Source organism: Magnolia sinica, chromosome 13 (assembly GCF_029962835.1).
Source record: "Magnolia sinica isolate HGM2019 chromosome 13, MsV1, whole genome shotgun sequence".
NCBI classification, from domain to species: domain Eukaryota; kingdom Viridiplantae; phylum Streptophyta; class Magnoliopsida; order Magnoliales; family Magnoliaceae; genus Magnolia; species Magnolia sinica.
This window is the reverse complement of record NC_080585.1, coordinates 81,673,019-81,745,107: the sequence shown is the minus strand read 5'-3', so window position 1 is coordinate 81,745,107 and position 72,089 is coordinate 81,673,019. Positions and strand designations below refer to the sequence as shown.

The window sequence follows — 72,089 nt, the reverse complement described above, 5'->3', positions numbered from 1 at the left end:
AGGAGGAGAAATAACCGAGGCATCGGACGGCTAACCCTCTGCGGTGGAGTAAAACCACCGGCTCGCATAGGAAAAGCATAAACGGTCCAAGTGCCCAACCTTTCCACAATAAGAACATCTCAGAGATCAGCTCTCATCTGCTGAGCGGCGGCGCCGAACGCCTAGGAGGAGAATCAACACGCGGCCTCTTGCCAAGGAAAGGTGCACCCTGGAAATCCGGTCTCGGCCTAGGAGGCATCGGTGCTCGCATGCGGACGCTCTATCTCCGTCCCGCTCTGCTCGCAAGGACATGCTCACTAGCTCCGCATATGAAGAAATGCTGGCACAGAAAATCTTCGATTCGATCTCAGGTCGCAGCCCCTCATAAAAACGCCGCATCCTCATCGGTTGACGCCCAGATCAAAGGAACATACCGCCCCAACTCAAGAAACCGGTTCTCATACTCCGTAACCGACAACCCTCCTCGGCGGAGGCGAAGGAACTCACTCTCCTTCTCATGTCAGAACGTAACCGGAAATACTTCTCGTGGAAGCGCGCCTCAAACGCCCGCCACGACCACACGAAGTCCTCTTCGACAGTGGCGAAGCACACTGTCCCACCACAAACCGGCCTCCTTCTCAAACATGAAGGTGGCAAGCTCAACTTGCTCGACCTCAGAGCAGTGCAACGGCCTCGGCATCTTAGAGATGCGGTCAATCCAATACTCGGCCTCCTCGGGTCCGTGAGAACCCGCAAAAGTAGGAGGTCTCAAGCGCTGAATCGCTCGAATGTGCCGCCGGCACTCGCGTTCCCTGGCACTCCCTGATGGAGGCATAGGTGAAACAGTTGGAGTCTCCCCTACCTGAGCAAAGATGCCAACCATGGAGGAGAGGAACTCCCGCTGCCGCCGCTGCCGCGATATCGCTGCCGAAATCGCCGCCAGATCAACAATATCATCTCGCTCAAACCTATCAACAGTGAAGCGTAAGAAGGTGCATGGCTCGGCTCAGAAACCGAGGTGTGACCGGAGGAGCCATAGGTGTCGACCCAACACCAACACGAGATGGACCCCGCCTGCGGATCCGAATGGCTATCGCTCAAGGGAGGAACCCCAGCAAGCGACTCAATCAGAGAAAGACGGGCCGAAGTCTTCGAACCCTTAGGAGGCATCCCTACATTAAATCAAAGGATGCAACCTGTCAGATTCTAAGTCACATAATCCATCCACACAACAACAACACAGCACAACACCAAAACAAACCACATGCATTCCATTAACCAAACTCGTCGCAATACAAGTAGTGCAACACAATACATGAATCACGACTAGGAAAGCATGGAAACAACAACATCTAACACTACAAACAACCACAACTACTACAACCACTAATAGCTACCACACTACAACAACTCCAACTACAAGCCAACAACGGCTACACACAGAAAGAAACACCAAACAAAGCAAAGACGGCCACGACGATGCTACTCGTCGGAGTCAGGAGACGGAGGCGGAGCACCCTTATCCCGCAAGCAACACAGGATAGACTTCAAAGTCCGAGACATCTTCTTGAACTTGTGCTTAACCAAGCCTCGAAGATCCACCATCTCCTGGCGTAAAGCGGCTTGCCCTTCTTCAAGCCGTGTAAGACGGCATCTTTGGCAATCTTGCTCTGCACCCTGCTCGGCACCACAGGAGGAGAGCGATCACTCGAATCCTGGTGCCCCAATCTCTTCCTCGTCTTGCTCGCTTCTTCCTCGAGACTCCGCACCACCTTCAAGATAACTCTCATCATCACTCTCAGACCCGGCCTCACCCTAGAGGCAAGCCGACCAGAACCAACCTCCATCGGCTTAAGGGTCCTCAAGTTGATATAGCGAACAGGACCGGCTTCTCGGCTCCAAGCCTGTAGCCAAACTCATGTGCGAGCTTGCAACTGAGGCAGCCAGAGGGTGGGGACGCCGGCGTGCTACTCGGACGTGCGATGAGCATATTCTGACGCGGGACGGACGTCGGGACACACAACTGCGCATCCTGCCCCACCCGATATAGAAAATCTACCATCAGGCGCGTACACTCGCTGCGGTTGCTCCACCTTGGATACACATTGAACGTAAAGATGTGGTGAAGCAAACGGAAGTCGTCCGTCATGTGAGAAGCCAAAAGACTCCTATTCGGCTGCCATTCGACCAGACTACCACACAAGGATCGGGTGCGACGATCCCTCTCGCGCACACTGTTCACATTCTTCTCGCTGGCATGCACTTCCCCAAGTGGCACCTTCAAGAGTCGGGATATCAAAGCAACATTGACAATTCCAACTCGACCGCTACCACAGGGAATCTTGAACTGCAGAGGATCCAGCGAAGGCTCCAGAATGTTGGCATAGAAGGCCCGAACAGTGCTAGCATTCGCGCGATACTCGCCTTCGAACAAGGGACCCCAACCAGCCCCTTCTAGGCGCTCCAACAAAAAGAACTCACCAAAGAGCCGCGGATCAACATGAGCCTCCTAAAGGACTCTACGCCCCTCATAGACTCCATGCGACAATTCCGCCAACAAGGTCCTACTGACAGGAGCTCGAGGATCGAGGTCCCGCTTCGTCTGGAACTCGCGCGTGGCGGACGTGCTAGCGGCGGCACCTCTCGGCCTCCGTGCACGGGTTGGGCGGCTCGGCCCGGCTTCATCCACGGGCGCTCTCTTCTTCCCCATCAAGGAAAGAAGGGAAGAAATGGAAAAGATGGCCGACACAATCTCAAAGAGGGCCATGAGAAATGAGAGAAAGAGAGAAATAGGAAGATGGTGAAGCTTCCACACAACTATGAGCCAAAAAGGGAATGAAAGGGCTCAAATGAGAGGGAAAAATGGAGAAATCAGCAATGGAATAGAAGATTTGAGAATGGGGTGATGGGTTTGCACGAAAATGGAAGGAAGATGAAGATTTGGGAGAGATTTGAGAGAGTTTGGAGAGGTTGTTGAAGAAAAGGAGAGCTTGGAAGAGGGTTTTGTAAAGGAAATAGGTAAAAGGAGTGGTTTTAAAGTGAAACCCGTGGAGGGGTGGGCCACACAAGCCTCATGGACGATCGGTCCGCGTCGGCCCGGCCCGCCTGGCCCGCCGACCGGCGATCCCTCGCCGAACCGGCGATGGCATCGCCGGTCTCTGGACATATCGGCGATGCCTCGCCGATTTGGCGAGGTCCTCCTGGTCCTCCTTGGTCCAAATGATGTGGTTCCCCCCCTGGGTCCCACAGAAAATGCCCCGATTGGCCCCTTATGTAATTTGAAGCTTATCGGGTCATTCTGACAGAAATCTGATAAAACCAGCGATTTCTGGAAGGTTTAAAAATGAATAATGGGAGGGTAGACCATCTACACTCATTAATAGAGGGTCTAGAACAGGTTTCGGGTCGCTGTGTGTGATCATGTAAGGGTACAGACTCGATCTCGGTAAAGGTTTTCAGGAAACTTTCGCCGATAGAAACTACGGAGCACAAACACAAAGCGATGATAGACCCGCACCCAATTACACTATAGTGGTGACAACGTGCGGTGTGTGACCATAACCCAGGTCCGGTTTAATCCAGATCATGCTCTGATACCAACTTGTAACGCCCTGAAATTCGGGGGTCGAGCATAACTCAGCTCCCGAGTTCCAAAACATCACTTATGCAACATAATTAATGAATGATGTATGTTGACTGTATTAGCACATAAACATGGGATAGATTAAGCCAAAACGCAGATATGATTCAGGGATAAGTGAATAAAGCAAGCGGAAGACTTATAGTAAAATATGTGTACAAGTGTAAGTCCCTGAATTACATATACAAACAGTTCGTGTATAAGTGTTATTTTTCTAAATTATAAGTACAAGTTACATCATTTCAGGTTCCCAAAATAGTCATCCCATAGGTCCCGCGTGATCGAGGCTCGCTAGAACCCGTCTCAAAACCGCATATAGGAGAAGGCAGCCTCGTCGTCATCCGGCTCCCTCTGCCTCGACGTCGCATCCACATCTGCAACATCTGCAACTAAGACAGTCCGGTGGGTGTGAAACACCGCCCCCAAACGTGGGAGTGAGTGATCAACTCGTGGAATAATACCGCAAAAGTTAACATGATATCGCTCAATCAAACAATAATGATAAAGCAAGACAATTAAATAAATCCTAAGTACTCTTGTTAATGCAAGGATGTATGCAATATGATGTGAGCCCTCACGCGTACACCCTCAGCGTCTACATCTTCAGATACGCATGACATCACCTCAAAGAGCGCCACATCTACAAAGCACATGCAAATGCGGTGCATGGATATGATTACCAAGTTGTTATTAGTCCAATTCATACACCAGATTGGGAAGCTAAGATACCTTCCTCATATCACCATCCAAATAGTGATCTATTCTAGGGTCGTCAATCCTAGACATCTCATACGATCATATTTTTAAGGTCGTAGCAAAGGGTTCGCCACCAATCAATGCATGCCTTTCATACCTTTATTACCACAGTTCGGCTCGTCACCTCCTTGCGGTATCCATGTATGCTTGAGGTCACTAAAAAGGGCTCGTCACCAATCAATGTAGGCCGACAGCACGAATATAGTGTCCCATACCACCATAATCGGCTCACGAGTTTAGTTGCTCACTGGTCACTACGGGGAGGCTCGTCACCCCAGCATAGGCCGACAGCTCGACCACGGTGTCCCATACCACCATGTCCGGCTCATGAGTCTTAGCGGATCGAGGTACCATGGTTATTAGGATTTCACTGGTAAGTTCGGTACCCTAGATTCAAGCAGAGCGTCCATACATGGTTAACATACATCGGACAATCGGGTTAGTTGACGAACTCGACTAGCACGAGCGCACGTTGAATTGAACGACATAGAGTGCGCAAACACTCCGCGTGGCCAAACCACTCGCCGCCAACTCTAATACGACTCGGGTTCGTCTAATGCGTCTCACGTGGCGAAAGCAATCTCAACCACGACCAAAGGGTCAATTACCGATTTCTGGACTAAGGCATAGTCCCAAACATCCTACACAACGACAAATAAAAATATGTAATGTAAAACATAAAAGGAACAACCACTCAAATCATGGTGCATACCCACCTGAAAAATACCAATTTAACATAAATGTAAGCATAGGAATGCTTTAATTTAAATAACTTGGAATGTAAATGCATAAGGAAATCATGCGCATCCATAGAAGTATTGAGAATCACTTCTCAACGCCCGCATTTAGTGTAATCAGAGTTACACGTAGGTCATTCATGCATCTCTACAAACACTTAGCATCCATGGAACAACATACATGACGCATGTTGAAATACATGCACTTAGACAATTCCTTCTTCCAAGGAGTTGTCATACATGCATCTAGCATACATACATGACCAAAAATCATGGCAAACATAGGTGCGTATTTTATACGTATACGGTACTTTATAAATACACTTAGAATACACAAATCTCAACATAGCACATGCATATCAAGAAAGCAATGTAAACATAACATTTGACATGTGAAATCTCATCCATAACAAGAATAAATCACTATCGGGATTGAAAGCCTTGAAAACCATAACCTATACACTTAAAGTCCGCACCTTAAGCGAGGAAAGAATAGCCGAATTGATTTAGACGAGTTGTCTTCGTCAACGGCGCAAGAATACCCTAAAATAAGAATAGAAATGAGATACAACAACACCAAGTCTAATCTAAGCTCTAACACAGGTTAGGGTTAGGTTAACTTACCCCAAAGGAACTCAGAATCGTCCGAGGAACGATTCAAAGTAAAGGTTCAAAGGTGAAGAAGAACAAGGAAGAATCAAGATGATTCACCAACCAATCTCTCTCACTAACTCTCTCTTTTCCACTCTCTTTCCAAGCTAGGGTTAGAGAAAATTCGTATGGAAATGAGAACTAGGGTTTAAGGACTATATATAGGCCTTAAAATGATGGAAATAACCCTAGGGTCAAGGTATACTTAGGTTATAACCAAAGTACGCCTTTCTCGATCCAACGAAGCACTTCCGGTGGGCCTATAACCACGAAAGGTCGGACTTAAGCTCACTGACCATGGATCTAGGTCAGGCTGAGTTTTCGTACCGACCGCTCTTCAGATCAACCGTGGCGGACCACACTCAATTCAACGGTCACAGAATCTTGATCAAGTCCATAAGCACAAGGACATGCCTGGGCCAACCATCCTGATCAGAGGGTGAAATTGGGTCAGAATCCAACGGTCCGATAGCTTAAAATCGTCGCGCAAGCGACACGACTCAGATTTCATAAAAAGCTTATTAAATTCCAACCGTTCTCACACTCTTCACTCCGAACTCAACCAAATCGACCCAGAACATCAGATCGACTTGATTTTTGAGGTGAAGACCAAGCCCAACTCAGTGACCGCAACAGCCTAAGATCATCGCCATCGGACTTTCGACGCGCGGTCCAGTCCGATCCAGATCTTCCAAAAATTCCCCAGAACAACTGGATTTAGCGATGGATCCCAGATTTCAGAGTAACGTAGCGCTCACTAATCTGCACGTTTAGAGCCATGCAGATACAATTTAAAGTGATTGATGCGAATTTCACAAGCAATCAAGTAAAGCGCTAATTACCCCAAAAACAACTACTTAAGGAAAGATTAGCACAAAAATTCCAAGGTCGTTATGTTACTTTCTTCATTTCTTTCTTTTTTAAAGGAATATGCTAGTGGGTACTTTTCATCTTAAAAATTAATACAACGTGTCGATCCACCAAGGAACTCGTAACTTGGTTATTTCAGTGACACTATTGTTTCACCATGGAAATGCAACATGGCATTCCCCTTCGCTTTAACTAATGAATAGAAGAAGAAGAAGACGCAGTGTAGTATGGAGTCTTAAGTATCGGGATCCAACCAAGATGTTTGTAGGGTTCATTTTCTTCCATAAATGCCTCTTCATGTTTAAGTACACTTCAGAAAAAATAAAATAAAAATAAATCATGTTTTAGTTGAGTTCGAGGTTTTTCTTTCTGCTCACATGAGTATGCACGTGGGCTTGTAATGCAATCTTCAATTTCTTTTTTCCAGGTTTCAGGTAGATGTCACTTGATGTCAATAGTCATTGCCATGTGGATTTTCTTATCCTAGTGATTGATTCTGCTATTCATTTTCTTTGCATTATTCATACTTCTTACTAGATATGGTATTCTTTTGATGAGTCCTATGTCAATGATATCCATGTAGTAGCTGCCAAAATGTATAGCCTATATCAAATTTAAGCAATTTGTCATGTCCTTTAATATATCACTATCATTGGATGATCCAACCCGGCTAATGATGAACATCAAAGTTCCAGAGGAAAGCTAATGTTGTATTGGAACCTCATCTGCATTTTGTGGAAGCAGAGCCGTTTGGCATGAGGCATAAAGTCCAGATGGCAGAATGTACTGATAGGAAGCGGGTCAAACTGGCCATTTTTGGACTATGCCCACCTGATTTTTGTTGTTTTTTTTTAAAAAAAAAATTTACTCAGACCAATTTGTTGAATCTTTAGTCGAGTTCTGTGGATGACTCGTGGGACCATGGCAGTGAACCAGATTGGGCTCAACAGCTTCTTTATTTCATGTGACTTGGCCTGAGGATCAACCACCATTGGTTTTTGTCTAGTGTTTTTAGCATTGTATACAGATTCTATTCTCGACCACACTGTTTTCGTATAGGGAAACCAGGGAACTTAGAATTTATACACGAATTTATACCTTTCGACTTTGCTCTATGAACTGCAGGCTACAATAGGCATTGATTTCATGTCAAAGACTATGTACCTTGAAGATCGGACAGTTCATTTGCAACTTTGGTAGGATATCTTTCTTTCCTATTAGTCTACATTTGTAGCCACATTTCCAAGCTCCCCCATTTAGTTTTCCTAGTTGCATGAAAAGCTATTGTTTATGCTCCAAAACTCATCAGAAATGAGAGCTTTAGTGTGGAGTAGAAATGACAAGACAGTGATGCCAACAAAATGTGGGTCCAATGCTGCAAAAATGTGGGAAATGCTTTTATCATTTTTGTTGTTTGTGTTCATAGGTTATGGTTCACCCAGTGAATAAATTCTAACCTGCTAAGTGCATGGGTTATGGTCTACATGCAATTTGTGAGTTATTTACTACATTTAAAAAAGTAGGTGTTTTGGGCAGAGGTTTGTGGGGTATGTCCTAAATCTGGGTCTCTTAAGGGCTTTTTGGGGCAGAAATCTGTGGAGAGCTCCACCTCGATATTTGCTTGAAAGACTTGCAAGAAGATTTCATGGGCGGGGTTGAGATTCTTGTTTCGGATACTGTTGTCTTTTTCTGTGAGACGGTGCTTGAGAAGTCAGTCAGGACTGTAATGAGCAAGTCCCCTAACAAGCACAATCGTCTCTACATGGAGGCCCGTCCCTTGGAAGATGAGCTTGCTAAGCAATTGACGAGGGGTGTATCGACCTTAGGGCTGACCCAAAAGCCCGCTCAAAGATCCTATCTAAAGAGTTCGGGTGGGATAAGGATCTTACCAAGAAGATTTGGTGTTTTAGACCTGAAACTACTGGCCTAAATATGGTTGTTGACATGTACAAGGGAGTTCAGTACCTAAATGAAATCAAGGATTCTGTTGTGGCTGGGTTCTAATGGGCATCAAAGGAAGGAGCATTGGCTGAAGAAAACAAGTGGGGCATATGCTTTGAGGTCTGTGACTTTGTTCTTCATGCTGATGCAATCCACAGGGGCAGTGGACAGATCATCCCGACAGCAAGAAGGGTCATATATGCCTCCTAGCTGACTAAGAAACCCAGGCTTTTGGAGCCTGTCTATTTGGTGGAGATACAGGCACCTGAACAAGCGCTCGGTGGCATCTATGGTGTCCTGAACCAAAAGTGTGGTCATGTCTTTGAGGAAATGCAGAGGCCTGGCACGCGTCTATACAACATCAAGGCATACCTACCTGTCATTGAGTTGTTTAGGTTCTGAGGAACTTTGAGGGCAACAACATCTGGACAGGCCTTCCCACAGTGCGTATTTGATCACTGGGACATGATGTCGTCTGATCCAATGGAGGCGGGATAGCAGGCGGGGCAGTTGGTGGCTGATATCCGAAAGAGGAAGGGTCTGAAGGAGCAGATGACACCTCTTTCTGAATTCGAAGACAAGCTCTAAGGTGTCTGATTGGCAATGGAGAGATTCAAGTAGTAGGTAAGTTGGTGTCCATTTTATCTTCTTTTTTTTTGGTTTTTGGTTTTTTTTCTTATTTGGTTCAGATGCTGCCAATCTCTGTTGGCTAAGTGGCTGTTTTTTATCCAGAGTTTCGTTTGTCTACATGTTCTAAGGGGATGAGGATATATACTCTGTTTTACCTAACTTTTTTTAAAAAAAATTTTAATTTGTGATTCTGTTTTGAAGCATACGCTGTTGATCAAATTAGCTGGGACAGTGATTTGACTTTTTTTTAAAATAAAAGTAAAAATAATGATGACAACTCTATCATGATGCTGGTAACTACCCATGTAAATGCCGTATAAAAAAAAAAAAATAATGATGACAACTCTACCATGATGCTAGTAACGACCCATGTAAATGCCATATATTTCTTTTTCAAATTCCTTCAGCATAGTTGATGGCATATAATATAACGTTTCTGCTTTTATAGAATCTTAAGTCTCAAGTTTACATCATTATGACTAAATTACTTCTCCCAGTTGTTTACAGATAGCACGGGCATTTGGGGCTTCTGAAATTATTGTTGTTGATGTTCAAGATGATAAACTTTGCAATGCAAAGATGCTAGGAGCAACTCATACAATAAATGCAGCAAAAGAAAATGTCGTTGACAAGATAAAGGTGCTCTTCTGTACCAAAGCATTTTATTTAAAGCTTGAAACTAGATTAAGAACGGTCCTTATAAAGGATGTGGTCCTTTTCACATGGCTGAAAGAGTTTTGAATGATTAACTTCTTTTACAGTCATCAACCTGTTTATTTACTAGATTTAACTATTGAAAATTTGAGTACAACAGTTGCTCTATTATCATGATTGATTCAAAGGGTTCTCCCTCCTGTTTTGTGTTGAAGTCAAGAGTTTCTTATGTCCACATACACCTTTACATGTGCCCACATGGACCTATCAGGCAAATCTATTGGACATTCACATTAATGCCATGCATCAGGTGGGCACAAGCATGTAAATTATGTGGTCCAAAAATCAAGCCCATCCACTCATCAGCTGGGCAATGTGTATGTTGATTGTTGAATGTGGACCATTTTGTAAATTCATTCCTTTCAGAATTTCTGATGAAAAATTTACAAGTTTCTGGATTACTAGTTTTAGACCTATTGGCTCGGCACCTACGACGACGGTCTATGCTTTATATGAAATTTGAAATATTTCTGGATTGCTAGTTTTTGCTATTATTTATCCATGTTCTTGTTTTTCTGTTTTTGCAACTCAATTGGTTTTCTTCAAAAATGGTGAAGAGAAAGTGATATGTATCCTTATTGTGGTGGCGGTATGTTCACTCATTGGCATTATCTTTTGTGTTACATCTCTCAAGTTAATATAAGGTGTCTCAAATTGATTGTGAAATTCACATGCTAAATCAAATGATCAAGTTTAAAAATTGATTTCGCTAGATTGTTCGGTTCATGCTCAAGTGCTCAACTGCAACTGAATATTCTGTATTGAGATATCGCTGATACGCGTCCCATGTATCGATAATATTCAGGAATATTTGTAAATGGGCAGTGCAATATTTTGAGATATATCAATGTATGGCTGCAACACTGAGTATGTCTAATATCCCCTTTAAAAAAAAAAAGAACAATTGTCTGTATTGGAAAATGCTTTTTTATCTTCATTGATATATAGAGGACGTGGTCCTCTTTGGGAGTTTGTTAGTTAGTTTTCTTCTATCGTATGTCCAGGAGTGACCCATTACTGGCAGATTTTTCTCTAGGTTTTCTTCACATTGAGCCCACCTGATGCACATGTCAGACTTCCCATGCAAGTGGTAGGCTAGTAGTGTGGCCTTGTATGAGGTGCATGTGGGCTTAACAAGCTGCTTTATTAGTTACTTCTTTTTTCTTTTCTTTGAAAGTTGCCAATTACATGCACTTTCATCTCTCTTCATATTTTCAGTTTTATCACTCTTGATTCCCTTTCCATTTTCAAATTTTCATCACTTGACTAATGCTATGGTATTTGATTCTTATAATAAGGTATGTATGAATCATCTGTAGGTGTTTTTGTGTGGTGTAGTGAATGATTGCTTGCTTCAATGGTACTTTAGCAATGTATGAACGTTGTTTGGAGCATTAATTCAGTTTACATTAGGGGAATTTTATGTTTTCCTTGCATTTAGTTTTCATCATTCTTCAATTGACTGATTCTTTTTTTTTGGTTGCAGAGTCCTCTAGTGGTGGTTCGCCCTCGAATATAATTACAGAAGACGCGCAAGAGAAGTTATCGGTATAGCTGTCGAATGTGCGGGTGGACTATTGATACTCGCATCCATTTTCTATCCATGGTGGATGAAGGAATCACCTGGCCATATGCGAGTGCACACAGACTCACCAAGATTTGTACTTTCGGCATTATTATAATTGTAATTGAATTGAATGAATGAAGGATTATAATTGATTCATTATTGAATGAATGATTGTAATTGACTTAGTGAATGAATGATTGTAATTGATTGAATGAATGAATGAATGATTATGCAGGTGGTAATTAAATGAATGAATGATTATAATTTCTTTTAAATGTAGGCAATAGCTACGGATATTAACCGTAGCTGGTAATCTTACAACCGTAGATGTTATTAAATTCTGAATTTTGCTACGGATGTAGCACGACTTTTAGCTACAAATACTATCCGTAGCTGTAGTTACTTTTGGATACAGAAATGATTGCTACGGATTATATCTGTAGCTATTTTAATCGATGGCTACGGATTACATCCGTAGCCATAGCTTTTAGACCTATTGTTACAGCACCTACGACTACGGTCGTGCTACGGGTTAAAACTGTAGCCATAAGTCTTTAGCTATGGATTTTATCTATAGCCTTTGCCCAGTTTTCTGGTAGTGTGAGGATTTGAAGTTTTGACTTTTTGACAATAGTCGTACCCTCGTGTGTCATTTCTAAGATATCCCAAGCTTATTTTGCAGTATCACAAGATATAATTCTTTTAAACTCATCTGATGATAGTGCATAAGTGATTGCATTTAAAGCTTTGGCATTGGCACTACTCTCATTTTCTGAAGAGTGGTCCACATATAATATGGTGTTTCTTTAACGGACTTAGTTCCATCGGTGCCTAGAACTTCAGACGTAGGTGGGTTCCATCTAATCACTATGGCTTGCCACACGCTCTCATTGATGGACCTTAAAAAGATCCTCATCCTGGCTTTCCAATAAGCATAATTGGAGCCATCAAATGGTGGTGGCCTAGTAATAGAGAGGCTATCAAAATTTGACATATTAGGAGCTCGAGATCATTTAGCTTAGGAAATTAATCCAATTGAATGAGCTATTAGGCTTTGATACCACTTGAAAAGGGTGAGCCCCAAGTCCTAGAGTGGGGTGAATAGGACTATGCCAAATAAAAATAAAATGTGGAATGATAACACAGATAACAAAAATTTAAAATAACCTCAAATGCACGAGTATTGAGAGGTTGATACAAACGTTGTTCTAAGGACAACCTTGCACCAAAAACCAATGGCTTATGGTAGGATAACCTAATTTCTAGAACGTTGGTAAGTATCAAAAACTCAAACTGATACATAGGCAAAGGAGATGAATCAGGCTATTACAACATTCACCACATGTACATGAAAATAAATACAACATTCAACACATCACATACATCACCATCATCATCATCATCATCATCATCCAAACTCCAAGAATTATAGTGGTTCAGGTGTACACCAACTGTTCTCAAACAGCCACCCAACTCCACTCCTAATATCCACAACCCACAGGATATCGACTTTTACTAAGAAAGAAGGTTTTCCAAGGTTCACCTTAAAACCTTTACAATTGTGTTTTTAATGGGTTATCACAATTAAAAAACTCCACACACACTGAGATTTTCTGGTTATCTCAGTTAAAACTAAAATAAAAGATTTTCTAGCAATCTTACAAAACACAATGTAATAAATGAAATATACTTATCTAACGAATGATCTTCGATGTAGTCGATAGAACTGCCTCTTTATAGATGGAGATGTTCAATGTTCAATCTCACAAAAGGAGTTCTAGGTCTAGATGAATTTTAAATTAAATTCAACCTTAGGCTACTTGGATTCAATTTCTTGGATCTCACAAAGGGTTAAATCAAAATCCCCTTTATATTAAGTAGAATGGAATCAAGAGATCAAGAAATTAAGAAACCAAAAAGCTATTAAAATGATTTATAAATACCTCACAATAGCTTCACAATAGTGGGGACTAATCTCTCAGAGTGATGACTTGAATTAGCTTGGAATGAATTTAATATCCTCAATTTATAGGCTACAATTCGGTTCCCTTGACTGGTCTAAGGTTCGGCTCGACTGGTCCTAGCAAAACCAATTTTCAAATTTTCTGGCACGAACGGATAAAACAGACTCTAGACTGAAGTGAATAAAAATTACATTATTGGACTTTAAGTCGAGCCCTGCTCGACTGGTCAAGCAGGTCTTCACGACTGGTTGAGCAAGGTACTCGACTGGTCGAATACCAAACAACCTTATCCGATTTTTTAAGTAAAATTCTGGACTGGTCGAGAAAACCCTTGGGCTGGTCGAGCCAGTACCTGGACTAGTCGAACAATGATTAGGGCTAGTCGAAGCAAAGCTTAAAATAAGTAATATAATCCAAATTAAACATGCAATATTAATGACCTAATCCTAAGGTCTTTCTACGGTCATGTATACCTTAAATGTGAGTATTGAAATTGAAACATTGGACGCTTCGGTAGATAGGTCACTTTGAAGAACTTGAAGTTTGACTTCGCATACTTGAACTTGTGTCTTGAACTTGTGTCTTGAACATGTGTCTTGAGACTTAAGATTGAGCAAATGTACTTGAGCTTGAACTTAAGCTTTAACTTGAGTACTTCAACTTGTTCTCATAGTTAAGCATGCACAATTGTAGCACACTCAATGTCGATGTAGATAACACGAAGCTTATCTTCAAATATTATAGTTGAGCATCCACAATTATAGCACACTCAATGTCGATGTAGATAACACAAAGCTTATCTTCAAATGAAGGTGAACTTTCCATCTATTTCAACTTGAAGGTGAACTTTCCATCTATCAAAACAAGTCAAACATTCCAAAGTGTTTTGGCACAACAGAATTTGACAATCCAGGTCGCTAGATTTATAACATAGCACTTATAGAAAGTTAAGATGAAAATGACGCTTAAAGAGAAGATTTAATGCTTAAAGAATGATCACAAGAAGATTTGGAGATTTGGAGGTGATTAATGAAGAATTCAAGTACCAAAGGTCCATGAAAAATAAGAGCAAATGAGAGAGAAAAGACTGGTTGAATCACAAAGAACTACAATAGAATAAATGGATTGTTCAGTCCCACCAAAGGTCAATTCGGTCCGACCGAATCTGCACAGAATAGTCTAGCAAGAAACTATAATTTTCAAAGTTAATTCGGCTCGACATCCAGTTCGACCAAAGCCAAGTTCGATGCCACTGAAGTTATGTTTGATACGACCTAAGGAAGACTGAAACGTCAGACAAAAATTGGAGAAATTTAGCTGCAACCGAGAGTTAATTCGGTGTGATCGAAGCATAACAAAAGTACGTAAATTGAAGTCAGTTCCAAGTCAGTGCAGATTTTTCATATTTAAAGCGGTATTTTAAGCTTTTTTAGATATGAATTAGGGTAGAAGGTGTAAAGCAATGAGTTGTGGAGCCTCCGTGGAGTCCTCCAATCCTTCAGTACTAGTTAGTTTTAATGTTTTCTTTTGGAGTTTTAGTTCAATCATGTCTTTGATTGGCTAATCTCTTAGCTAGGGCTAAGAGGTAAAGCTTGTAGTTATTTTTAATACTTATTTTACTTTTATTCAAATATTTGATTTGAATGTTGAACAATTTTATTAATATTTGGCTTGAATAAATATATATCTTTAGTTTACTTTGATCCATTGTCGACTTTAGGTATATTAGATACTTAGGAAGGCTAAGAATATTTTCTTGTCTATTTTACAAGGGATTGATCTATAAAATCCATTGATTTATTGTAGACTCCAGGCATGATAAATGCTTTGAATTCTCTATAATCAATACTTTAATGAATGATGTGGGAACCAATTTAATTGAAGTTCAAATCTGTTTTGAGTTTATGAATAATGATTTAGCGCTTTATTATCCAGCTGGATAGGATAGGACTTTGATTCCAGATGAGTTACATAATTGAATCAAGTGAATTAACATTAAGATATAGGTACAAGTGGATCCTTGGTGTTCTAGTATTTTATCCTTAATAGTTTCTCTCACAGTTACTCCTTAAAGTAAATTCCATTAGTTAGTTTACTTCTAGTTCTAATTCTAAAGTATTCCAAAAATTGCACAATTGCAAGTCCTTGTGGGTACGACCTCAGTCTCACCGATTTATTACTACATTGTAGCCCTACACTTAGGGTTGTCCGAACATACAACATGCTTCTTTTCCCCTGAAGATACGATTGAGGGAGCATCGAGAGTGAGCGAGACACCATAGGTAAATACTATTTCTGTGGTGTCAGGGACATCATCCAAATGGGTAGTCATCGAAAGACCCACCCATGATATGCCTCAACATCTTAAATTGTTGTACATATTTGCTCACCTCAAGGGCTGCCCAGTAACAAGAATTTTGGTTGATAATGGGACTATTATTAATCTTCTCCCAGTAAGAATAATGCCAAATTTTGGAAAAACTACAGACAATTTAATCCCATCTAAGGTAACAGTCACTAACTTTGTTAAACATTCCACTAACAAAAATGGTGTATTACCGATCGACTTCACCCTAGGCACTAAAAGAGTATTAGCTCCTTTCTTTGTGGTCAATATTTCATCTAGTTACAACACATTGCTTGGGAGAGACTAGATCCATTCCTTTGCATGCATCATATTGTCCTTACATCAATTCATAATATTTTGGAAACAAGATAAAGTCGAATTGGTGTTGGCCGATAACAAGCCATTTTTTGCTACCTGAAATGCTAATGAGGCCTATTACTACAGAGATGAAGTAGGACCAATTTGCTTTACCAAAAGAAACAATCATGGACGACCAACTGGGATATCTATCAAAAAGAACCCAGAAAGCGTCATGTGGGACATTACTGCCATAATTCATCCAGTCGATAACTTGTCGAGGGACATTGTACCTTTTCGACCGGTTTCACGATATACCATCAAAGAGGTTCCATGACTAGTACGCTGATCAATGAGAAACGAATGGCCGACTTCATGGCTAGGATAAAGAGGCTTAAGGAGAGCCTAAAAGATGTCAATAATGAATGCTTTGTAAATCTAACTGATGTGGTTAATCCGACTGATGAAGTGGATGAAGATGAAACATGCATCAACTTGAAAGAGGCCCCTGATAAGTTGGATGATTCTCAAGCTCAGGTCCAGGATGCCTTGGTCAAGGTGAACCTAGAAACTGAATAAGACCTTAAGCCAACTTTTATCAGTGGATTGCTCAAGCCACAAGAGAAAGTTGAACTCACCAATTTGCTCAAAGAGTTTGTTGACTACTTTGTGTGGGATTACCAGGAGATGTCAGGACTAGATCGAAGCCCGGTTGAGCATAAGTTACCAAAAAAGGATGGCTTTGACCATTCAAGCAATCGCCCAGGCGAATGACAACAGAAGTTACTGAGAAAACAAATGAAAAGATCAAATGATTGCAGAAGGCCAGTTTCATTAAGCCTATTAAGTACACCAAATGGATCTCGAACATGGTCCCGGTGGTGAAAAAAGAACGGTAAGATAAAGGTATGCAAAGATTTTAGAAATCTAAATCTGGCCACACCCAAGGATGAATATTCGATGCCTGTGGCCGACCAGTTGATCGACCGAGCAGCTGGACACCAATTAGTTTCCTTTATGGACGGTCACTCAGGGTATAACCAGATATACATTATGCTTGATAATGTGTCGAAAATGGCATTTAGGTGCCCTGGGCCTTTGAGAACTTATTATTGGGTAGTTACGTCGTTTGGGCTAAAAAATGTAGGGGCTACATATCAAAGGGCAATGAATTATATCTTCCATGATATAATCGGCCAATACATGAAAGTTTACATCGATGATGTAGTGTTTAAACCGGCAAATATAGGAGATAATTTTGCTTATTTATGCAAGCCATTTGCGCAAGTGAGCCTCCACAAGTTAAAAATGAATCCCCTCAAATGCACCTTTCAAGTGTCAACCAATATTTTTTTGGGATTCCTTGTAAACCAACGAGCGATTGAAGTGGACCAGAATAAGGTACAAGCAATCATAAATGCTCACCTGCTAAGGAACAAATCAAAATTTATTTCCAACTGTGCAGGAAAGACTAACATTTTCTCTCCTCTAATAAAACTAAAGCAGGGAGTCGAGTTCAAATGGGAGGCAGAACATCAACTAGCTTTCGAGAAGATTAAAAAATATTTGATCAATCCACCAATGTTAATGCCACCGGTCAAGGGTCGATCGCTCAAGTTGTACTTCGCAGCATTAGTAAAGTCGGTCGAAGCACTACGAGCCCAAGATGACGATGATTGGAGAGAGCAAGCACTCCACTATCTAAGTCGGACACTCCTCGCTACCGAGAGAGGATACCCGATAATAGAAAAGTTATGCTTATCTTTATACTTTGCAACCACCAAGCTAAGGCATTATTTCTTAGGCGAAAGAGTTAATGTAATAGCATTGATCGATCTAGAGAAATATATGTTGAACCGGCCGATTTTGAGTGATTGAATCAGTAAATGGCTTTTGGCTCTATCTGAATTCAATCTTAGATACTTCCCCAAGATATCAATAAAGGGTCAAGCTATAGCTAATTTTCTAGCCGATCATCCGTCTGACTTAGAGAGCCAACTTTCCTTAGAGGTTTTACACTTGTATCATATGTTTTTGACTACCCAATAGTTGATTTTTTGTGGCTCGAAGACCCATAAAGCTTTAGGGGCTAGGATCATCCTAATTACACCAAATGAGAACATGCAAGAATTTGCATTCCAGTTGAAATTTGAATGCACCAACAATCAGGCCGAGTATGAGGCTATGATAATTGGTCTAAAATTACTAAAGGAACTAGGCATGCAAAATGTGATAGTGGTGGGTGATTCACAATTACTGATAAATCAAATGGCATGACTATTTAAGTGCACCAGCCCGACACCTAATTATACCTTGGCAACCTAGATGTTTGATAGTTTCGATGAGATGAAACTAATGCATATAACTAGAGATCACAACATGGACGCCAATGAAATGGCACAAATGGCTATAGGACTAGATATCATGAGAGGATCGGTTTAGAGGACGATCATAGTGCAAAGGAGATCCTTACCCTAAGTTTTTAAGAGAGGTAATTATGGAAGTATACCAGGTTGAGGTAGACGATGATGATTGGTGGGCTCCCTTATGGGTTAGCTCCAAAGCCCACAAATTAAGGTTGATAGAGATCTGAGAAGATTAGCTGTCAATTATGTCATGATCGACAGTGAATTATATGGAAAAGGGGCTGATGGTGTGTTATTGAGACGTCTAGCTAAAAGGGAAGCTATGCTGGCTATGGGGGAAGTCCATGAAGGGCTATGTGGAGCTCATCAGGCTGGGAGGAAAATGAGACTTCACTCAGATGTTACGGATATTTCTGGCCAAGAATAATGACCGATTGCATCTAATATGCCAAAGGGTGAGAGGCATGCTAGAGAAAAGGGCCGATACAACACGTGCCCACAGCCAAAATTCATCCAATCATCAAGATATGGTCATTTCGGGGATGGGTAATCGATTTGATATGCCAAATTCAACTACCCTCATCGTGCATGGATTCCTTCATCATTGTGGCCATGACTACTTCACTAAGTGGGTGGCAGCAAGACCCATGAAGTGAGTCAGTAACAGGGAAATCATCGAGTTCATAGAAACTCTTATCATCTATAGGTTTGGGATTCCCGAATCGATTACTATAGATCAATGTGCAGCATTCTCAACAAAAGAAGTTGAGGCCATGGTCGACCGATATAAAATCAAAATATTGCACTCAACACCATACTAGGCACAGGCGAACGACCAAGCTAAGGTAGTAATATGACAATAAAAGAATATTTTGAGGAAGATGATTGAAGAAAATTCCCGTGAGTGGCATACGAAGTTATCAAAGACACTTTGGGCATACAAAAATTCACCCCACACCAGTACAAGAATGAGTCCATTTGCTTTAACATATGAAAATGATACAGTAGTACCCATAGAGGTCATCGTGTCATCATTGGGGATCATGTATCAAACTGGAATGACACCTACTCCACTCCTAAAATTACTACTCCACGTAATTTTGGCTTTCCACTATTTTTAAGATTTTCACAAGCTAACCTCAATAACCTCTTATAGTTTTTGTGATTTTCATAGGCTTATCATAAAAAACCTCAAGTGATTTTCACGGGCCTATCACTCCTCAATCCAATGAGATTTCTAAGCAATCTCAACACACCCAAACTGAAAGTTATTTACTAGAAACAAAAAACTTATCTTCTTAAAGACGTAAGTCGAAGCGAAGATATTGATGAAGCCTTTAAAGTTGAAGCTTTAGTAGATGCAGCGATCCTTTTTTCTTATATGAAGATGAACCAATATATGCACAACCAAAAAGGATATAAAGATATATAATTTTTCAAAGAATAAAACCCTAAAAGGTGTAGATTCAATCCTCTATTCTCAAGTTGAGTATAGTGCACTCTCTAATTGAATTTAAATCTTGAGAAGAAAATTGAATAAGCTAAAAAAGTAATATAAGAATGACAATGCAAATAGCTTTAAAAAATAAGATTTCTATCTTTTGTTTCTAAAAGTATTTCTTCCTTTTTTCATGCTTCGAAACAATGGGAGATGATCTCTATTTATAGCCAAAGATATGGATCTTTGGTCAGCCTAAGAATCCCTTCGACTGGCCGGAGTTCCTCAATATTGTTCCAATGCCTGTCAGATTTCGTAGGATTTAATTTGATCTAAACTTAGGCTGGCCCAAGCCAAACTTTGGCCGGCCTGAGATAGATTCTGTTGGTCCAAGACAAGGTTCGGTTGGCCTAAGAATCCGGGAAAGAAGAAATTTTGCATTGTTGTAAACTTGACTTGGGTCACTCTTAGGCTGACCCAAGCTAGGTTCGGTTGGCCAAAGGCAAGGTCGAGCTGGCTAAAGTTCCATAAGAATAAAAAAATATTTGTTGATGGAAACTTGACCTAGGTTGATCTCGAGCTGACCCAAGATGGTTTGGTTGGCCGAAGGAAGGGTTGGGCTGGTTGAACACCCTTGAATTTTCATGAAAATTTGTCATAAGTTAAAGCTTAGAAAATCACTAAGATGGACTTTAACCTAGGGTCTTTTCTAAGGTCATCTTTACCTATATGTTGGCATACAAATGATTCTTCTCTTGAAATCCTTCCAAGTCTTCTAATTGTGAGATGTTGAGTCATCTTCTAGTCTTGAAATGGCGAAGAGAGCTTAAGTGTGATGAAGTTCCATTCCCTATACAATTTGTCTATGAAATTTGACAACATACTAATATGCTTAAAACATTATCACTTACACTTAGTCTCCATCATCACTAACAAGGCCAATGTTACTGGGCATATAACAAAATGGTAAAAAGGAAGTCCTTTAGAGAAAGAGATAAGATCTGGAAGGCAGTGTTACCCATAAGACACAAAGACCAAACCTTGGGATGAGCCCTATATTCTCGTCCAAGCCCTTAAGGAGGGGAGCTTATCTCTTGCACGATAAGGACAGAAAGATCATGAGGACTCTAATTAACGGTCGATTCTTGAAGACTTATTATCCTTCTTTGTGGGAGGTAGTATAGGGTCGGATCGAGTAGCAAAAAAGATACGATTAATAAATATTCTACCATAAAAAAAAGGGGGATTTCATTATTGCATGTGGGATTACAAAAAAAAAATACATATATAAAAAAAGAAAGGGGATGGTCAATCGGTCGATCGTGCAGTTCAGACATAAAGCCACCTAGATCTCATTGAACCCTTGAGTGTAGATGCTTTAGCGTTGTCAACCAATGCCCTCTTGCTCCTCCATGACAGTCGTTCGGCCAAACCAGTCAAGGAAACTTATCACTTCATCAATGCGGCAGCCGACTACGACAACCTCGCTATTAGCTTCCTCCTTGCGAGCATCACTCTCTTGTGATTGAGCCTGATAAAGGTTGATCTGAGATTTGATGAAGGCCATGAGCTCTCGAAATTCAGGCCGATTCCTTTTTGGATGGAGATGTTCAGTCTCAAAGAGATCATCAGCCAGCTCTTTGCGTTGGGCTTTGAGCATTTGCAGTGTTGCCATGTTGAAATGGTGATGACAGGTCTAGTGCAAGCGATGACTTCATGAATCATCATAACTGGTTAAGAGAGCTTTAGATTCTACATGAATGGTAGTTCGTTCTCTCATCAAGCTAGCATATTTTTATATCTCCAAGTCGGGCCTTAAAGTAAGTGTCACCAAGACACTGTAATTTCATCAGAACCTCCAAAAGTTCTTTGAGAGGTCCGTCAGTGTCACGCCCCAGACTCGGAAACCGGGCTCACAAAATTCCCGATCGCCAAATCCGGCGCCGACAGCCTCCGTAGAACCCCATTCTCAGCTCCCAGCGCCCATTCGCCAGGTTCCGATCCTGGGATGCTACGAGGAGGATTTTCAACATCAGTTTGATTCGTAAGAAGCATAACCAAAGGCATAACCCACAAACAACAACCAAAAACTCCATCACATTTCCACTATGATCAAAAACTTTACAAGTACAATGAGCATAAAGGGAAATACAATGATAATGGACAAAAAGCTCCAAGATGATCTGATATGCGCTCCTGCCTCACCGCTACTGGGGTCCAACGTCACCAGCACACAATGGTCATGCATAAGCTTGTAGAAAGCTTAGAGGGTGGTGTAAGTGTGTGCGTAAGGTAGTAATATAATTATGCAGTATCCAAGTAATGTGGAATAAGCTGATACATCCATGAATGCTATTAGCTGTACCAAGGCCATGCGGTGAGAAATGCAACTCAAGCATGTGAATCCTCATCTAAGCCCACATATCAATACAACTCAACTCTGAAATATCACCGGGATCTAGTACACTCCAACCAGATTGCCACCCCATCGTGCGCAATAAGGTGAGTGGAAGAGACCTCACTATCCGCCTACCAATATCGGGCTCAGCTCGTCGATAGCGGACCCATTCCTCAAGCTGGTCAAACTCAGCCTAGCTTTGCCCCCTCCTCTCAGGCAGGTAAGGCTGCACCCCCTTCCAACCGACCATGACACGGCGGAAAGCGCGGCCGTCTGGTAATCGGCACTCGGCACTTATGCACCCACTCGATCTAGACGTTGGAGCAACCTCCTGGTACCATAAGGGTTTAGGGACTTTCACCCAGGGATATTTATAGCACCCCATGTAGAACAAAATTTTTGGTATCCAATCCTGCCAACCACAATACGCCTGTGGCGGCTATGACCCTAATGTCACTAGGGCATTTAGTATACATGTCACACAATGCAAGATGCATGAATCACACAATCCAGTCATACAGAAAACATGCGAGTATCGCGCACTCATGTGGGCAACACCGCCCATTCGAGAGCCCCTAAACAATCTGCCCGAAGGAACTATACTAAACATGTTATATGGTGATGGATGTTATTCATAACGAAGATGGGCCTAGACGGCCTACAAGTAGGGGCCTAATAATGGGCCCTAGGGAGAATTATAATGCGGACATTTAACCAACATTATTCTTACAATGTGGACGTCACACCAACATTGCTCCCAAGGTACGACTGTCATAAACATCATTACAAAAACTATGTTGGGATCACATTTGTGGTGCCAAAATCATTGTTATATATAACTTGCATAAGTGAAGCTCTCTCAAGGATCAACATTCATAAACAAGCAAAGCTCACAAGACAAGACTCAAGCTGCAAGACTTCAAGAAGAGTACAAGGCGGTTGGTAAAGAACTCAAGACCCTTTCAAGGTTGAGCTACATCAAGATTTCAAGATTGATCTACATCAAGACTTAAAGGCTCATACTTCAAGGTCACTAGTTCCTAATGTTTCAATGTCCTTACTTCATGGTTGAGGTTTGACTGACCATAGGTTGACCTTAGAAGTAGGTCATTTCGGATACATAAACTGAATGTTTATTTTACATGAGTTTGGTCTGTTCTTCGACTAGTCCTAGACTTGCTTCGACCAGTCTAAGAAATTCCTCGAGTAGTCGTGAGTTTGTTACAAATTTCGGATGAAATCTGTTAGGCTTCGACTAGTCCAGAATCTTCGACCGATCATAGGAACAGTGTCGACTACATCTTCAACTTTGTCGAAGATCTTCGACTCAAAATTCAGCGAAGTTTTTCAGATCTACAACCAATCGAAGGAGACCTACGACCGATCGTAGGTGACCTACGACGATTGTAGGAGACCTTCGACGATCGTAGAACGGTCAAAGCATATCCCGTCGGATTTTTCAAATATTTATATTGCTTCGACTAGTCGAAGAGCTCCCTAAACTAGTCGAAGACCCGATCTGCTCACCTATAAATAAAGCACGAATCTCGAAGAAATTATCGAATTAATTAATCCATTCAAGCCAATCTTCGTCGAACTTCTGAGATAATTCTGTGCTCCATCTAAGCTAAGTGTGCTTATTTAATATTCTCTTTCCTTAGCTTTATTTAATTGATTTTGTTTCTGCTATTCCAATCTAATTTGATAAGAGGAATTGTTATTCCCTTTCTTTAGAATCAAAATCAATTAAGGCAAGCCCTATTTGGTTTAATTTAAAATCTATTAGAATTAGAACCATTATAATTGAGTACTGGACATTGAACTTAGACATTTAATCATCTACTCTGATTTGGTTCTACCGGGCTGCTACAACGAAGGAGATAATCAGGTATTTTACATTGAATTGTAAATTCCTTTCTGTTTTGGTTTCTTTCAAGATTTGCCAGAAAAATCTTGTTGTATTGATTATCTGAGGAGAGCCAGGAAAACTCAGAAGTGGAGCTTTTTTAATTGTGTAAGCCCACAGACAAAGACACAATTGTAAAGGTTTTGGGTGAACCTGGGAAAACCTATTTTGTTAGTGAACGCTAATATCCCCTGTGTGAGGATATTAGGAGTGGAGTAGCATTTTGTGTGGCTGTTGTTTAACAGTTGGTGAACACACAGGCGAACCACTATAATCCCTTGTGTTGTGGTTGAATGATTTATACTTCTGATCTTTAATTATTCTTTTGTGGGATGTATGTATGGTGGTGAATGTTGTAATCATTTAATTCAAGCATTGTGAGAATTTTGTAATAGTTTAGAATTTATTTTCTGCTATTCCTTTATCAGCTTGATTTTCAATTTCCTTTGAAAGTTGTTCCAACAAGGTTGCCCTGCCATTTTTATGGTGTATGGCTGTCCCTAGAACAATACATTTTTAATTACAATTTATTTCAATTCAGTTTGTATTTGTTTCTGTTTTCCTCTTCGGTTTGAGATTTGATACAAAGATCTTTCTAGAAATAAGGTTGTCCTACCATAAACTCGGTTTTGGTGTAAGGTTGTCCTTAGAACAACGTTTGTATCAACCTCTCAAGATCTGAATTTTGAGGTTATTTTCCTTTCCCTGCATTGTGATTTACTTTAGCTATGATATTCTTTTTAATTCCTTTAACCAACATTATTCTTACAATGTGGACGTCACACCAACATTGCTCCCAAGGTACGACTGTCATAAACATCATTACAAAAACTATGGTAGAGTCATACATTGTAATGGACTTATGTACATCCAATTGGGCCTTGACCCACGGGCCTTAGATACAACAAAGGGGCCGCATCACATGGGCCTTATGTATATCAAGTGGGCCTCAATGGATGGGTCATAACTACATCAAGATGGGCCTAATCATATGGGCCTCATATATATCAGGGTGGGCCTCAACAACGAGCCCTGTATATCACATCCGCCCAACCAACTGGGCCCCAAGTACATCACATCGGGCCTAGTCAAATGGGCCAAATCAATGGGCCAATTTAAATGGGCCGAGTCAAATGGGCCAAAGTATATCAAATCGGGCCCACCCTTATGTATTTGAGATCCGACATATTCATAAGTTATCATAGAGATAGATGAAATGAAAAATAATTATCAATCTAATTGGAAACTACCGTGACCCTTAGGAGTTTGAACGGTGGATGTCACGGTCCACTATTTAAATGGTAGGGTCTACTTAAACTGTAGATCTAACCTAACCTTTTGCTCATGTCATGAAAATGATATCTCAATATGGTTGGACGGTTTGGATACAACGTATGCATCATGGTGGACCCGACCATTCAAACAATGAATGGTGTAAAATACATACATCAATGTGGGGCCTGCGGGCTTGCTGCCGTCAAAAAGGGGCCGCTATAAGACTATTATACGTGGAGTTGCTGCACTAGAAAGGTATAGGTGGATCCCACATAGGGCCCACCATCATGTATATATTGTATAACATAATATATATATATAATATAATATAATGTATACTATATATAATATAATATAATATATCCACGTCCAGGCCCTGGACGGCCTGGACAGTGCTACATACTATATATAATATATATAATATAATATATACTATATATATGATATATACAATATATCATAAAATATAATATAATAACATCATGATCGTCCAGGCCCTGGACGGCCTAGACAGCACACACATCAGGTGTAGCCCCACATGGGGCCCACCGTAATGTTTATTTTCCATCCAATCCGCTGAGAGCGAGGACCCAAAAAGGGTTTCAATGGCAGCCACTCAATCCCATTGTTTCCTCTCGTGTGGGCCACCTGAGCTTCGGATAAGGCTGATTTTCGGAGGGCCCACCGTCCAAAAGAAGGCCCACCAGATGCACGGTGCGGATCGTCCAACCCACATCACGGTGGAGCCCATAGCTGGGGCTGTGGGTCTGCCTGTCCGCCTGTCCGTCAGCGCAGTAGGCCTGCGTGCGCTGACAGCAGCAGGGCCTGCTGTATGCATTTTTTCATATATTTTTTTTTATTTTCCTGAGGTATTTCACCTGTGGGGCCCATGTCTTGAGAATCCACTCCGCCCATTGGGTTCTAGGACTCAAAACACACTAAACAAGTCCAATATGCGGCATGTCTGGCGTGTAGAAACAGAAGGTGGTTCCTACTAACCTTGAATGGTAGGAAACACAGTTTTCTATGGTATGGCCCGCCTGATTAGCAGATCAGCTTCATTTTTCGGCTCAACGCCTAAAATGAATTGGGAAAAAGGATGAACGGCATGGATTGAATCCGCACATTAGGGTGGGGCCTGTACAAGTGGCCCACCCAAAAGCCAAAAGAAACAAATGCCTACTGTGAGTACACCTCACTATCGGCTTACACTCCAGTGAACACATCCAGTGCCCAGGGACGCTGGACAGACTGGGTTCATGTACAAATCAAGGTGGGTTCCACACAGACGTCACCTCCTTGATCTTAATCTTTGTGTTTCTTATCCTCTAGGCCTACTGGATGACTTAGATAAAACGGGTGAATGGAGCCGATTAAACGGCATGATCAAGGTGGGCCACATTGTTTTGGATGGGTGGACAGGGTGGATGATCTTATGCATCAAGGTGGGCCACAAGCCATCATACACAAGAGAGAGAGAGAGACATCGGTGAGGATGGAGGTGCCCCGCCACTATGGACCCCTCTTGCATACAAACATACATCAAGGTGGGTCCCACATATATGGACCCTTAAATCAAAAAAAGAATGAAAAATAAAATCTAAGATCACCCACCGCTTTCTTCTTGCTCCCTTAGCTTCCTTTGCTCCTTAGCTTCGATCCCGATGGAGGAGATGGAGTTTGGATGGTTGAGATGGGAGATGAGGGGGGTTGGAAGTGGACCACACTTGTAGCTTGGGAGAGATGGGAGAGGCTTGGACGTGGGATTGTTTTTGGGTTGCTTGGAATGACTTGAAAAATGGGAGAGAGAGGGTTGTAAAGAGAGAGATGTGATAGAGTGATGGATGGGAGAGAGAGGGATGGGTGTGTAAGGGCCTTTTTGACTTTTGTGGTAGATTGTGTAAGAAATGTATGGGTGGTGTAAGAAACTTTTGACTTTGGGGTTGCTTGGGGATGGGTGAGAGGTGATGGTTTACTTAACATGTACTTGACATGATGGGATTGGTTGATTGATTGATTGATGTGACAAGTCATAGAGATTCTCTCAGAATTCGCACGTGCGGCGTTTTTCCTCACACTGAACGCTGTCCCACATCTCCTGGCCAGAGTATCGGATCGGCGTGCGAGATGCGGCATCGGAACTGCGGCAACGGCGCGGTCGCAAGGGTACAAGTCTCTGGTTGAGTCAATTCAAGTTGACGGTGTGTGACTTAGAGTCGCGTGTAAATACCGGTTAAGGGTCGAAGGTTGCCGAAATTTGACCGGGAAGATCACGGAAGTCCACAGAACGGTTCGGTCTAGGATGCGGGTCTTACAGTCAGTGTAAAAGTTGTGAAAGAGAGGAGATTGGGAGAAATACTCAATCCCTGCGATGAGAATTTCCTTCAAGAGGGCCAGCGATTACAAAAAAATAAAATAAATAAAATAAAAATAAAATTGAAGAAGACATGAAGGCTCAAAGCTTATAAACAGAGATGGAGGCAGAAAAGGTATATGATGCAAATCCAAGAAGGAATGATTCTTTTATATGCATCATCATGATCAATTAATGCTTGCGTTGGATAATGTGTGGCAATTAGAATAACTAAAGTGAGGATTGCGGCATCGAATCATATTCCAATGAAGGTGGAACAAGCAGCCGTAATAAATGTCGGTTCCTTAAAGATAGCGCACACGTCTCCGTAGTTTCACGCTCCCAGTAAGCCATGCAATTATTACACTAAGAAGGAAAAAGGATGAAAAGTGTTGGTTGCGGCCAAGCTTAGAAGATGGCATCGGTAGATGTGATCGAGTGGGAATTGGCAATGACTCATTCGATAACATTTCTTTGCATGCGGTCAGCTGATGAGGTAAGTTTCGATAAATACAATGATTTGGGTCATTTTCCTTTTCATTTAATAGTGCACGAAGCCAGAGGATTCTCATTAGCCGTGGCCTAGGTTGAATGTGGCCGATCACAGTGGGAATACCATTATTTGGTGTTTTATGTTCTAGAATATTGACACCCTGATGGGAATGGTGTTGTTTTATGTCAAGGACAACGTGACTAAATAGTAATATGTGAGTGGTGTGAAAAACATGATGAAAAGAAAGTTTATTGAAAAGTAAAGTTGGTCATCAGCTGATTTACACGAAACAAAAGAAAAAAAAAAGACAAGTGGCCGCCGGCCGAGAGGGTCAGTTTAGGCATGTGTTGCCTTTATTTCCTCAAATTCTTAAATGATGTGCAACTTCTCTACCTCCACATCCTCCTATTGCAGTTTCCACTCAAGTCATTCCTCCATGAAGATGGGTAGGAAATGCAGAAGTTGATCGACGCGAATGCCAATCAAGGAGACTCTACCCTTAGCCTCCCTGTTGCCAACAAAACTCACATGCGACCAAGCCTAGTAGTAAGTGATCTGGGAATCCATAAAGGAGAAGAGATCCTTTGGAATGGTAAGATCCTATATAGTATAAGTGCATTCCTTCTCCTAAATGTCCTTGATAAGTTGAACATGTTGTGCTTGAAGGACTCAAGGTAAGGTGTGGTTGAACTGATGCACCTGGTTCCACCGAACGCGATCATTCCATGATCGTTCATAAGCATCGCCCACGGGACGAGATTCTTCCTGAACAGTGTCTTGTTGTCTTAGGTATTCAGCAATTGTAACGTCTTGAAAAAATCCGTACAAAGACCCGAGTACCACCTCAGGCAGAAATCACTAAGGACCGAATCCTTTAGAAATTAGACGAAAATTAATTAAGTACTAAACTGAATTAATCGGTAGATTAGCTTGAATTGCTTTCTATATGATCTGTAAGACCCAAAACCAGTGGAATCACTAACTCTACATTACCTAAAAACCTAGGATCAATCTCAAAACCCAGTTGCTCTTGGGAGCATCTTGAAACTCTATATCGGACCTAGACCGCACGTCGAAAGTCCGATTACCGCGAAACTATATAATTACGACCACCTTACTGGGCTTGACAATCATCTCAAAAATCAAGTCCAAATAGTATCTCGAAATGCACAACATGAGCCTGGAGCAAAGTATGTGAGGAACGCGAATATCTTTAGAAAATGAACTCAAACTTAAGTGATTTGGGCCATTCACTATCAGACCAAATTTAAGGGTTCAGACCGTCAGATTCTGACACAACTACACCCTCGTATCAGGAAAAATTTTCAACACATGTCAGTGTACCTGTGGACCTAATCGAGTAACGATGACCGTTGAATTGAAACAGGTCCTCCGCGGTTGATCCACTGATCTGATTGGACCAAAATCTTAACCTGACCTAGATCCGATGTGAGGGAACTTTTCCCATACCATATGCAGGAAATGGGCCTCCAGATGAACTCCGTTGGACCGAAACAGCCACTCTTTAGCTATAACCTAAGTATACCATGGCCCTGGGGCCATTTTCATCAGTTCTGGGCCTATATAAGGGCCTTAACCCACCCCTCTCTCATTCCATACGAAATTTCAAACCTTAGGAGAGAGAAGTGAGAAAAGAGAAGGAGAAAGTGACGAGAAGTGAGAGAGAGTTGTGGTTTGTCACCGGGATTTGATCCCACCACTCCACGTGCTGAATCATCCTACCTACATCGCTATACCAGTGATTTTAACTCCGTTCTTGGGTAAGAAATCCTAACCCTAATCTGTTTTAGGTATCCAAATAGAGTAAACGGTGAAATAGTTAACCTATTTCAAGCTATAGGTTGTTGTTGTGCCGTAGACAAAGACTTATTGTTCGAACTGAGTTCGATACGAGTTTACCAGTGAAAGGTGCGGACTATAAATGTTTAGGTTATAGTTTTCAATGCTTTCAATGTCAGTTAATGATTTATGACTAACTTGATTACTATCACATGTGCTTAGATACGATGTTATCCGTATATTATATATATGCGTATTATGTTGTTTTAATGCATTCTATGTGTTTGTTGAAATGTTTGATTGAATATGGAATTATGATTTGTGCTTGCCATGGTTATTGATTGATAATACATGATTGTTGTATGTGTGGCAACTCCTTTGTGAAAGGATTTACTATAATATAGGTTATAACTAATTTATTACATGTATGTTAATATGTGTAGCCTAAGTGGTTGATAAAATACCTGAATGAGAAAATGCTTGTTGAAATGTATTTAATGAGGGTGTTGAGATAGGATTCTTAATCCTCTCATCTATAGTTATTGTTTCCTTTAGATAACCTATCTTGCTACTATGTGATTTGTGGATGAAATGCCTATGTGTGATAACATGTGTATTATTTGTTTGTTGAGATGTTCAAATGAGATTTATATTTAGATTGGTTGTCACATCCTATCTTTGACTATCACATGTGAATGCTATTGTTTGGAGTGTGATCGAGGCTACGATGTAGTCCAGGCAATCGGTAATGGTTTACGATCGGTGGCTTAAATCGTTAGCTCAGGAATTAAATTCAAGAATAAAAAAGAGCTATTAGGCTTTGATACCACTTGAAAAGGCCTAGCTATATGTCCTAGAGGGGGTGAATAGGACAATGCCAAATAAAACTTATAACAGCGGAATTAAAAAGAATATAATAGCCAAAGTAAATCACAATGCAGGAAAGTAAAATAATTTCAAAATTCAGATCTTGAGAGGTTGATACAAATGTTGTTCTAAGGACAACCTTACACCAAAACCAAAGTTTATGGTAGGACAACCTTATTTCTAGAAAGATCTTTGTATCAAATCTCAAACCGAAGAGGAATACGAAATAAATACAAACCGAATTGAAGTAAATTGTAATCACAAATGTATTGTTCTAGGGACACCATACACCATAAAAATGGCAGGGCAACCTTGCTGGAACAACTTTTAAAGGAAATTAAATATCAAGTGATAAAGGAATAGCAGAAAATAAATTCTAAACTATTACAAAATTCTCACAATGCTTGAATTAAATGATTACAACATTCACCACCATACATACATCCCACAAAAGAATAATTAAAGATCAGAAGTATAAATCATTCAACCACAACACAAGGGATTATAGTGGTTCGCCCGTGTGTTCACCAACTATTAAACAACAGCAGCCACACAAAATGCTACTCCACTCCTAATATCCTCACACAGGGGATATTAGCGTTCACTAACAAAATAGGTTTTCCCAGGTTCACCCAAAACCTTTACAATTGTGTCTTTGTCTGTGGGCTTACACAATTAAAAAACCCCACTTCCGAGTTTTCCTGGCTCTCCTCAGATAACCAATACAACAAGATTTTTCTGGCAAATCTTGAAAGAAACTAAAACAAAAAGGAATTTATAATTAAATGTAAAATACCTGATTATCTCCTTCGTTGTAGCAGCCCGGTAGAACCAAATCAGAGTAGATGTTGAATGTCCAAGTTCAATGTCCAAGACTCAATTACAATGGTTCTAATTCTAATAGATTTTAAATTAAACCAAATAGTGCTTGCCTTAATTGATTTTGATTCCAAAGAAAGGGAATAACAATTCCTCTTATCAAATTAGATTGGAATAGCAGAAACAAAATCAATTAAATAAAGCTAAGGAAAGAGAATATTAAATAAGCACACTTAGATGGAGCACAGAATTATCTCTCATAAGTTCGACGAAGATTGACTTGAATGGATTACTTAATTCGATAATTTCTTCGAGATTCGTGCACTATTTATAGGAGAGAAAATCACATCTTCGGTCTTAGGAGATCTTCGACTAGTCGAAGCAATAATGTATATTTGAAAAATCCGGCGGATATGCTTTGACCGTTCTACGATCGGTCGAAGGTCTCCTTCGATTTGGTCGTAGGTCACCCACGATTGGTCGTAGGTTTCCTTCGATCGGTCGAAGAACCTATAAACCATCGCTGGATTTCGAGTCGAAGATGTTCGATCGGGTCGAAGATGCAATCGACACTGTTCCTACGACGGGTCGAAGATTCTGGACTAGTCGAAGCCTAATGATTTTATCCGAAATTTGTAACAAACTCACGATTGATCGAGGAATTTCTTAGATCGGTCGAAGCAACTCTAGGACTAGTCGAAGAAGGCCTAGGACTAGTCGAAGAACAGACCAAACTCATGTAAAATAAACATTCGGCTTATGTATCCGAAATGACCTACTTCTAAGGTCAGCCTATGGTCAGTCAAACCTCAACCATGAAGTAAGGACATTGAAACATTCGGAACTAGTGACCTTGAAGAATGAGCCTTTAAGTCTTGATGTAGATCAATCTTGAAATCTTGATGTAGCTCAACCTTGAAAGGGTCTTGAGTTCTTTACCAACCGCCTTGTACTCTTCTTGAAGTCTTGCAGCTTGAGTCTTGTCTTGTGAGCTTTGCTTGTTGTGAGCTGAATATGGTGGCATGAGACATTGTATTTGAGTTGTCGGCCTACGCTAAGGTGACGAGTCTTTCCCGTAGTGACCTCGAGTACAACTAAGGCCTACGCTGAGGTGACGAGCATCTTCATAGTGATCCGAACTTGCCTATCCACTGCTTTTAAATCAGGGGTGACGTTGCCCTATAACTTGCCTATCGTATGTGATTAACTAGGATTGTTGACCCTAGATGGATCATCATTTGGGTAAATGATATAAAGGGAGGTAACTTAGCTTCCCGAACCTGATATATGGATGGATCTAATAAAGGACTGGGCTAACACGATCATGCACCACATTGCATGTGCCTTTGGTGTAGGAGTTGAGCACAGTGGAAGGGATGCATGCTGCGATCTTCAGATGGTGTCGCAGAGGGAGTGGAGGCAAGGGCATACATCATTAACACATATCATCCTTGCATTAACCAGAGTACCTAGGAATGCTTGTTGTATTGCTTTATCATTACTGCTTAACTGAATTGATAACATGTTAACCTTTGCTTTATAGCTCCACTGAGTTGATCTCTCACTCCCACTTTGGGACGGTGCTTTAAAACACCAACCAGACTCTATTGTAGTTACAGATGATGGCGATGCTAACAAAGAGGAGCCTGACTTTTATGATGATGAGGAGGAGTTCTCCTATATGTAACTCTCGGGCAGGTCTATGTAGACCTGGAGTTGCGCCATCGGGGCTACAGGGATATGGACTAAATGATATTACACTTGATCATTTTATAAATTTTAGTATAGTACATGTAACTATTTGACCTGGTGACGTTCATACTCTGGGGACTTACAATCACTTATATGCTTATATGTATTTATCACAGTCTTCCGCCTGCGTAATTTAACTATCTTTGGAGTATGATATGTTGATTTGGTATAATCCTACTCATGTTTAATGCACTAATACAGACAACATTTAATCATCATTATCTATGTTACATAAGTGATGTGTTGGAACCCGGGAGTTGGGCTCCTGCTTGACCCCCGATTTTCAGGGCGTTACAACAATCCTCTAGGACTCGAATTCGAGTTGAACGAATCAGTCCCTAAGGAAGTGAAGTTTCCTTAGAACTTCCAGGATTTCCCCCAAGGAAGCGACACGTTCAGCAGCCTTAAAAGAATCCTTAATGAAGAGGTCAGTGTCAAATAGCAAAGAGCATTGGCCATAATCGACAAGGCTGTAGTCAAAAATCTCTTTCGTATAAGCCTTAACCTGACTAAGGAAAGAGAAAGATCGTTGGTTGAGAGCCACATCTACAGATAAAGCTATACACGAGTTTAACTAAGTCGAGCTTGGCCTAGCTCGGCTCGGCTCAGCTCAGCTCGGTCTTCAAGCTTGATTGGTCAGCTCGGCTTGGCTCGGTCAGTAGCTCGGGCCAGCTCGAGCAAAGTTCAAGCTCGATCTTTCAAATTGAGTTCGAATTTGAGCCTACGAGTTGAGTTGGAGTTCAGGTTTCAGGGTTTTATATATATATATATATATATATATATATATATAATATTTAAATATATAAATATTTATAAAATATGTATATTAAGTGAACTCGATCTGAGTCGAATCAATTCAAACCAAAATTCAAGTCAAATTCTGAGTTGAGTCGAGTCAAGCTCAATCTTGCTCAAACTCGGCTTGAAATTTTTTTCGAGCTCAAAAAATCAACTAACTCAGCTCCAACCCAGTTTCGAGCCGAGTCGAGTCAAGTTGAGTGAGTTAATCGAGCTAACTCAGTTAGTGTACAACTCTATCTACAAAGCAGAAGAATTTAAAAAATATGGGGGTTTCAATGAGTTGTAAAATGGAGCTTACTATTGTTTATATAAGCAATTATGCACCCCATGTTCGATGTATCATGGGTAGTTATGGATGAAAATTCACACGTGGTGTAATGAGATTGATGCAACATAATTAACCACTTGCTCTAAAAGCTTGAACTATTAGAGCATGGTGAATCAATCCGTTTATCTCATAACCTAGGCCCCATATTTCATGGGTTAGGACCTCAGCCAAACCCCCCCGTGGGCCCCAAATCACATGGGTACCGTCTCACACAGGTGGGGCCCACCTCACATGGGCCACCCACCCCATGTGTGCCCCTGCATCCCACAGGCAACCTCACTCAAGCCCGGTATGAAAATGTCCCTGCATTAATCACCCCCGGGAGGAGTATCGAACATGAGACCTCCCGTTCTGATACCAATTTAATGTAGGACAATTAACCACTTGCTTTAGAAGCTCGAGCTATTAGAGCATGGCGAATCACACACGAGCCACCTGCCTCACACGGGCCGCTCACCCTAAGTGTGCCCCTGCATCCCACAGGCAAGCCCACTCGAGCCCGGTGTGAAAATACTATCACGGTTGTGTGCAGAAGCTTTTGGGGGGGGGGGTTGATTCTTACCAATTAAAAATTTCCGTCTTTTAATACTCAATTGACTACAAAAGCTAACATGCAATTAAGCTAAGAAAGGCAATCAACTCAGGCTTTCAAGTCAATAGAGGGTCCAATCACATATAATACAAATGATATGCCAAATTGCCAATTAAGCAACTAGTCTGTAAGCACGATAGTGGACATGTGTGTTGAGATAGGATTCTCAATCCCCTCATCTATAGTTACCGTTTCCTTTAGGTAACCTATCTTACTACTATGTGATTTGTGGATGAAATGCCTATGTGTGATAACATGTGTATTATTTATTTGTTGAGATGCTCAAATGAGATTTATATTTAGATTGGTTGTCACATGCTGTATTTGACTACCATATGTGAATGCTATTGTTTGAAGTGTGATTGAGGCTACGATGTAGTCCAGGCAATTGGTAACGATTTATGATCGGCGGCCGACTGTTTAGCCACGATGGATACGTTCGATGAATCCAAGTCATACGATGATTATCGACAGTGGTTAGGCCACGAGGAGTGCGTATGTGCTCCATATTTATTAATTCAATGTACGCTCGTACCAGTCAAGCTTGTCAAGTAACCCGATTGGCCTAATGTATATTCACCATGTATGGACGCTTCTGCTTGAATCTAAGGTACCAACTTACCAATGAAAAGCCCATTTAACCTTGGTACCACGATCTGCCAAGACTTATGAGCCGGGCATGGTGGTATGTGACACCGTGGTCGAGCTGTCGGCCTACTCTAGGGCGACGAGCCTCCCCGTAGTGTCCAGTGAGCAAACCAAACTCGTGAGCCGAATATGGTGGCATGAGACATTGTATTTGAGTTGTCGGCCTACGCTAAGGTGACGAGTCTTTCCCGTAGTGACCTCGAGTACAACTAAGGCCTACGCTGAGGTGACGAGCATCTTCATAGTGATCCGAACTTGCCTATCCACTGCTTTTAAATCAGGGGTGACGTTGCCCTATAACTTGCCTATCGTATGTGATTAACTAGGATTGTTGACCCTAGATGGATCATCATTTGGGTAAATGATATAAAGGGAGGTAACTTAGCTTCCCGAACCTGATATATGGATGGATCTAATAAAGGACTGGGCTAACACGATCATGCACCACATTGCATGTGCCTTTGGTGTAGGAGTTGAGCACAGTGGAAGGGATGCATGCTGCGATCTTCAGATGGTGTCGCAGAGGGAGTGGAGGCAAGGGCATACATCATTAACACATATCATCCTTGCATTAACCAGAGTACCTCGGAATGCTTGTTGTATTGCTTTATCATTACTGCTTAACTGAATTGATAACATGTTAACCTTTGCTTTATAGCTCCACTGAGTTGATCTCTCACTCCCACTTTGGGACGGTGCTTTAAAACACCAACCAGACTCTATTGTAGTTACAGATGATGGCGATGCTAACAAAGAGGAGCCTGACTTTTATGATGATGAGGAGGAGTTCTCCTATATGTAACTCTCGGGCAGGTCTATGTAGACCTGGAGTTGCGCCATCGGGGCTACAGGGATATGGACTAAATGATATTACACTTGATCATTTTATAAATTTTAGTATAGTACATGTAACTATTTGACCTGGTGACGTTCATACTCTGGGGACTTACAATCACTTATATGCTTATATGTATTTATCACAGTCTTCCGCCTGCGTAATTTAACTATCTTTGGAGTATGATATGTTGATTTGGTATAATCCTACTCATGTTTAATGCACTAATACAGACAACATTTAATCATCATTATCTATGTTACATAAGTGATGTGTTGGAACCCGGGAGTTGGGCTCCTGCTTGACCCCCGATTTTCAGGGCGTTACAACAATCCTCTAGGACTCGAATTCGAGTTGAACGAATCAGTCCCTAAGGAAGTGAAGTTTCCTTAGAACTTCCAGGATTTCCCCCAAGGAAGCGACAGGTTCAGCAGCCTTAAAAGAATCCTTAATGAAGAGGTCAGTGTCAAATAGCAAAGAGCATTGGCCATAATCGACAAGGCTGTAGTCAAAAATCTCTTTCGTATAAGCCTTAACCTGACTAAGGAAAGAGAAAGATCGTTGGTTGAGAGCCACATCTACAGATAAAGCTATACACGAGTTTAACTAAGTCGAGCTTGGCCTAGCTCGGCTCGGCTCAGCTCAGCTCGGTCTTCAAGCTTGATTGGTCAGCTCGGCTTGGCTCGGTCAGTAGCTCGGGCCAGCTCGAGCAAAGTTCAAGCTCGATCTTTCAAATTGAGTTCGAATTTGAGCCTACGAGTTGAGTTGGAGTTCAGGTTTCAGGGTTTTATATATATATATATATATATATATATATATATAATATTTAAATATATAAATATTTATAAAATATGTATATTAAGTGAACTCGATCTGAGTCGAATCAATTCAAACCAAAATTCAAGTCAAATTCTGAGTTGAGTCGAGTCAAGCTCAATCTTGCTCAAACTCGGCTTGAAATTTTTTTCGAGCTCAAAAAATCAACTAACTCAGCTCCAACCCAGTTTCGAGCCGAGTCGAGTCAAGTTGAGTGAGTTAATCGAGCTAACTCAGTTAGTGTACAACTCTATCTACAAAGCAGAAGAATTTAAAAAATATGGGGGTTTCAATGAGTTGTAAAATGGAGCTTACTATTGTTTATATAAGCAATTATGCACCCCATGTTCGATGTATCATGGGTAGTTATGGATGAAAATTCACACGTGGTGTAATGAGATTGATGCAACATAATTAACCACTTGCTCTAAAAGCTTGAACTATTAGAGCATGGTGAATCAATCCGTTTATCTCATAACCTAGGCCCCATATTTCATGGGTTAGGACCTCAGCCAAACCCCCCCGTGGGCCCCAAATCACATGGGTACCGTCTCACACAGGTGGGGCCCACCTCACATGGGCCACCCACCCCATGTGTGCCCCTGCATCCCACAGGCAACCTCACTCAAGCCCGGTATGAAAATGTCCCTGCATTAATCACCCCCGGGAGGAGTATCGAACATGAGACCTCCCGTTCTGATACCAATTTAATGTAGGACAATTAACCACTTGCTTTAGAAGCTCGAGCTATTAGAGCATGGCGAATCACACACGAGCCACCTGCCTCACACGGGCCGCTCACCCTAAGTGTGCCCCTGCATCCCACAGGCAAGCCCACTCGAGCCCGGTGTGAAAATACTATCACGGTTGTGTGCAGAAGCTTTTGGGGGGGGGGGTTATTAGGACCAATTAAAAATTTTCATCTTTTAATACCCAATTGCCTACTTAAGCTAACATGCAATTAAGCTAAGCAAGCCAATTAATTCTAAGGCTTCCAAGCTAATAAAGGGTCCAATCACATAGACTACAAATGATATACCAATTAATTGACTATTCTATAAATATGATAGTGTACATGTGTGTGTGGGATGAGTTAACTATCAATTCCTAGCATTCATCTCATCATGCATACATATAATTAAACATTCCATTACATAAGCATAATCAAACAAGTACATAAATATAATCTCAAACACAAGCATGTATAATGGTTCGATTTTCCTACTCCACTCCAGGTGGACGCACTCAACCCATGAGTGTACCGGATTTCACTATCGGAGGTTTTAAATTAAGTTCACCTCTAACCTTTATAATCCTATACAAGAATCAGCTCCAGCAAGAGACTTTTCATGGTTTCTACAAGATCGCTACAAACCTCAGTCCTACATAAGAACCTACGGATACTCCCACGGGAGACTTTATTTGGTTTTCCTTAGGCTAACCAATAACCTTGGTCCTAATCCAAGGACCTATATTTACTCTCGCCAGATGCTCCCACGGAGACTAACACATATACACCCGTGTCCGATGGCCTACACAAGACTTTGATTTAGGCCCTACACAAGAACTTGGATTTGGGCCCTACACAAGAGCCAATGTCTTACACAAGGACCTAATCAAGTTTGGCAATTTAAACTATATACTCAATCCTACACAAGGAGCGTACCCAAACTCTTACAATTGACAAGTTGTCGAATTAAGCCCCTTTTATAGCATCATCTCGGGTTACTTAATCGATATTCTCCCATGCTTTAATTAGCTCCCCTTTGCTCCCTCGATCGTGATATCGATGCTTTGCCAATGTTTCATCTTCAAGATCAAACACTTTCCATGTAGTGCTCCTTTTAGGTGACAAATGTGATGAGAGGTTGGTTGAATGTCCTACAACTAATGAGAAGTTGTAATTCCTAGGGGATTCACTTAAATGAGTCTTATAGAGGATTTATACAATGGTATGCCTATAGAGGTTGAGTCTAATCTCTAAAAATTTGTGGAGTTCAAGCTTATCTTCAAGGTGGAGGTTAGAATCCTTATTTAAGTATTAATCTCAATGAAGATAACTTAGATCTCATTGGTTTAAAGGCTTCGGATGGGTAATATAATCATAGAATCACCTAAGTTTCTATTGCACCAAAAACTCATTCAATTGTCCAAGAACCGAATGCCCTTCATATGAAGTTCGAGTTCTAACGGTTAAAAAACGGGTAGAAAAAAGATTCTTTCGATGGGATCGAGTGGTCTTCGATGCCATCGAGATGGACCTTCGATGCCATTAAAGGGTACCCCAATGTCATCGAGAAAATTAAATAAAATGATTAATTCTTGTTGGACATATCTGAGCATATTCGATGCCATCAAGTAGTCTTCGATGCCATCGCGGTGAACCTTTGATGCCATTAATAAAATTAGATAAAATAATCAATTCTTGTTAGACATATCTGAATTATCTACTCGATGCCATCAAGGGGATCTTTGATGTCATTAAAGACCCCTCAAGGTCTGCTAAATGGGATCAAGCAGCTCTCAAAAGTTTGATGTTTTGGGCATATGATTTCATAATAGCTTCGCACCTCTTCTAGCCTTATTTTTCATATTTCAATTAGTTTATAAAGCCAATGGATTATCAATAAGGTTTTCATATTAAGCTAAGACATCTAGAGGTTCAAGGGTTGTTTTGGGTCAATGGTTAGAGTTACTAAGGCACCTCATTTACTTATTATTTACTCCTTAATGCGCTTGTCCTCTTGTGTCTTCAGTCTTCAACTTCTAGTGGTTTAACGGACTACATGACAAAAGAACTCACATGATTGACAAACAAGATTTCCATAATTTTCAGAAAGATGTCCATCACCTGGGGACGATTCAAAATTTTAGGTAGTTCAAAAGTCATGCTAGATTATTGGAAGGTAGAATGAAGGGAGTGGTAGACTTCGACTTGATCAACAATCGACCGAGAGTGAGGAGGTTGATTGCAAGCCTTTTAGAAAAATAAAGGCATTGGACGAGGCCAAATTGTCGAACAAGCAAATTCGAACAATACTGCTCAATTCTAGCCTTAGCTTTCTTGATAATTTCCACAGTGTCACCATAAGGGAGGTCATAGCCGATGAGGTAACTCTTCCAAGCTTGAAGCATTAGAGAAGTCAATTGCTCATCGGTTTCTTCAAAATTACCTGTGAACTAGGCCGGCCGAACTCTTTCAACAGAAAAAGGGTGAAAGTGCAATTACTCTTGCCAATGTTGAGAGGGAAGAAAAGAAAGTTCATATATGTGGAAAAGGTATGGACCTCTTAAGGAAATGTTATGGTGACCGTAAGAAGTGTAAACTATATGTTTAGAGGGAGGAGAAGATACAAGAAAAGAATGAAAATACTCATATAGCCACATTTGTAGAAACCATAACAATCCTCCCAAGTGAAAAAGACCCTTTGATTAGCTTTATATGCCTCTATACAGGTGGCCGAGCACAAAGAGTGTAAGTGCTAGTTTTCTGCCTTGTGTGAGTGCCTCGACCAAGTGAACATATTCGTTGGTGATCTAGAGTGCGTTCACGCAGAGTAGATGTCGGTAGATCCATAGTAATAAGAAGGTCGTGTGTTCTTCATACTCGACCGAGCTCATGTTTTTGATAGGCGGGCATGAAATGGGAATAGACCTTACCAGCCTCATTGTTGAAATATCTCTTTTCATTGTGAATTAAGCTTGGAAAAACTGCTCCGCCAAAAGGAAGAAACTTTATGAGGGCACAAATGTCCAAGATTGTTAGACTCATAGGGCCACAACAAAAGGTGTTGGTGGATGAGTTCTAAAAGGTGGATGTTGGGGTGAGAAGAGGTGGATCCGATGCTTAATCGTGCAATGATAACTTGATGCACTCATAGATGTTAGATTCTCTCTAAGAAGTCTCATGTTATGTAGCTACACGCTCGAACCAGTCATGTCATCCCAGCAAAGTTTTTGGCCAAGTTCGTGAAGTCTTCATGGCATTAGAAGTATTGGGGATCGACTGAGATTGAATCAAAATGTTCTCGCCTGGGCAGATTAGGAAATAGTGATCCACGAAATAGATTTCATCAATCTTGATTTCAGGAGAGAAAGCAAGGCCGAGACAAAAATAATCACCTAGTGGTGAATTGAAGATTATCTTGAAAAGACCTTCTAGTGCATATATCAGGTCATCTTGTTGGAAGGTTGGAGAAACTTAGTATGATGAAACAGCCATCGCTGATAAGAGAAAGCATTAGGGTTTCGAGAATTAGGAAATAAGGAAGAAAGCTTGAGGAATGAGGAAATGTGTCGAAATGGGATATATATCAACCAAAATCGGGTGCATTAATTAGGATGTAATCATGATCTCGTATGGTACAACACTCTACATGTGTCACCACGGGAATAGTTATCTGTCCAGAAAAGGAAAGCACGACCGTCATTCAGAATTATGTCGGTCATTCATGATAACTAAGGCGTCGCCACATGTCCTACATAACAGTTGCATTTATGAGGGGTCACACATTACTTTCACCTTTTTCTGAAGGTCAACCGGCGTGGCGGGCAATGTTGTACCCTATTTCTATCTGTTCTAATGAGAGCAAATTAAAGAAAGATGTGTAATACATGAGAGATGTAGTGTATATAAAATCTGTTAAGATACCCGAAGAGGATTGTGTGAGCATATAGCTAACGTCTATCGAGTGATGCCACGTCATCCGTAAAGCACTAGTGGCCGAGCAAAACGTGGTCGAGTGAACAAGGAGGCTTGGAGAAGTCATCGGTATAGGTGGCAAGCTAAGAAGGGAAAAGGTTCCAGGAGTTCAGTCATGTTGAGCAGTTATAGCAACCGTCAAAACGTGGGAAGAATCCAGATGGTCGGGTTAATGCTATTGTTATGGCATAAAATTCATTAAGTTGTTCTAAAGGAGTTATCGCGGGTTTTGAAGATGTACCGTGGGTTATTGCGGGTTCTGAAGATGAACCGCGAGTTATCGCTAGTTTTGAAGATGTACCGCGGGTCATCACGGGTTTTAAAAATGTACCGCGGGTTATCGTAAGTTTTGAAGATGTATCGCGGGTTATCGTGGGTTCTGAAGCTATTGTGCAGGATCTAAAGCTGTTGTGCGGTTCTGAAGATGTTGTGCAGAATCTTAAGCTATTGCACGGATCTGAATCTGTTGTGCGGGTTCTGAAGTTGTTGTGAGACCGCGCAACAGAGATGTGTTGCGCGACCACACAACATAAAGGAATCTGTTAAATTGGGGGGAAGCTACCTAGACCATGTAACAGAAATGTATTGTGCGACCACACAACAAAGATGTGTTGTGCGGATTTGCAGCTCACACGTGCAAAGACCTATAAATACCCCCTTCCCCTTCTCATTTGAGGTATTCACAAGTGAAGAGCTCTAGAGAAGTCAGAGAGATTCTAAGAATTCTTCGAAGACTCCTTCAGGTATCCCGCAGCGTAATGGGAAAGAAGCGAGGAGGGAGAAGAAGATGCAAGGAGCAAGAGAAGGACCCTGTTGCATGGCCGCACAACAGGGATTGGTTACGCGACCACGCAAAAGACATGTTCGCATGTCAATTTTGAATGTGCAACAATACTCTTCCGCAATATCCAAAATTTCCTTCGAGCCGGTCTTTCCCGCTTGTATTTCAAGTGTAAAGCAAGGCTTCAAGTGTGGATTCGAACCGGCACAACTCCTCTGTCATCGCGAAGGACGCTTCGCAAGCCAAAATGCTACCAAAATCAATATCGAACTGCTTTCCTTTACTCCATTGCATTAAGAAAAATGTACTTTGTTTTGGAATCAAGGGAAACACATGAGATGTAATACGGATCCAAAAATTAATAAAATATGTGATGATGAATATTCTTCCATTTTTTTTCTTTGTTATTATTGAATATGGATATTCCAATTCGTGCTACTTTATTTCTTTGTCGAAACAACTATAAATAATGAAGGAAATCAATAAAAGAAATCATATTATACCAAACCAAACCAAACCAAACCTATCTTTGAATTATCAGTCATGTAATCTTAATATAATATTTACCTTTACCTACCATCTACATTCCGTAGTGTAATTTGTAACAATAATCAAAGTAGTTGTTAATTTTAGATATAATTCGAGTCTATGCTCATATGTTGGATTCAGTTTAAGTATCAAGTAAAGTTCTTCATCCAAAGAGACGTTCATCAGTTGTTCTTTGTGGTCGACTATAAGAATTTTCTTTCTTTCTTTTTTATTTTTTATCTGTATTGAAAAGAAAAAATCATTTCATATAGAAGGCAGAGGTGTAACTCATTTTTAGAGAACAAACCCCACATTCTAACTATCACCTGATCATCTTAAACAACGTTATATAAATGGCTGAATAGACGACCGATATTATTAGAACTCGGTCATATACTATATTAGCACTTGGGGTAATAGTTGCTGGCTTTAAATTAAGCCGCATATTCAATTTCCAGCATGCCCGCACTAATCACATGACCATAATTGAAATAACAGCAAGACTTAGGTGTTCATTTTACCCACATGGGGTCCACCTAGAGCTCGGCATGACTGACCCGATCTGGTGGATACGACCCGATCCGAACCGAACCGAACCGACTACCTGGTTTGGTGCGGATCGAGTTGGAGCATTCAGATCCAAATGTTTTTCGGATCGAGTTCGGATCGTGGTCAATCCGGACCGATCCGATTGAAAATTCAATCCGATCCAACCCGGAGTAGATAAACCACATGCATTCACGGTGGGCCCCAACAGAGTTTACTCGGTACGATAAAAGAGCCCCACAAATTGGACGGTTTGATTTGAGTAAAGGTATGAGACTCGTGCAATTTTTTACTGTTGATGTATCAACCATGTCGATCTTTGCCAGAGTATCACATCATTTCCAAGTTGTAAAACTGACTGACTGAGCACGGCTTATATTATTATATCCAAATAAATCACTTCCACCACCAACAATAACAAACAAACAATGAGGAAAGATGGTGCAAAACATTGCATATGACTTTCACATGCAACCCAGACATGCTCATGTCTAGGACATCCAGCATAAGGTGGGTCCCACCATGAAGGTCCCTGAGTAAAAAACTGGCAAATTTTCTAATCAAGTAGGCCCCACGTGTGCAGTGAATCCGACTGTAGGCAGGTCTGATCTAAACCACCCTTTGTTTTTGTACGGTGTGGATGGTTTGATAAATAGAATAACCTGTTTTTTGTGCCAGCCAGTCTTCATGGTGACACCTACCTTGTGCATGGTTCAGATCTCCCACACTTTGATAAGTTGGCACGTGGAGCTGGGTTGCATGTGAAAGGTCTCATGCAGTTGGTCGTAGGTGACATCCAATCCGTGCATAAGCTCGACTCTACCGTCGCACACCAGCTATATATTTGCTGTAGGTAGGTGTCGTGCGAAGACGAGTACTGACGCTCCTCGAGCTCCAAGTTGTATGAACAGTTAAAAGGAGATCAAAGTTAGATCACGTAGAGCTGGGCACCGGACCGAGCCGGATCGTACTGGTCCAACTTAATTCGATCTGAAATCTACAAAGGTAACCCAAACTCAATTCAATCCTGGATCGATTTCGGCACACCTCATTCGAACTGATCTGATGCATGGTTGGCCTAACCCGAACCGAGTCCGACTCAGTCAGGAAAACCGAGTTGGATCAGGTTGGCTACGGATCGAATTTTTTAAGCGGTGTGGTCCATCTGAGCCTTAGATATATTCAAAATTTTATTTTATTTTTTTCGAATGCTCTAAAATTATTACAAAAAATAGATAAACGGTATAGATTTAATAAATATATCACTACATCACAGCGGGGCTCATGTAATTTTCATCTCATTTGAACCGTTTGTACAGGTCGGAGCTCGAGGCGCGACTTTGCTCGCCTTTGCAGGACACGCACCTACACAGCAGGAAGGTGCGCATTGCTGTATTGGCCTTAGCAAGTTTTGTGGGACTGATCATGGGGCATGTGTTATATCCAAACCATTCATCCATTTGGCAAGCTTGTCTTAACGCTTGAGACGAAAAATAAGACAGATCTAACTATCAAGTGGACCACACGAATTGTTTAACGGTGAAAATCATTATCTCTACTGCTATTTGTGGTGTGATTCGGATGATCTTTAGATATTATCTACTTTTTAGATAATTCTCTATAATGATATCTAAAAGTATATGAATGGTGTAAATATAATAAATACATCACTGTGGGGGCCATATAACTAATGCGTCCATGTTATCCAATCTGTTCAGCGGGTCACTCCGTGAGAATGGAAACCCCCAAAAATGAGGCTCATTCAACCATGAGTAGGCTCACCACATAAAAACATGGAGGTTTATTCTAACCTTTTTGGCTTCCAATATTTATGGAGGGACCTTGCTGGATTGTTCCAATCATTTATATATCACGGTGGACTAGGTCCATGCGTCTGCAACTAGTTACCTATGAAAAAGTGGTAAAACAGTCAATTTCTCAAAGAACGGTGCTAATAGGCCGTGTAGGAATCTGCAACAAATACGTAAACCAGTGGGGAGGTACTTACAATAATCTAAAACTAGATGGGAGGTGTTTGCATTTATCCCAAAATAAAATGGACAAAGAACACCGCACAAGCCCTTCAATAAATGAACAGAATGAGAAAAATGGTCGTATATACAGAACCATCAAACCCTTTAAAACACCTTTAAACATGACAAAAAAGGGCAAAGGAAAAGTAGTTTTGTTGCTTTATAAACAAAAGTGCCCTTTCCAAATCAATTTATAATTTCTCAGAAGAACCATGTACAGAAAAAAAAAAAAAAAAAAAACATTTTCAGTAAAAATCCTAATGTTACTAGCCAAAAGACTTGCCTTCGAAAGAGGTAATGACAATGCAACCGTTGCTCGATCCCTTGTCACCGGGAGCCAAGATGATTCCCATGACCCAAAACTCTTTGATAGAACAGTTTCCGTTGTCCGATCACCAAGGAAGTTCATCAAATCCATGAGCACAGCAGGTCCCTGTTTTAAGAGGGTGCATGTAAATGTGTTGGATACAGTTGGCAAACATTTAGGTGTGGTTTTATGCACTATTGAATTAAATTGCGGTATTAATCTAGTAGTGTGGAAATAACCAAAATGTGATTTCCTTGGTATTCATATTATGGGACTAGAGTCCAAATTTCAACTACACCAACTTGAAAAGATCGTAACCACATTTTGAGGAATATACCTCGTCTATGTTATGGCCAAAAAACACTCATTAGTTCTTTTCTTTTTTTTTTCTTTTTTTTTTTTTTTTTGTGTCCACTATCCAGTTCCCTTGTGCATCCAAAGGCAGCTGTAAGAGCAGATGATGCAGTGAAAAAATAAACTCATATAATCATGCTTCTTCGTTCTTTCTAACATAGCAGGCAAGATGATATTATTGAAAAGGGTATATGATGCTTGATAAATTTTTTTTAAAAAAAATGGTAGTCTTTGTTTGACCTAGTGATGGATGCGTCCACCCTTCACTGGTCTAAGTTGTTCTCTCATCAAATAATCCTACCAATCTGATTAGTTTCAATGAAATACACAATTACAACCAGTGGTCCACAATTAATAGGGAAATCATACAGTCACAATCTTATAATGAGTTGAAAGAGCATAATGGTGGACCATGTCGCCAAACCCAATTAGTTGGGGTAAGGCTTTGATGATGATGAATAGAGAGAGAGAGAGAGAGAGAGAGAGAGAGAGAGAGAGAGAGAGACAGTTCGTAGGTGTTGAAACTCTCAAATGTCTTATGGTATCCTTGATTCATGTAAGCTTCATAATCCTGCAACCGACAGACAACCAGATGAGAGAGAGAGAGAGAGAGAGAGAGAGAGAGAGAGAGAGAGAGATATGGTCCACAACCAGCCAACTAAAGTTTGCTCCAGTGAGGATTTTTGCAGCACAAGTGAGCATGGCAAATATGCACAAGATCCAAGCCATTCATGTGGCAGGTCCTGGCCCAAAAAAGAGGTTGATCCAGTCATCAAGCTGTCCACATCTAAAAGTAATAGACAGATAAAATTAAATGATCAATGCTTGACATTCAACATACACAAGTCACCCACCAGATTATTTAACTGGCCTATTTTTTGGGCCAGGACATTTTCAGTGGAGTTTTTCTGATGAATGCCCTTATTTCTCACATTTGTCCCATTCTTGTATCTCTGACACAAACAGGATTCTAATCCACTTCACATGAATATCCTTCACACTTATCAAACTAAAATAGATTTTCAATCAGCTAACTAAATCAGATTCCAAAAAGTGAATAACAGAAGACCACAAACCCAATCGAAGTTCCCCACCATCACCGAATCTGCCTCATCATCCTCCTGATAAAAAGAACTCAATATTAATCAATGCTGGTTTCACATGACTAAGCATATAGAAGTGAGTTCTCCAAGTGCAGTTCTAATCTCAAAGCATAATGGTATAAATCATCTCTTTGCATGAAAAACGGAAAAAAAAAAAAAAAAAAAAAAGGAATTGAACACTTGGACAGCATAATAATCAGCAATCCAAACCAGAAAATAAATAGACAATTACAAGACAACAACTAACAATCACAAATCAAGAGTGAAGAGATTTTGTGTGTGCGTGTGTGTGTGTGTGTGTGTGAGCGTGAGAGAGAGAGAGAGAGAGAGAGAGAGAGAGAGAGAGAGAGAGAATCATTGATATAAATAGCACAGTTTGGAAAAGAACTAGCATGATGGGCAGTGCAGACCCCACATACACATAGCAAACTTCTATCATTGTCAAAACTATCAATCTAGTGGACCATTGTGTGGATGGGCCATTGGACAATTCTAACAATTGAACCAGCTCCAGTTTTGCCTGTTGAATTTGGAACATTGCTATTTTTGTGCTCAAATTTGTGTTAACCAATCATTTGCAATACACTAATCAGATGGCTACAATAGTCCAATCACTTCAATTTCTGGATATGTTCCATCCACATGATGATTACAAGATCAATTTTTCTGATTACTGCACGTGCGTATCGCAGTTAACTGTCATTTGCAACACACTAATTTGATGGCTATTAAAGTCCAGTCTCTTCATTTTTTTAGCTATATCCCATCCACATGATGCTTACAAGTTCAAGGGTTCTGCTTACAACACATGCTGATCACTGTACATGGACACATTACGATCTGATGTTCATGGAACTCAATGAAGCACACACCTCGTAGTAGCATTCCTCCTATTTCAAAATTGACCAGATCAACCCGATAATTTCCAATAAAAAGCTGCAGAACCAACAGATTTTAAAAAGAAGCGACAGAACATCATCATCATCTTAGCCCTTCTACCAAAAAATTGGGTTTTACATTTAAATATTTGCTTGGCAAAAGTTAAACTATACTCGTTGATTGTAATCAACCTATATCATAGACTGTTAGATAGCACTTGATTGCAATCAAACTATGTAATAGTGTATTGTATAGTGCTTGTCGGAGTTTTGTGCTCTCATTGCTGGTCCCAAGCCCGGATAGAGGGTTGTGTCAGGTTGGCAGCCGGCATCAATCATATGCGATATCATGAATCCGGACGATATGACTTTCCAAACCATTAATTGATAGTGTGGAATGGCGGAACAGGATTCCTGTAGCTGACCACAATTCTTTGGGATAAGGCTTCAATTATGGTGATAGAAAGTTTTGCGATTGTCTGCCCATGCAGGACATCAACCTTCTTGTTTTCCTGGACTCAAATCAGCATGACAGGGCTTCACATTGATAACACCCGCATGCCTACATGGTCCCACTCGTTACTAACTCCCAGCCCAACTAATACATGCAGACCCCAAATGCAAGAAAGCACATGAAAAGCGGTTGCTAGAGATACTGCTAAACACGAGGCAGACACACATGTGGAGTTCCCTCATATTAGGATTAAGTAACGACAAACCAAAGAACAAACAAGATAGATTTCCAAAGAAAGGCAGCATGTCAGAAATTATGCTATTTATTCTTAGTTCTCTTGGAAATTCATGACAAATTTTAGAAATATGGCCTGTAAACGCAATCAAGGCTAACCAAATATGACTTTTCGCAAACAAAAGAAGTTCTCACCACTGTTAAGAACAAAAACTAACGTAGGAGCCTTAGTACCCTACCACCCTTATTTATAGATACACCCTTTCTTTCTACTTTTGGTAATCACAGTACAACACTGTAGTATTGTATTACTAAAACTAGAAAGAAAGGGGTCTTTCAGTCTACCATGGTGGAGTTAGATATCAATTCCCTTTCAACCCTATAAAGATAATAAGAAAAGGATTTTCCATAGTATTTGTCTGCATTTCAAAGGATTTGAGCCCATAGCTCAGCAGTAGATAGGGTGCTGCAAGGTTCGAGCCCAGATTTTTTATTTTTTATTTTTTTTTGAAAAGGTAATACTACCAGGAATTGAACCTGCAACTCAGGTTCGAGCCCAGCTTGCCTAAAAAAATATAAATGAGAATCACATGTGAGTTCATTATCTTGTATGAGATGGTTCCTATTACCTCTGAAGTATCATTTATCTCTTTGAGCATGATTGCATAGTAAGCTGAATTCACCTTTTTTGCTTCAACAACAAAAGGATGCCTCTCCTGAAAAATAAAGCAACAAACTAAAGTCCAAAAGAACCAGTTCATTAAAGCTGCATTTGGATGATTGAATTGCAATAACTACTTCAATAAAGTGGAAATGATCAGATTGGAGTTACCCTCCTCATCTTGATATTGAGGGCCTAGATTCCATATTGCAATTACATTTAATTTCAAGTAGGACTTGATGCTAGCAAATGTCCATACCATTTAGTCATTTCCTCTTTATTGAACTTGAAGTTTGCAATTCAATTCAGTTTCACGTCCAAAAGCAGCTGAAGAAAACTATTTAGGGAATATTCTATCATCAATTTCTAGTTAAACTTCTACCACTTCCGGCATATTTTTCCACTTTTGAAATCCCCTTTGATCAATCTCAATCTGATCCTCATTCTTGTAGATCTTCTTAAAGCTTTCCCTACAAAGCAAACATAAAATGTGAAGAAAGCCTAATTTCTATATGAAATGAATTTCAGTAATTTTCATCAGACTCTCATTATACTCTAGAATGCCAAATAAACATAAAATGTGAAGAAAGCCTAATTTCTTAACAAATAACAAACACACTTCCATGAACCTGTAACATGACCTGAACAATGAAAAATTAAAAATAAAAATAAAAACCATCATAACAAATTAGTAAAGTCTAAATGAAAAATAAAATGATTTCTGTAGAAAAAGGAGTGCATTAATCACTGTGAGTTACGGATGACACAACTGATACCCATCAAAGAAATTGGCTGCTAGGTCCCAAAGGTCCAATGATAAAGAAGATTTACGAAGTGAAGACCATATTGTGGGTTGATTCTAATTCAATTAGGACTCTCTCTCTCTAGATTAGGATTCTCTCTATTCTCCTTTTAGTAGTTGTCTAACTAGATTAGGATTCTCTCTATTATCTTTCTAGTAGTTGGGTTGTAACACAACTCCTCTCATCTAGGTAAGTAGTTGTGTTATACACAGGTATCAGAGAGAATCTGGGTTCTTGATCTGTGCTAGAGGGGCCACCGTTATCCTCCGAGCTTTGTTACATCTACCGGCATCCATCAACTTTCAGCTGACATTGGAGCACCTACCGGAGAGCTCAGAAGATCGGTGTTGTAGCCCTGCCAACTATGCCCGACAACACCACTGCTCCACTATAAGCATGCTGACACAGAGCCGATGGCAGTAATCTCTCTCCACACGGCCATGTGCACACCAACGCTACTACTGCAACCTCTCCACCAAGATTTGTTGAGCATCAACCTAATCTCGGCACTTTACCGCACCTCCATCAATAACCTCCACCGAGTGCAAACCCTTGCTCCGCTCCCTAAACCACTTCTTCCACCGCAATACCGACATCAGCAATCGGCGTTGCTGATCTTCCTCTGTAACCCCAACACGTGGAGAAATCCTTCGCTCGTTGCGGCCGCCGCTCGCCCCTACCACTCACTGCCACTCCAAATTGCTTGCCCATGTCCAGCGGCACCACCCATAAAGAAGAAGAAAAAGCTTCTAACACAAGATTGGGTCTACCCTTGCTTCACCTCCAAGAGCAGTGTCTTCCGCACCTGCTCAAATCCTACTCCATCACGAGCATCTGCCACACCCGCTCCGTCCTTGCTCTGCCACGAGCAGTATCTTGCACCCCAGCATCGACATCATCAAGACATGCAGCCCGCCACCGCATCGAGCAGCAGCAAGCAACTCTGGCATTGGCATCATCAAGACGTAGTCCCTTCTTCGATTGCAAAGAAAGAAAAGCCAAGGTTGTCTTTCTCTTGGTACTCTAAGGAGCACGTTAGTTGACCTCAAGCTCCTCTCATCAATCTCCATCATCCTCTACATCAGGTGAACACATGCTAGGTATATCTTCCTCTCATATACCCTTATTGCCTTAAGAAAAGAAAAAAGGAAAAAAAAAAGAAAAAAAGAGTCATTTGTCCTCCTGCTCAATTATTTAACTTTTCGTGTCAAGTCACTTATCCAATCTGATTGTCTCCCTTGAAAAATACTCTAAGCAACATATAGCATTCTTAAGCTCCATCTCAACCCATGTCAAACCTAACAGTTTTGAAGAGGGGAGGTTACAAGACGAATGGAAGAAAGCTATGGATGAGGAAATAGCAACCATTGCTAAAAACGACATCTAGGAAATAGTGCGCTTACCCGAAGGAAAAAAAAAAAAACAAGTTGGCTGCAAATGGGTGTTCAAAATCGAATACAAAAGTGATGCAAAAGTGATGGTTGCAAATGAAAGAACAAAGCCAAGGTGTTCCATATCCATAATGATACACCCGTAAAGGTTGATACGTATAGGTAACGACCATGACTGTTACATAATATAGGAGTGAAACAGGGCAATTGATTTTTTAGGACCGTATCAGCCGTTACAATGGTCGTAAAGGCCGTTACAGGGCATAACGACCGTTACCCCTCTAACGGTCGAAAAACAGCCACTTTTTTTCTACATAAATCCATTTTTCTCCTCAATTTTTTCACTTTTCTCATTTCAAAAACTCTTTAGATCATTTTACAATAGATTTCGACCAGTCTTACTATAGTTTTTAAGATTAAAACCGTAGATTGAAGTGATTTGAGCAAATAGAAGCTTCAAGGGCCATTTTTTCAAAAAATTGAAAAAATAGTATTTATGCCTTTTTTCTGATTTCTAATTTTAATGATTGATTGTGATGTGTAAACATTAGAGACATAATCATGTTCACAAATTCGCTAGACAGCCCAATACAACACTCTCACCAAAGAGTGAACCGTTACACTACCATAAACATGTTCGAAAAAAAAAATACGTTTTTGGAATATTTACATTATTTTGGATTTTCTAAATATTTTTCCAAAATTTTTCATGAAAAAGAAAATCTTCAATCGCTACGAGGGTCGTAACGGCCGTTACACCCCCATATCGGTAATGGTGGTGACCGTTACGACCACCATTACCAATATGGAATACCTTGAACAAAGCACATTAAGATAGATTGTCACTTTGTCAGGGAGAAGATTCAAGCCAAGGAGATCTCTACTTCGTTTATACAAACCGAAGACCAATTGGCCAATTGTTTTACAAAAGTTGTCGGAAAACTAAGGTTTCAAAGATGTCTCTTTCCCAACTTGAGGAGGAATGTTGTGGGTTGATTCTAATTAGATTAGGACTCTCTCTCTCTCTCTCTCTCTCTCTCTCTCTCTCTCTCTCTCTCTCTCTCTCTCTCATTAGATTTGGATTCTCTCGATTATCCTTTTAGTAGTTGTGTTATACACAAACTATTCTCTCAATGTGTATATATGTATCTCTCCATACTCAGAAAAATATCAATAAGAAATTTGGAATATTTCCATACCTATTTTCTTCACAAACCACAACCAAAGGAAACAAAACTACCATGTGAGCTTACTACGATGCATAAAATCTATTGCAACTCCCAACAACGATACCTCGAATGTGGAACCTTTACTACATAGGTTTGGAAATATCCCAAATTGTTTGAGTGTTTTATGTGAAGAACCTACAAGTAAAAAATGATCTTGTAAGATTTTTCTTTCTCTGCAATATAACTCATCCATATCCCAAAACATGCAAATAATGTAGAAATCACGCTTTTAACTTGGAGGTTGAGATGCTTCGCATCCCAATGGACCGATACCATCATCAATTTATTTAGGATTAGATTTGCCTCCATCTTCCTCCAATGGATGAAGATGTTTGTGAGCATGGTGAAGGCCAACTCCAAAGGTACTCTAGATTGATATGTAAAATCAACCATTTGCATTATTACAATGACTTACATGAAAGAACATACTAACTCTCATGTAAGTCCCAAACCCAATTTCCATAGGTCCCTCTCTAAGAGTCTTCGATCCCGAAAAAGACATGTCGAGTATGTTACAAATGTCAAAGAAATGAAGAAAAGAGGCATGTTCATGTTCCATACAAAATATCTAGGCTTCTAACGAGTTGGCATATCCTGCAGAAACATGCCCTTCAAAGTTCGGAAAATTCCAAATATGCCTTGTACTTCATAAAATTACAAAACTGCCACCATGCCCATGCAAATCTCAAGTCAAGTTTGCTTGGGCAACACTAGTACTAGAATGAGTGAACCCCTTGGAAGATTAAGCATATTAGGCTTTAAATTGACATCATCACTCACACTAATCACATCAAGCCTCCCCCATTTTCTTATTGAAAAATAATAATAATAATTGTAAATAGTTATCCTCATCATCATCATCATCTAAGCCTAATCCCAACTAATTGCAATCAGGTACATGAATCCTTTTCTACTTCCCACTCTATCAAGGGGCATAACTTCAGTTCGACCATAGGTCATCAAGTCTTCTCTTACTAAATCCACTCATGTCCTTTTGGACATTCCCCTTTTAGAGCCTTGAACTTGTACTCACTCACTCCTAACTAGCACAATTCTTAGCCTCCATTGTACATGACCAAACCATCTAAGTCCACTTTCCCTCATCTTACTACTAATTGGTGCTAACTGGCGCAGTTCTTGGCCTCCATTGTAAATGACCAAACATCAAAGTCTACTTTCCCTCATCTTACTAATGATTGGTGTTGCTCCTAAATTCCCACGAGTGCATTCATTTCTAATTCAGTCCTTCCGCATCTTGCCACTCATCCATCTCAACATCCTCACTTCAGCTACACTCATCTGATGAACATGTTATTCCATAAAGTATGGCTGGTCTTATAGATATCCTATAAAACTTCCCTTTCAATTTGAGTGGTACATGGTGATCACTAAACATTAGAGGCACATCTCCATTTCTCTACCCCGCTTGAATTCTATGGGCAACATACTTCTCAGTATCCCCACTCTCATGAATTATCTCAATCTCCCCACTCTCATGAATTACTGACCCAAGGTATTGAAAGTGGTCATTTTGGGAAGCTTCTTGGTCGGCAATCTTAATTAATTCCTCATTTGCACTCTCATTGTTACTAAAATTGCACTCCATATAACATGTTTTAATCTAACTAATTTTAAATCCTTTAGATTCTAAAGTATCCCTCCAAAGATCTAGTTGTGTTTACGCCCTCTCTCATCTTGTCAATTAAAACTATGTCATCTGCGAACGATATATAACATGAGATCTCTTCCTACGAATGCCTTGTCAACTCATCTATAACCTTTGCAAAAAGGTAGGGGCTCAATGCCGACCCCTAGTGCAAGCATACAGTAATTGGGAACTCATTTGTCTATCCACTAGCGGTCCTCACATTGTTATTACTCCCTCATACATATCCTTAATCATGTCAATGTCTTCTTAAAACTCATTTCTTTCCCAACACCGACCAAATTAATTCCTAGGGACCCTATCATAATCTTTCTCCAAGTCAATAAAGACCATGTGGAGATCCTTTCTCCTCTCTCCAAATTTCTTCATCAATTTTCTAAGTAAGAAAATAGCTTCAATGATAAACCTCCCTGGCATGAAACCAAACTGATTTTCTAATACATTTGTTTCATGCCTTAGTCTTTGCTCAATCACCTTTCCCAAGGTTTCATAATATGTCTCATAAGTTTAATCACACGATAATCAATGCAGCTCTGTATGTCTCCTTTATTCCTATAAATAGATATCACGGTACTTTTCCTCCATTCATCTAACATTTTCTTCAATCTTATAATCTTGTTGAACAACTTTATCAACCATAATAACCTAATATCTCCCATACAGTACCAAACCTCTATTGGTATACCATATGGTCCAAGGGCTTATTTTCATCTTTTTCAAAGCTTCTTTCACTTCGGATAACATAATCCTATAAAAATATATATGAACTCCAATGTCATTTGAGTCTATAGTTCCTTCTATCCCTATGCTCCAAGAATGATTGTCATTTAACAAGTTCTGAAAATAGCTTCTCCACCTTTCATTGATCTCATTGTCCTTAACTGGTACCCTCTAGCCATTGCTTTTAATGCATCTAACATGATCCAAGTCCCTAATTTTCCTCTCTCAATTTTGTAAGTTTGAAGACATCTTTCTCACCTTCTCTTATCTCCAATCTATTGTAAAGACCATCATAAGCCTCAAGTTTAGCCTCACTTACTACTTTCTTAGCAGTTTTTTAGCATTTCTATATTGTTCAAGATTTTCACTATTTTTAGCCCCTACGAAGCTTTAAAACATAAACGTTTCTCATTAATAGCTTTTTGTACATCTCCATTCCACCACCAAGTTTCCTTATATGATTGGATTTTCCCTCTAAATACTCCTGAAACATCTTTTGTCACTTTCTTATTGCAATCAACCATCTCATCCCACATAATGTTTACTTCTTTCTCAACATTCCACTTTCCTTATTCCATCAATTTATTTATAAATAATATTGTTCTATCATTTTAAATTTCAACACCAAGTTTTTTGGCACCTTTTAATTTCATTCCCTTTCTTCAACCCTAAATGTAAACATCCATGACCATTAACCTATGAGCGTTCAAACTCTCTTCAAGTATACCTTGTAGTCCTTACATATTGATCATGTTGTCTTCTTAAGTAGAAAGAAGTCTATTTGGCTCGTTTATGATGCACTTTTGAAAATCATTAAATGTTCATCTCTCTTATTAAAGTATGCATTCATTAGAGCTAGATTGTATGCCATAGTGAAATCAAGGATAGCTTCCCCCATCTCCAAAATATTCAATAACAGTAATGTTGGTTGTAACGGCCAGCCTTATGGCCGTTGTAACAGCTGTTAAGATTATTATAATAGCCATTATGCCCCTATAACAATTTTTTTAAGGAAAAAATGAATTGGTCCATTACAGGCTGATTACAGTCTTTTTCCAAATAGGGTGTTACAGCCCCACATCGTGTAACAATCACCACCATTACCATTATGTAATGGCTATTGCAAATATAAAGTAACCATTTTTTTAATACCATGCCCATCTCGTTTCTTCTCCCAAAACAATATCCTTTGTGTACCCTCTCATACCCTCTACTTTCTTTTCCTACATGACCATTTAAGTCTCCTCCTACACATCCTTTCCGCGTTCGGAATTTCTTGCATTAATCCATCCATATCCTTCCAGGATTGTCTCTTAATTCTATCCTCTAACCCTACATGCAGCACATATGCACTAATAACATTGATTATCTCTTCTTCTTACACAAGTCTTATTAAAAAAAATTCTATCACTTACTCTTTCAACATCTACTACCTTTTCCTTTAAATTTTTATCCACCATTATCCCTACCTCATTTCCATTATTGTCATTTCCTATATACCAAAGCGTATATCCATTAATTTCTCTAGTTTCCCTTTCTACTTGGTCTCTTAAACACAAGTTATATTAACTCTCATTCGTTTCACTGTAAAATGTAGATAGTTAATTCAACTAAATAAGTCACACCGTTTTATTTGGAAAAACAAACTTGGCGCTTGAGCTGAATTGATGTTTTTAATGCTAGGGTAGATATTAATCTTTAAACCTAGCTACCAAGGTATCCCATATCAGTATCGGTTGGCGTAACGGTGCCCTCCGATACCGATACGGATACAGGGGCGTAAAGGCGATACTGGGGCGTAATGGCCCGTAACGGTGCAAAAAAAAAAAAAAAAAAAAATTTGCCAAAAAAATATGAAAAAATATGGATTAAATCTAGAATATTCTAAGCATTCCAAATATGCATTCATTTAAATTGGAACATGTTTATGGTGGTCTAACAGTCCACTCTTCGGTGAGAAGTTGTATCAGACTGTCTGATGATTTTATATACAGTTTCAAAATCTAATCTACAATCTGTAAAATGCACATTAAAATGTTCCACTATAATTAACACATCATATTCTATCATTAAAACAGCAAAACATTCAATAAAAAATGATTTTTCGAATTTTAAGAAAAAAAAAAAGGGAGGGCCGAAAATAGTGTGTAAATAGAAAAAAATTATAAAAATATATAAAATGACATCAACAATCTGTAAAATGCACATTAACATGTTCTACTGTGATTAAAACATCATATTCTACCATTAAAACAACAAAACATTTAATAAAAATTGATTTTTCGAAGTTAAAAAAAAAAAAGCCGAAAATAGTGCGTAAATAGAAAAAAATTATAAAAAAATATAAAATGACAACAACAATCTGTAAAATGCACACTAACATGTTCTACTATGGTTAACACATTATATTCTACCATTAAAACAGCAAAACATTCAATAAAAATTGACTTTTCGAATTTTAAAAAAAAGGGCAAAAAATAGTGCGTAAATAGAAAAAAAATTATAAAAAGATATAAAATAACATCAACAATCTGTAAAATGGGCATTAATATCTTCTATTATGATTAACACATCATATTCTACCATTAAAATAGTAAAACATTCAATAAATACCTATTTTTGAGGAATTTCTGGAAAACGGCCCACAGATCTTCGAATCAAGAAAATCCTTAATATAAGTTGTTTTTATCTGAAATATCAAGCTAAGATTGGTCAAAAATAGCAATAGAATGATTTAGGAAGAGTTTGGAAGAAAAAAGTGAAAAAAAAAAAGTGAAAAAACGGACCTTAAAAAGCCCAAAAAAAAAAAAAAAGTAACTGTTTTCAGACCGTTACTGGGCAGTAACGGCCGTTACAGCTACAAAATCGGTGGGGTGCCCGTTACGGCCCCGTATCGTGTAATGGACATGGCCGTTACCGATACGTAACGGCCGATACGCCCGTATCGTAATCGATATGGGACACCCTACTAGCTACACACTAGCTTTTGATAGGGGTAATTATCCACAATATGCAACACTTGAATAGAGGACTAGTAGTCTAGTCCCAAGTAACATGATTTAATTCAAAGGCTAAGAAAATTTCCTCAGGAAATTTTGAGTTCATTATTGAAATTGATCATCCAATACCTTTGATTTTCTATGGTCTCAATGTGGGCCAGCAGGCATTAAGCATTACATGCAACTTTCTTTTCTCACATGTGGCTCATTGTTTCACCAACCTTCATTAATTCCCTTGAAAGGTTTCTCACCATGTAGGTGCAAATCACATGGAGTATATATTTTACATACTAAGGAACAAGTGATGCAATCTAGGTATGCCTAGCATATATAAACGGCTGGGCTCCAAAGGGGCAGGAAATAGATGGTTTGAGAGGAGCATAGACCAACCTATGAGTAGTGTTCGAATTATCTTCGATATTATCTTTATCTCCAGCTTAGCGATACCGATAACACTGGTAGCGATACCAATAACAGTAGTAGTATCAGAAATTCAAGGTATTAGCAATGTATCACTAAGTATCGCCAACATATCAATATCGTTAATGTAATTGTCAATATTTTCAACCATGTAAATTATAGGTGTCGCTTGTATTGTCAATGCATCAATATCGCCAATATTTTCGACTATGTAAATTCTAGGTAATGCTTGTATCATAAGCGTATATTGACAATATTTCAATAATATCACCAACATATTGATATCATCAAAATTTTGTTTATGGTATATTGACAATATTTCAATAATAAGCGAATATTATTGAAATATTTCAATAATATCACCAACATATTGATATCATCAAAATTTTGTTTATTACAAAAAACTTTTTTTCAAAATTTTTTTCATGGTTGTATGTAGTATTCAATTTGCCATTATTAATATTTCGATATTATTGATATCGCAACATGCGAGATATTGAGACCACAATCTTTCGTTTTCTTTTCAATTGTCGATGATTTCTTGGTGAAATATCATGTGTTGTTGATATTTTGCAATATCGATGGATGTTTGGATGGAAGGTTGGATGGTTAAATAGGCCGAAGGGGATGGTTGAACTGATTTCTTAAAACAGCATATGCTTTTAAGGCCCCATTAAATGGAAACTTGTTATGTATGCATTCTTTTTGCAATTTTTTAATTTCTAAATATGCAAATATGTACATTTTAATATCTCCTGAAGTTTCGCTGAAGATTCCACCGTTTTTCCTATGTTTCCCCGCATTTCCGGTTATCGGTGATATTATCGGCGATATCGATATTGCTTATGTATCCCTGGCCAACGAAACTTGTAGCGATATCAATACTTCGAACACAGCCTACAAGGGAAAAGTGACTGGCAGAGGACCTCTGTCAACCACACATACCCTAGATAGTGGGCGATCCATGCATCTCCTATTTGAATTTGGATTGCCCAGCGTCCTATTTGAATACAAATGTTTGGGCAAGAACTAAGCACATTTCAGGTAATCTGCTTTATGGTAGTTGGTTGGTTGAGTCAATTTCGGTTAGTTAAGGTCTTAGGCAACTAATCACACGAACAGTTGGGGAATTTGTTGGAGTTTGTTCTAACATTTGTATAAAAGCTCTATGAGTTCTTGTGAGTGACTTGGAAATAGTAATTGAATGAACTAAATTTTCTTAACGAGAGAGGTTGAGAGTTCTTCTTCTTGAAGTGGGTGGTATTTGGACTGCAAATCGCACTCCAAACACCTTTAATCTCTCCTTATTCTCCCTTCCCCTTTCTTTCCATGTTTCTTGTGTGATTTAAAAAGTGGATTTCATCAATTTATCAATCCTAAATGCCTTCCCGACTCTGTTATGAAAGAAAGCGGCAGCTAAAGCAAATCTAAAGCGTCAGTTGCTTTTTACTTCTAATTCTTAGCCAACCAACCACTTGGTACCAAGCAACCGTGGCATCAGTTGGCACCAAAGAAAGGGTTTCAACAAGAACCTTGCCATAGTTGCTCAATCTCTGAGTGAATCTTCAAGGAAGAAGGGTTTCTGCTATAAAACGTTAGCCATCAACGATCCTGTGCATTGAGCAGAAGGTGCTTGTAGCAGTGTACCCTCGGAGTTCAAATCTTTTGAGAGTTGATCTGTGGTGATTCAAGGAGATGTGATGGCAGCAAGCAAAGGAGGCCATAGAAGTGGTCTGGAATGAGGAGATGGCAATTGATGCAAAGAACGAGGAGATCGAAAGACTATGAAGGCAGCTGTTAGATCTTTCCCAGCACCTTGTGCTAAACAACCCAATGGCTCACACAATAGAAGAGTCAGATTCATCAAATGACTCTTAAGGGCTTTTCCCACCATAGGATTCCATTGCATGATGTCTATGAGCACAACGATCGCACGATAGGATTCCGGAATGAAGAAAGACGTGGCAATCTGAAGATCAAGATTACGATCCCCGAATTCCATAGAGAGTTGCATGTGGTGAACTTTGTTGATTGGATCAACTGTCAAGGATCTTTGAATTCAATGAGATTCTAGAAGTAAAGGATGTCGTCATCTCCACATGGTCCAAAATGAAGTGCCTCCTACATGAAACATTGCTAGCATTCAACTATGGTCAAATGATGGATCGGTGGCTCCATGGACTGCAGCAAGACAAACGGAGCATTGCAGCCTACACCAATGACCTCAAGCACCTTGTGACTTGGGTGGATCTCTATGAAACCTACAAGCAGCTTGTAGGTGTTGTGCATTAATCATTCAAGATGAGATGATGATGCATCAAACATGGATGGTGTCTAAGGTTTTCCATCATTCCTTGACGTGTGAGGCAAGGCAACCCCACTTTTGGGCAAGGAACCTTCATGGGGACTGAGGAGGGATCCCTTCAGGCATCAACAACAACCTTGACCACATGAGATTGAGTTTGAGTCAAAATTCCCTTACACAACCTGAAAACCTTCCAACACTACCATGGGTGGTGGTCGAGCAACACTAGCCACCTGAGAGAATGTCGAGACACGAACTTTCAAATGTTTCCGATATGGCTAGTTAGGCCACTAGGTGACCTATTGCTACTCAAAACCTCCGCTTACAACAAAGGCAAGCAACTCATGGTGCAAGGAGGTGAGGTGGATGGTGATCAAGAAATCGAGGGAGATGTGATCTACGATCATAACGATGGTGACACTGATGATAAAATTGTGTGTGGCAACGATGGAGAAGCATTGGCGCTTTGGAAAAGTCTCTTCATGTCGAAGCATGCCAATCTAAAAGACTAGCATTGTTCTAGCATTTTCCAGATGACTTACATTAGAGGAAGGTATGAGAATGTTGTTTCTCATGAGGGCATAGAGAAGCTACGATTGCCAATAGAGTAACATCCTAGTACCTACAAATCATCATGTATTAGCAAAGACAATCAGTTAAACATCACTAAACGATGCCTCGTGTTTTTTTATTGGTAGGAAGTATGTAGACCCATGTGGGGTGATGTGGTGCTAGTGGATGCATGTCAATCCTATTGGGAAGACTGGCAGTTTGATTGTAGCGCCATCCATGATGGCCAAAAGAACACCTATACATTTCGCAAAGGATAGCGCTAAGATCATTTTTACCCAGTGAGAGGAAGTTCCAGCCTGGCCTTTAAAAGGGGAGGGTGAGAGTCTTCTTTCAATAAGGATGTTCATGAAAGCAGCTCAAGAGGAAAGCAAGGCGTATTTGTTGGTAGCCCCTGATGTGAGTTACAGAGCAAGTTACCAGATGCAGTGAAACCATTACTCAAGGATTATGGAGATGTGATGCTAGATGAACTTCCTGAAGGCGTGCCACCAATGTAGGATATCCAACGCCACATTGACCTCATCCTAGGCTCTAGTTTACTGAACAAGGCAAAGTACCAAATGTCCTAAAGGGCATGATGAGTGCAATAGGCAAGCCAGGGAGCTACTTGAGAAGCACTACACACAAGAAAGTATCAGTCGATGTGTATTGACAGCCAAGTCACCAACAAGATCATTGTCAAGTACTGGTTTCCAAATTATGTGGTTGGATGACATGCTTGATCAGCTCATGGGATCAACGGTGTTCTCTAAGATTGATTTGAAGAGTGATTATCATCAAATCCAGGTCCGCCCCAGGGACAAATGAAAGACAGCCTTCAAATACAAGTGAGGAGTTGTATGAACAGCTCATCATGCCTTCTGGTTTTTCAAACACATCAACTACACTCATGAGAGAGATGAATCAAGTATTGAGGCCCTTTAATGGCAATTCATAGTGTATTTTGATGATATATTGGTGTATAGTTGTTCTTATGAGGAGCATTTGAAACATTTGCAATCTGTATTTGATGTGGTGGTGGTGGTGGTGGTGGTGGCAGCGGCAGCAGCAGTGGTTATCATCCAGTGACTGAAGTATTCAATCACTTGGTGTATAAACCATCTCCAGCCATCTGATCATTGGGCTTTTCTTGTGAACTGTTGCTCCTAACTTTCACCAATCCAAAAGTGGGACGTTGATTGGAACATAAGGTTGGCTTGAGTTAAAGGCTATGTCCCAAACAAGAGCAACAGAGACCAGTTTTTGGTGTAAGAAAGCAACCACAATGACGACAATGACAACAACAACGAAGATGACAGCAACGACAACAGCAAGAGCAAGGAGTGCCTATAAAACAAAAAAAAAAAAAAAAGAGAAGAAGACACCGAAATGCAGATGAGTAAGAGCAAGGAATGCTTATAAACGATGAAACCAACTAAGATACAAATGCCCATAAAATAAAGATATGCAATCAAAACCAAACGAAACAAACAAATATACATGAAAATGCAGAAAGGAGATCTGGGTTGATCACTAAAGCTCAAACTTTCGACCCATGGATTCGAATCAGCGCCTTTGAATCTCTTCTTTCTATGTTTCGCTTCACATTCATGCATGTCAAAAAGAACAATTGCCACCGTAATGCCACAGAAATCGCTGAAAAATAAAAAAGATCAAATAAATAAAATGAAGATTTAAATTTAAAAAAAAATGGAATAGGAGTTTTTCTATATTATAATAATAATAATAAAATAAACTTCGATTCAATTTTTTAAAAAGAAAAAGAAAAATAGAAAATGGGTTTAACAAAAAGAGGGATTTGAATGGAAATGGCTCGGTTTTGAGGTATAGAATTTGGAAAGGGAAGTAAAAAATAACGAAATGGAATTTCGAGAAAGAGACTTGATTACACAAAATAGAAGAGAAAAGAGGCTTTTCAGAGAGAGAGAGAAAGAGGAAGAAGGAGAAGGAGAAGGAGAAGGAGAAGAATACCATTTTTGGAAGGCGCTTCCATCTGGGGCTCTTCGAAGGGCATGGATTCTCTTACGGATTCTTAGAGGATTCCCCATTAAAGCTACCAATCGAGCTCTACAACTTCTCTGCTTTTGGCTTTCGTCTCTGCTGCTCTCAACTTTTTAAATAAGGCGGTAAAAGAAAAGGGGAAATAAAAAATCATTTCCATTTCCCTCGCCATCAGGAAAAAAAAAAAAAGGGAGTTTATTACCTCCACGTTTTTACTAACGTGCGCACGAGTGCGCTCTCCTGGAAACGGATTGGCTACTCCCCCTGACACCAGCCCCGTGGCTGGAGGTCGGTGCTATGTGGGCCCCACCATGATGTATGTGTTTCATCCATTCCGTTACTACATCTTTAAAGATCATTTTAGGGCTTGATCCAATAAATGAGAGGTATATAAATCTCAGGTACCACACCACATGAAAACAATAGTGATTGGATATCCATCATTAAAATCCTCCTAAGGCCCACTGTACTGTTTATTTGACATCCAATCTGTTGATTAGGTCATACACGCCCAGATGAAGGGAAAAAACAAAAATCAGCTTGATCCAAAACTTTTATGGGCCCCAAAATGTTTTTAATGGTCAATGCTCATTCAACATTGTTTCTTGTAATGTGGTCCAATTGAGATTGGGATATACCTCATTTTTGGTCTCATACTGTAAAAATATATGGATGGAATGGATGAAAAATATACATCATGGTGGGGCCCATCGAGCACAAATTGAAAGGTCCACCACACCAATCACAGTGAATTCAAACATCCATTGTTCTCGAAGTCTATAATAGATCAATGAATTTTACAAATTGAGTCATTCCCTAATTAATTATTGTAATTACACTTCTAAGCATCCAATGTGCTCGGAGTCGACAATGGATCAAAGATAAAACAACATAGACTTTAAAGTAAAATCCAAATATGTTCAATCCAATATCATAATTTCAACCATTGTTTGTTGAATCAAATAAACTAAATAATGTAATGAACTACAAGCTTCATCCATTAGCCTTAGCTAAGAGATTAGCTTAACATGACTAATAGCCTATAAGAAAAACAAAAGAAAGACAGACTAGAATTGAGAAGTCGAATAAGAAGAACGGCTTCGTAGAGACTGCGTCACCCCTTGGTCTCTCTCCCAAGCTCTAATTCTATATAAAACAACTAAGAAAACTCATTTAAATAGTAAAGTTCGCACCGACTTGAAAAAGACTTCAAACTTAATCAATTTAGTACGCTTCGATCACACCGAATTTCATCTGAAAATTATCAGCAGAATCTGTCTTAAGTCTCACTTAAACTTTCTTAGGTGGGACCGAAGTTCTCTTCGGTCGGATTAAAGTGTCGAGCCAAATTAATTCTGAAATTCGCAATTTCTTGGTTGACTGTTTTGTGCACTTTTAGTCGGACAGAACCGACCTTAGGTGGGATCGAACAGTCTATTTATTCTCTTATTAGACTTGTGATTTAGTCGGTCTTTTTTCCATCCTTGGTACTTAATTTTCTTGAATATTTAGCATGTGAATTCTTCATTAATGACTTCCAAATTTCTAATTCTTTATTATTTTCTTTTGAGCTTTAAATCCATCATTTTAAGTGCATATTCATCTTTAAGTCCAAAACTACCTCGCATAATGAAAACATACATAATTATATCAAATTAACACTTAAATTCTAGGAAAGCTAATATAATTGAAGAGATAAATCTGCAATATTTAGGTCTCAACACTCTCCCTCCCCCCTCCCCCCAAACAACATTTTGTTGGTCCTGAATAAAACATGTGAAAGATATTTTGAAACTAAATGAACAAATTTCCATAAACTCAAGTAATTCTCAAAGTAGTATGTATTTTAGAAATCCAAGGTATATCAATGTAAAACATAATTTATACATAAATTATAGCACTTGGTAATTATCTTAAGTAAATTCAAAGCATTAATCTATAATTAGACAATTTCTAAACATTGAGTTCCAGGTGCATAGTGAAATCTAAACTTAACACAACTAAAGATTTTAACTTTTTACTTTCATAATAACGTTGATAATCTAAAGATATTCAGGATAACCAAATCCTAAACCAAAACTTGCATTACAGTTCAATACTTCATTCTTCAAGCTTTTGATTTTTTCATCGACGACTTTCACACTATTTTCACTTTTCTTCTTTTATATCTATTTTTTTTTTCTCTCTTTCATGAATACATCAATAGGTAACCATTTTCGATGATAACTTTTTTTAGCTAGGTATTTTTTTCTCTTCTTTTTTCAATTATTCTCATTAAACATGATGAACAAATTCCTTAGGTTTGATTCCTATCATTCTCAATAATCATCAAGTTAACAATTCAGTATTAACTAAAAATTGTAGAGATGTAAGTTAGATGTGACATGTGAATTACATGTCTGAATAAATGTTTAAAACTCCAAGTATACATTAATAACTTCATACTTGACTTTGAAATCTATCAAATAACTAGAATTCCAAGTTTAAAAGATCCTTAGCATTGGCATCTTATCATTTTAATCTCCGGAATATTTTAAAATACTTAACTTTGTTTATCGTTGTTTTCTCACACAGTGTACGGGGGGGGGGGGGCATAATTGGACTTGTGGCTTCAATTCAAACCGAACAACAATGACCCCGACCGTCAAGGTAGGCAGACACGTAGTGTATGACTGAGATTTGAGGACATCAATCAACTATTCAGTCACTCTCTCAATGTGTAAATTGGATCAGGTAATAATCAGAGGGTGGGGTTCGTCCTCTGATGATGGGTCACTCCTTTGCCTTTCGCACGAAAGGACTTTCCAATACAAATAATGAAAAATGAGAAAGAGATTCTTACAATTGGTCACGAAGAACAGCTATGGAACACTCTTTTGATGAATGAACTGAGTCCAGCATGCTAGCATAAACTCAAATTACAACTAAATATTATAGCTACTTGGTTACCGTTACAGATTACACTACGGAATATAAATCAGCAAGCTAAAAAGTAAATGATTACACTAAGAAATGTAAATTACTTGACAAGAAGAGTAAATAATTATATTATGAAATGTAAATTAACTGGTAATTGAAAAATTATTGAAAAATAATGTTGGGTTTATTTGGTTTGGTATGAGACAAATTGTGTTGATGAATTGCTTTGTTATTTATAGCTCTGATCCAGTTATTTTGGATCCTTCCTACATTCCAATGATTACTATAAATGCTTACTATTACTTGGTCTTCTGGATGCTTCACACATTCTGATTCCTTCATGCCACATGTCTTGTGACTGCGTGAGCTTGATCGCTTCTCTGATCATTCGGACTCGGTCGCCATTCCTCTTGACTGCTCTAACAACAACAATTAATACGTTGTGACTCCACTTTCTGATGCAGCTCCGTACATATCTGTAGGAAAATCCCTGAGCGTAACATGCGTGGTCGTACATATCACATGAAACCTATTTTAATTGGTCATGTCAGGACTCGACTAAAATGGATACAAATTTGCCCCCTCGTCACTGTTCTTTTGGTGAAAAGGAGATGAAGGAAAAATTCAGGACTGACGACTACGATCCCACTTATGGATGCCTAAATGGTCTCGGAATACGACGATTCCAGTCAGAAATGAAAGAGCACTAAAGTACCTTTCAAATGACCAAAAATCGCCCCAATCTGACATTAAATGTTGGAGTTATAAGCGTCTCCATTGGATAACGCAATTTCGAAAGAATAACACTCCACATTGTAAAATGATGATCAAAGATTCCAACGTGCTTTTGGCATATCGAACGGTCTCTAAATTAAGCAATTCTAGTGCAACAATGAAGCTTGACAGGTTACCATTGCAATGAGCTGAAATAATTATATTATGAAATGTAAATTAACTGGTAATTGAAAAATTATTGAAAAATAATGTTGGGTTTATTTGGTTTGGTATGAGACAAATTGTGTTGATGAATTGCTTTGTTATTTATAGCTCTGATCCAGTTATTTTGGATCCTTCCTACATTCCAATGATTACTATAAATGCTTACTATTACTTGGTCTTCTGGATGCTTCACACATTCTGATTCCTTCATGCCACATGTCTTGTGACTGCGTGAGCTTGATCGCTTCTCTGATCATTCGGACTCGGTCGCCATTCCTCTTGACTGCTCTAACAACAACAATTAATACGTTGTGACTCCACTTTCTGATGCAGCTCCGTACATATCTGTAGGAAAATCCCTGAGCGTAACATGCGTGGTCGTACATATCACATGAAACCTATTTTAATTGGTCATGTCAGGACTCGACTAAAATGGATACAAATTTGCCCCCTCGTCACTGTTCTTTTGGTGAAAAGGGATAGCAACATTAAGAGTCCTAATAATACCCTAATAAATATATGCATGCGTTGCTTGGATACGAACCGCCTTTGATTGTTACTTTGTGGCATGTCAATATCGATCGCATCTAATTGAGGCATCGGAGGAAACCCGTGCCTACATGTGTCTTCTCTAGCTGTTTTGCCAAAATGGTGATGATACCTCAATCTCTACCTGTTTGGTTATATAAACACTACTTCAAAATCACTTTCCTTTTACGCTCTTAGTTTCCTCTCTTGCTTGCAATCTTCTTCCCAAAATTCTCTCTTCTTTATGTCTACTTTGAAATGACTGCTTTTTCTTCCTCTACTCCTTCATTCAACCAAAGAGACATCATGGCCATCATGAAGATACTTAACAAGAAGTACATTGAAGACACAAATTCCAAATCTCTCATAGGTGATGAGACTCTTTGCATGGGTCCTGTGTTCTCTACAAAGATCATGACCGATGAGATTCACCCTCTGAATCTATTTTTCCCAATCTGTCCAGGAGAAAAATTTTGATCTGATCTGGATCTATACCTGATGCTATAAATTCTTTGAAGACTCCTTAGATGTGGCCGAAGCCCCTTTAGCATTGGGAAACATGGTTCGTCCGAGTATCTTCCCAATATGAAGAATCTTGGAGGAATACTGGTATCTATGAATGCATCAAACTCTTCGTTTGAGAGTATCAGGCCAACTAGACCCTTCTTGTTGCTCTTTTGACATTTTGGAGTATGTCAATGAACACATTCCTCTCCAGTTGCAGTTCGATGAGCCCCACCATCAAGGATATTGGACACCTGATCGAACTACTTCCCTTTAGCATGACGTTCTGTCACGCCCCAAACTCAGAAACCAGGCTCACAAAATTCTTGATCACCAAATCCGGTGCCGACAGCCTCCGTAGTACCTCATTCTTGGCTTCTAACGTTCATACGCTAGATTCCAATCCTGGGATCCTACAAGGAGGATTTTTAATGTACATTTGTTTCATAACAAGCATAACCACAAGTTTACCCAAATCACAAAGGCAACATCATTATCACATATCCACTAATATAAACATTTGAATACAGTGCTGAAAGGGAAATGCATATGTCAAAAATCAAAGCTCTAAAAGTCTGTTGCACGCTCCAAGCTCAACGCTACTGCAACCTGATGCCACCTGCACTCATCTATCGTGCATAAGCTTATAAAAAGCTTAGAGGGTGGTGAAAGTGTGTGCGCAAGATAAGTGCCAAGCACATAAATACAACGCCGTAATCATATAATGTCGGAAATACTGGCAAGATCATGAATCATACGATATCAGAGTAAGAGGGAACATACTGGTAAGTCCATGCATCATACAATATTAGGGTATGCAAGTGAGGAGTCATAAAGAGTCGAATATCAGATGCCGAGAATGCAATGTAATATACAATTCCTAATGAGCTCACGAATACCGTCAGCCGTATTTAGGCCATATAAATGCAGAAATATAGTAACCCAAAAATGCCATATGTCGTGGATGTAATGCAATATGCGGTGCGAATGGAATGACCATGCTGGAGTGTGAAGTCGGGATGATAATACATAGTATCGCAGGCTATGGGGTTCATCATAAGAGACTTCTATCCAAACCAGTCCCATACCTAATTTGGATAGTCAGACTCAATGTGGTAAACTCCTGATCTTAGGTTAGTGGCACGCCCCAACCAAAATCATAGCCATTACGAAGGTACACGTAAAAAATAGTTGCGTACCACTAGCCCGACTGGATAGTGAATGAATAAATGAATGAGTAAAACGTTGAGTATATAACTCCTCCTTAATAAGTCCACATATCAGTACCGTACATCTCTGGGATCATTAGCGGGGTCTATTACACTATACGCCAGCTTCCGCCCCTATCCGAGCGCACAACTGTGTAAGTGAAAGAGACCTCACTATCCACCTGCCAATATCGGGCCCGGCTCGTCGATAGCGGACCCATTCCTCAAGTTGGTTAAACTTAACCTAGATATTGTCCCCTCACTCAGGTGGGTAAGGTTACACCCTCTCCCAACCGACCACGACATAGTAGGAGACGCGACCTACTAGTATACGACCCTCATGCGCTTATATATATCCACTCAGTCTCGACATTGGGGCGTTTTCTGGTACCAAGAGGATTTAGGAACTTTCACCCAGGGCCAACTATGGCGGCCCGATGCTAGTAACAGATTTTCAGTGTCCCATCTGGCCATCCACGATATGCCTGTGGAGGCTACGGCCCTGATGTCGCTAGGGTGTACAGTAATCACAACACATAATGCAAGATGCATGGGTCATACAATCCAGTCATGCATCAATCCCTATGCATACCGTGCGCTCATGTGAGACAATCTTCGCCTATCAGGGAGTCTTATAACAACCTGCCCAATGACATATGTAATGGTCAACCACATCCCATAACAAACATGCAGATGATGCGTATGGGCATGTATCATGATGTTATACTGTCACATACTCATAATCGGTATCGATAATTGGCCTCGACAATCGAAATCGGCCTTGACAATCGGAATTGGCCTCGATGATCGGTCGAACAAGGCCTAAGGGAAGGTCACAATGTGGACATTAAACTATCACTGCCCATCAATGTGGACATTTAACCAACATTGCTCCCAAGGAGTGGCCCACATAGAGCTAAACATATAGTGGGCCCATGACCTCATACAAGGATCTCATACATCAAGTGGGCCGCATCACATGGGCCTAACACACATCACTATGGGCCGCATCACATGGGCCGGAAATAAATCTCAATGGGCCTCATCATATGAGCCATAAACACATCACATCAGGCCTTGCCCATGGGCCTCGAATACATCACAATGGACCACAACTCATGGGCTTCAAATACGCAATAGGTGGGCCCTACACATGGGCCTAATATACATCATAGGTGGGCCCTACACATGGGCCTCATACACGTCACAATGAGCCGCATCACGGTCGGCCACATACATCACAATGGGCCGCATCACATGGACCTAATATACATTACAACGGGCCTTGTATACATCAAGTCAACTGCATCAATGAGCCGCACTAATGGGCTTCATACACATTAAGTGGGCTGCATCAATGGGCCACACTAATGGGCCTCATACACATCAAGTGGGCTACATCAATGGGCCGCACTAATAAGCCTCATACACATCAAGTGGGCTACATCAATGGGGCACATTAATAGGCCTCATACACATCAAGTGGCTACATTAATGGGCCGCACTAATGGGCCTCATACACATCAAGTGGGCTACATCAATGGGCCTTGTAAATGGCTACAAATATATCAAAGTGGGCCTCTCGAATGGGCCACAAAATCGTCACATCAGGTTGCTCAATGGGCCACTTAAGTGGACGACATAAATGAAACACATACATCATGGTGGGCCCCCGATAACACGACAGGTGGGCCCATCGATCATGGCTAGGCAGTGTGGACAA

At 40.0% G+C, this 72,089-nt stretch overlaps 1 protein-coding gene and 1 pseudogene across 8 annotated transcripts; one reads left to right on the top strand and one right to left on the bottom strand.

The window, feature by feature from the left end:
- Window positions 1-7,944: 7,944 nt before the first annotated feature.
- LOC131224331 (elongation factor 2-like) lies at window positions 7,945-9,382 on the top strand (annotated as a pseudogene).
- A 36,812-nt stretch (window positions 9,383-46,194) lies between these two features.
- LOC131223917 (high mobility group B protein 3) lies at window positions 46,195-64,427 on the bottom strand. Of its 8 annotated transcripts, XR_009160764.1 has the most exons (8): window positions 64,239-64,427; window positions 63,747-63,902; window positions 50,544-50,631; window positions 50,130-50,216; window positions 47,908-47,952; window positions 47,686-47,782; window positions 47,338-47,574; window positions 46,519-46,603 (listed from the first exon to the last, which is right to left on the bottom strand). XR_009160764.1 is itself a non-coding variant. In XM_058219496.1 (7 exons), exons 1-7 carry the CDS (start codon window positions 64,313-64,315, stop codon window positions 46,579-46,581), a joined length of 543 nt encoding a protein of 180 aa, XP_058075479.1. In that variant the 5' UTR covers window positions 64,316-64,426; the 3' UTR covers window positions 46,430-46,578. The 8 variants fall into 8 exon arrangements, 3 of the variants coding, with proteins under 3 accessions (XP_058075477.1, XP_058075478.1, XP_058075479.1); XM_058219496.1 differs by lacking the exon at window positions 47,686-47,782 and having other exon boundaries at window positions 46,430-46,603; window positions 47,338-47,402; window positions 64,239-64,426; XR_009160763.1 differs by having other exon boundaries at window positions 47,338-47,782.
- Between the last annotated feature and the right edge of the window lie 7,662 nt (window positions 64,428-72,089).

Excerpts from the sequence above, each read along its gene's own strand:
- LOC131223917 (XM_058219494.1), bottom strand. The coding sequence starts at position 64,315 with ATGGGGAATCCTCTAAGAATCCGTAAGAGAATCCATGCCCTTCGAAGA. Across the intron at positions 50,632-63,746 it reads TCTCCTTTCTGCATTTTCAT|GGAAAGCTTTAAGAAGATCT; the intron begins GTATATTTGTTT and ends TTTGCTTTGTAG. Across the intron at positions 50,217-50,543 it reads GGAAAAATATGCCGGAAGTG|GAGAGGCATCCTTTTGTTGT; the intron begins GTAGAAGTTTAA and ends TTTATTTTTCAG.